Source organism: Salvelinus alpinus, chromosome 2, assembly GCF_045679555.1.
Source record: "Salvelinus alpinus chromosome 2, SLU_Salpinus.1, whole genome shotgun sequence".
In the NCBI taxonomy this organism is placed as follows: Eukaryota; Metazoa; Chordata; class Actinopteri; order Salmoniformes; family Salmonidae; genus Salvelinus; species Salvelinus alpinus.
The window spans coordinates 7,674,480-7,745,878 of NC_092087.1; positions in this window are offsets into that span (position 1 = coordinate 7,674,480).

A 71,399-nucleotide genomic window follows, 5' to 3' on the forward strand; every position below is an offset into this window, starting at 1 on the left:
TAACTGTGGAGCTGCTGGAGTAAACTAGTCTAACTGTGGAGCTGCTGGAGTAAACTAGTCTAACTGTGGAGCTGCTGGAGTAACTAGTCTAACTGTGGAGCTGCTGGAGTAAACTAGTCTAACTGTGGAGCTGCTGGAGTAAACTAGTCTAACTGTGGAGCTGCTGGAGTAAACTAGTCTAACTGTGGAGCTGCTGGAGGAAACTAGTCTAACTGTGGAGCTGCTGGAGTAACTAGTCTAACTGTGGAGCTGTTCGAGTAACTAGTCTAACTGTGGAGCTGCTGGAGTAAACTAGTCTAACTGTGGAGCTGCTGGGGTAACTAGTCTAACTGTGGAGCTGCTGGAGTAAACTAGTCTAACTGGAGAGCTGCTGGAGTAACTAGTCTAACTGGAGAGCTGCTGGAGTAACTAGTCTAACTGTGGAGCTGCTGGAGTAAACTAGTCTAACTGTGGAGCTGCTGGAGTAAACTAGTCTAACTGGAGATCTGCTGGAGTAAACTGGTCTAACTGGAGAGCTGCTGGAGTAAACTAGTCTAACTGTGGAGCTGCTGGAGTAACTAGTCTAACTGGAGAGCTGCTGGAGTAAACTAGTCTAACTGGAGAGCTGCTGGAGTAAACTGGTCTAACTGGAGAGCTGCTGGAGTAAACTAGTCTAACTGTGGAGCTGCTGGAGTAAACTAGTCTAACTGTGGAGCTGCTGGAGTAACTAGTCTAACTGGAGAGCTGCTGGAGTAAACTAGTCTAACTGGAGAGCTGCTGGAGTAAACTAGTCTAACTGGAGAGCTGCTGGAGTAAACTGGTCTAACTGGAGAGCTGCTGGAGTAAACTAGTCTAACTGTGGAGCTGCTGGAGTAAACTAGTCTAACTGTGGAGCTGCTGGAGTAACTAGTCTAACTGGAGAGCTGCTGGAGTAAACTAGTCTAACTGGAGAGCTGCTGGAGTAAACTAGTCTAACTGTGGAGCTACTGGAGTAACTAGTCTAACTGGAGAGCTGCTGGAGTAAACTAGTCTAACTGGAGAGCTGCTGGAGTAAACTAGTCTAACTGGAGAGCTGCTGGAGTAAACTAGTCTAACTGTGGAGCTGCTGGAGTAACTAGTCTAACTGTGGAGCTGCTGGAGTAAACTAGTCTAACTGTGGAGCTGCTGGAGTAACTAGTCTAACTGTGGAGCTGCTGGAGTAAACTAGTCTAACTGTGGAGCTGCTGGAGTAACTAGTCTAACTGGAGAGCTGCTGGAGTAAACTGGTCTAACTGGAGAGCTGCTGGAGTAAACTAGTCTAACTGTGGAGCTGCTGGAGTAACTAGTCTAACTGGAGAGCTGCTGGAGTAACTAGTCTAACTGGAGAGCTGCTGGAGTAAACTAGTCTAACTGTGGAGCTGCTGGAGTAACTAGTCTAACTGGAGAGCTGCTGGAGTAACTAGTCTAACTGGAGAGCTGCTGGAGTAAACTAGTCTAACTGGAGATCTGCTGGAGTAAACTAGTCTAACTGGAGAGCTGCTGGAGTAAACTGGTCTAACTGGAGAGCTGCTGGAGTAAACTAGTCTAACTGTGGAGCTGCTGGAGTAACTAGTCTAACTGGAGAGCTGCTGGAGTAACTAGTCTAACTGGAGAGCTGCTGGAGTAACTAGTCTAACTGGAGAGCTGCTGGAGTAAACTGGTCTAACTGGAGAGCTGCTGGAGTAAACTAGTCTAACTGTGGAGCTGCTGGAGTAACTAGTCTAACTGGAGAGCTGCTGGAGTAAACTAGTCTAACTGGAGAGCTGCTGGAGTAACTAGTCTAACTGGAGAGCTGCTGGTGTAACTAGTCTAACTGGAGAGCTGCTGGAGTAACTAGTCTAACTGGAGAGCTGCTGGAGTAACTAGTATAACTGGAGAGCTGCTGGAGTAACTAGTCTAACTGGAGAGCTGCTGAAGTAACTAGTCTAACTGGAGAGCTGCTGGAGTAACTAGTCTAACTGGAGAGCTGCTGGAGTAACTAGTCTAACTGGAGAGCTGCTGGATTAACTAGTCTAACTGGAGAGCTGCTGGAGTAAACTAGTCTAACTGTGGAGCTGCTGGAGTAACTAGTCTAACTGTGGAGCTGCTGGAGTAACTAGTCTAACTGTGGAGCTGTTGGAGTAAACTAGTCTAACTGTGGAGCTGCTGGAGTAACTAGTCTAACTGTGGAGCTGCTGGAGTAAACTAGTCTAACTGTGGAGCTGCTGGAGTAAACTAGTCTAACTGGAGAGCTGCTGGAGTAAACTAGTCTAACTGTGGAGCTGCTGGAGTAACTAGTCTAACTGTGGAGCTGCTGGAGTAAACTAGTCTAACTGTGGAGCTGCTGGAGTAAACTAGTCTAACTGTGGAGCTGCTGGAGTAAACTAGTCTAACTGTGGAGCTGCTGGAGTAAACTAGTCTAACTGTGGAGCTGCTGGAGTAACTAGTCTAACTGTGGAGCTGCTGGAGTAAACTAGTCTAACTGTGGAGCTGCTGGAGTAAACTAGTCTAACTGTGGAGCTGCTGGAGGAAACTAGTCTAACTGTGGAGCTGCTGGAGTAACTAGTCTAACTGTGGAGCTGTTCGAGTAACTAGTCTAACTGTGGAGCTGCTGGAGTAAACTAGTCTAACTGTGGAGCTGCTGGGGTAACTAGTCTAACTGTGGAGCTGCTGGAGTAAACTAGTCTAACTGGAGAGCTGCTGGAGTAACTAGTCTAACTGGAGAGCTGCTGGAGTAACTAGTCTAACTGTGGAGCTGCTGGAGTAAACTAGTCTAACTGTGGAGCTGCTGGAGTAAACTAGTCTAACTGGAGATCTGCTGGAGTAAACTGGTCTAACTGAAGAGCTGCTGGAGTAAACTAGTCTAACTGTGGAGCTGCTGGAGTAACTAGTCTAACTGGAGAGCTGCTGGAGTAAACTAGTCTAACTGGAGAGCTGCTGGAGTAAACTGGTCTAACTGGAGAGCTGCTGGAGTAAACTAGTCTAACTGTGGAGCTGCTGGAGTAAACTAGTCTAACTGTGGAGCTGCTGGAGTAACTAGTCTAACTGGAGAGCTGCTGGAGTAAACTAGTCTAACTGGAGAGCTGCTGGAGTAAACTAGTCTAACTGGAGAGCTGCTGGAGTAAACTGGTCTAACTGGAGAGCTGCTGGAGTAAACTAGTCTAACTGTGGAGCTGCTGGAGTAAACTAGTCTAACTGTGGAGCTGCTGGAGTAACTAGTCTAACTGGAGAGCTGCTGGAGTAAACTAGTCTAACTGGAGAGCTGCTGGAGTAAACTAGTCTAACTGTGGAGCTACTGGAGTAACTAGTCTAACTGGAGAGCTGCTGGAGTAAACTAGTCTAACTGGAGAGCTGCTGGAGTAAACTAGTCTAACTGGAAAGCTGCTGGAGTAAACTAGTCTAACTGTGGAGCTGCTGGAGTAACTAGTCTAACTGTGGAGCTGCTGGAGTAAACTAGTCTAACTGTGGAGCTGCTGGAGTAACTAGTCTAACTGTGGAGCTGCTGGAGTAAACTAGTCTAACTGTGGAGCTGCTGGAGTAAACTAGTCTAACTGGAGAGCTGCTGGAGTAAACTAGTCTAACTGTGGAGCTGCTGGAGTAACTAGTCTAACTGTGGAGCTGCTGGAGTAAACTAGTCTAACTGTGGAGCTGCTGGAGTAAACTAGTCTAACTGTGGAGCTGCTGGAGTAAACTAGTCTAACTGTGGAGCTGCTGGAGTAAACTAGTCTAACTGTGGAGCTGCTGGAGTAACTAGTCTAACTGTGGAGCTGCTGGAGTAAACTAGTCTAACTGTGGAGCTGCTGGAGTAAACTAGTCTAACTGTGGAGCTGCTGGAGGAAACTAGTCTAACTGTGGAGCTGCTGGAGTAACTAGTCTAACTGTGGAGCTGTTCGAGTAACTAGTCTAACTGTGGAGCTGCTGGAGTAAACTAGTCTAACTGTGGAGCTGCTGGGGTAACTAGTCTAACTGTGGAGCTGCTGGAGTAAACTAGTCTAACTGGAGAGCTGCTGGAGTAACTAGTCTAACTGGAGAGCTGCTGGAGTAACTAGTCTAACTGTGGAGCTGCTGGAGTAAACTAGTCTAACTGTGGAGCTGCTGGAGTAAACTAGTCTAACTGGAGATCTGCTGGAGTAAACTGGTCTAACTGGAGAGCTGCTGGAGTAAACTAGTCTAACTGTGGAGCTGCTGGAGTAACTAGTCTAACTGTGGAGCTGCTGGAGTAAACTAGTCTAACTGTGGAGCTGCTGGAGTAAACTAGTCTAACTGTGGAGCTGCTGGAGTAAACTAGTCTAACTGTGGAGCTGCTGGAGTAAACTAGTCTAACTGTGGAGCTGCTGGAGTAACTAGTCTAACTGTGGAGCTGCTGGAGTAAACTAGTCTAACTGTGGAGCTGCTGGAGTAAACTAGTCTAACTGTGGAGCTGCTGGAGGAAACTAGTCTAACTGTGGAGCTGCTGGAGTAACTAGTCTAACTGTGGAGCTGTTCGAGTAACTAGTCTAACTGTGGAGCTGCTGGAGTAAACTAGTCTAACTGTGGAGCTGCTGGGGTAACTAGTCTAACTGTGGAGCTGCTGGAGTAAACTAGTCTAACTGGAGAGCTGCTGGAGTAACTAGTCTAACTGGAGAGCTGCTGGAGTAACTAGTCTAACTGTGGAGCTGCTGGAGTAAACTAGTCTAACTGTGGAGCTGCTGGAGTAAACTAGTCTAACTGGAGATCTGCTGGAGTAAACTGGTCTAACTGGAGAGCTGCTGGAGTAAACTAGTCTAACTGTGGAGCTGCTGGAGTAACTAGTCTAACTGGAGAGCTGCTGGAGTAAACTAGTCTAACTGGAGAGCTGCTGGAGTAAACTGGTCTAACTGGAGAGCTGCTGGAGTAAACTAGTCTAACTGTGGAGCTGCTGGAGTAAACTAGTCTAACTGTGGAGCTGCTGGAGTAACTAGTCTAACTGGAGAGCTGCTGGAGTAAACTAGTCTAACTGGAGATCTGCTGGAGTAAACTAGTCTAACTGGAGAGCTGCTGGAGTAAACTGGTCTAACTGGAGAGCTGCTGGAGTAAACTAGTCTAACTGTGGAGCTGCTGGAGTAACTAGTCTAACTGGAGAGCTGCTGGAGTAACTAGTCTAACTGGAGAGCTGCTGGAGTAACTAGTCTAACTGGAGAGCTGCTGGAGTAAACTGGTCTAACTGGAGAGCTGCTGGAGTAAACTAGTCTAACTGTGGAGCTGCTGGAGTAACTAGTCTAACTGGAGAGCTGCTGGAGTAAACTAGTCTAACTGGAGAGCTGCTGGAGTAACTAGTCTAACTGGAGAGCTGCTGGTGTAACTAGTCTAACTGGAGAGCTGCTGGAGTAACTAGTCTAACTGGAGAGCTGCTGGAGTAACTAGTATAACTGGAGAGCTGCTGGAGTAACTAGTCTAACTGGAGAGCTGCTGAAGTAACTAGTCTAACTGGAGAGCTGCTGGAGTAACTAGTCTAACTGGAGAGCTGCTGGAGTAACTAGTCTAACTGGAGAGCTGCTGGATTAACTAGTCTAACTGGAGAGCTGCTGGAGTAAACTAGTCTAACTGTGGAGCTGCTGGAGTAACTAGTCTAACTGTGGAGCTGCTGGAGTAACTAGTCTAACTGTGGAGCTGTTGGAGTAAACTAGTCTAACTGTGGAGCTGCTGGAGTAACTAGTCTAACTGTGGAGCTGCTGGAGTAAACTAGTCTAACTGTGGAGCTGCTGGAGTAAACTAGTCTAACTGGAGAGCTGCTGGAGTAAACTAGTCTAACTGTGGAGCTGCTGGAGTAACTAGTCTAACTGTGGAGCTGCTGGAGTAAACTAGTCTAACTGTGGAGCTGCTGGAGTAAACTAGTCTAACTGTGGAGCTGCTGGAGTAAACTAGTCTAACTGTGGAGCTGCTGGAGTAACTAGTCTAACTGGAGAGCTGCTGGAGTAAACTAGTCTAACTGGAGAGCTGCTGGAGTAAACTAGTCTAACTGGAGAGCTGCTGGAGTAAACTGGTCTAACTGGAGAGCTGCTGGAGTAAACTAGTCTAACTGTGGAGCTGCTGGAGTAAACTAGTCTAACTGTGGAGCTGCTGGAGTAACTAGTCTAACTGGAGAGCTGCTGGAGTAAACTAGTCTAACTGGAGAGCTGCTGGAGTAAACTAGTCTAACTGTGGAGCTACTGGAGTAACTAGTCTAACTGGAGAGCTGCTGGAGTAAACTAGTCTAACTGGAGAGCTGCTGGAGTAAACTAGTCTAACTGGAGAGCTGCTGGAGTAAACTAGTCTAACTGTGGAGCTGCTGGAGTAACTAGTCTAACTGTGGAGCTGCTGGAGTAAACTAGTCTAACTGTGGAGCTGCTGGAGTAACTAGTCTAACTGTGGAGCTGCTGGAGTAAACTAGTCTAACTGTGGAGCTGCTGGAGTAAACTAGTCTAACTGGAGAGCTGCTGGAGTAAACTAGTCTAACTGTGGAGCTGCTGGAGTAACTAGTCTAACTGTGGAGCTGCTGGAGTAAACTAGTCTAACTGTGGAGCTGCTGGAGTAAACTAGTCTAACTGTGGAGCTGCTGGAGTAAACTAGTCTAACTGTGGAGCTGCTGGAGTAAACTAGTCTAACTGTGGAGCTGCTGGAGTAACTAGTCTAACTGTGGAGCTGCTGGAGTAAACTAGTCTAACTGTGGAGCTGCTGGAGTAAACTAGTCTAACTGTGGAGCTGCTGGAGGAAACTAGTCTAACTGTGGAGCTGCTGGAGTAACTAGTCTAACTGTGGAGCTGTTCGAGTAACTAGTCTAACTGTGGAGCTGCTGGAGTAAACTAGTCTAACTGTGGAGCTGCTGGGGTAACTAGTCTAACTGTGGAGCTGCTGGAGTAAACTAGTCTAACTGGAGAGCTGCTGGAGTAACTAGTCTAACTGGAGAGCTGCTGGAGTAACTAGTCTAACTGTGGAGCTGCTGGAGTAAACTAGTCTAACTGTGGAGCTGCTGGAGTAAACTAGTCTAACTGGAGATCTGCTGGAGTAAACTGGTCTAACTGGAGAGCTGCTGGAGTAAACTAGTCTAACTGTGGAGCTGCTGGAGTAACTAGTCTAACTGTGGAGCTGCTGGAGTAAACTAGTCTAACTGTGGAGCTGCTGGAGTAAACTAGTCTAACTGTGGAGCTGCTGGAGTAAACTAGTCTAACTGTGGAGCTGCTGGAGTAAACTAGTCTAACTGTGGAGCTGCTGGAGTAACTAGTCTAACTGTGGAGCTGCTGGAGTAAACTAGTCTAACTGTGGAGCTGCTGGAGTAAACTAGTCTAACTGTGGAGCTGCTGGAGGAAACTAGTCTAACTGTGGAGCTGCTGGAGTAACTAGTCTAACTGTGGAGCTGTTCGAGTAACTAGTCTAACTGTGGAGCTGCTGGAGTAAACTAGTCTAACTGTGGAGCTGCTGGGGTAACTAGTCTAACTGTGGAGCTGCTGGAGTAAACTAGTCTAACTGGAGAGCTGCTGGAGTAACTAGTCTAACTGGAGAGCTGCTGGAGTAACTAGTCTAACTGTGGAGCTGCTGGAGTAAACTAGTCTAACTGTGGAGCTGCTGGAGTAAACTAGTCTAACTGGAGATCTGCTGGAGTAAACTGGTCTAACTGGAGAGCTGCTGGAGTAAACTAGTCTAACTGTGGAGCTGCTGGAGTAACTAGTCTAACTGGAGAGCTGCTGGAGTAAACTAGTCTAACTGGAGAGCTGCTGGAGTAAACTGGTCTAACTGGAGAGCTGCTGGAGTAAACTAGTCTAACTGTGGAGCTGCTGGAGTAAACTAGTCTAACTGTGGAGCTGCTGGAGTAACTAGTCTAACTGGAGAGCTGCTGGAGTAAACTAGTCTAACTGGAGAGCTGCTGGAGTAAACTAGTCTAACTGGAGAGCTGCTGGAGTAAACTGGTCTAACTGGAGAGCTGCTGGAGTAAACTAGTCTAACTGTGGAGCTGCTGGAGTAAACTAGTCTAACTGTGGAGCTGCTGGAGTAACTAGTCTAACTGGAGAGCTGCTGGAGTAAACTAGTCTAACTGGAGAGCTGCTGGAGTAAACTAGTCTAACTGTGGAGCTACTGGAGTAACTAGTCTAACTGGAGAGCTGCTGGAGTAAACTAGTCTAACTGGAGAGCTGCTGGAGTAAACTAGTCTAACTGGAGAGCTGCTGGAGTAAACTAGTCTAACTGTGGAGCTGCTGGAGTAACTAGTCTAACTGTGGAGCTGCTGGAGTAAACTAGTCTAACTGTGGAGCTGCTGGAGTAACTAGTCTAACTGTGGAGCTGCTGGAGTAAACTAGTCTAACTGTGGAGCTGCTGGAGTAACTAGTCTAACTGGAGAGCTGCTGGAGTAAACTGGTCTAACTGGAGAGCTGCTGGAGTAAACTAGTCTAACTGTGGAGCTGCTGGAGTAACTAGTCTAACTGGAGAGCTGCTGGAGTAACTAGTCTAACTGGAGAGCTGCTGGAGTAAACTAGTCTAACTGTGGAGCTGCTGGAGTAACTAGTCTAACTGGAGAGCTGCTGGAGTAACTAGTCTAACTGGAGAGCTGCTGGAGTAAACTAGTCTAACTGGAGATCTGCTGGAGTAAACTAGTCTAACTGGAGAGCTGCTGGAGTAAACTGGTCTAACTGGAGAGCTGCTGGAGTAAACTAGTCTAACTGTGGAGCTGCTGGAGTAACTAGTCTAACTGGAGAGCTGCTGGAGTAACTAGTCTAACTGGAGAGCTGCTGGAGTAACTAGTCTAACTGGAGAGCTGCTGGAGTAAACTGGTCTAACTGGAGAGCTGCTGGAGTAAACTAGTCTAACTGTGGAGCTGCTGGAGTAACTAGTCTAACTGGAGAGCTGCTGGAGTAAACTAGTCTAACTGGAGAGCTGCTGGAGTAACTAGTCTAACTGGAGAGCTGCTGGTGTAACTAGTCTAACTGGAGAGCTGCTGGAGTAACTAGTCTAACTGGAGAGCTGCTGGAGTAACTAGTATAACTGGAGAGCTGCTGGAGTAACTAGTCTAACTGGAGAGCTGCTGAAGTAACTAGTCTAACTGGAGAGCTGCTGGAGTAACTAGTCTAACTGGAGAGCTGCTGGAGTAACTAGTCTAACTGGAGAGCTGCTGGATTAACTAGTCTAACTGGAGAGCTGCTGGAGTAAACTAGTCTAACTGTGGAGCTGCTGGAGTAACTAGTCTAACTGTGGAGCTGCTGGAGTAACTAGTCTAACTGTGGAGCTGTTGGAGTAAACTAGTCTAACTGTGGAGCTGCTGGAGTAAACTAGTCTAACTGTGGAGCTGCTGGAGTAAACTAGTCTAACTGTGGAGCTGCTGGAGTAAACTAGTCTAACTGGAGAGCTGCTGGAGTAAACTAGTCTAACTGTGGAGCTGCTGGAGTAACTAGTCTAACTGTGGAGCTGCTGGAGTAAACTAGTCTAACTGTGGAGCTGCTGGAGTAAACTAGTCTAACTGTGGAGCTGCTGGAGTAAACTAGTCTAACTGTGGAGCTGCTGGAGTAAACTAGTCTAACTGTGGAGCTGCTGGAGTAACTAGTCTAACTGTGGAGCTGCTGGAGTAAACTAGTCTAACTGTGGAGCTGCTGGAGTAAACTAGTCTAACTGTGGAGCTGCTGGAGGAAACTAGTCTAACTGTGGAGCTGCTGGAGTAACTAGTCTAACTGTGGAGCTGTTCGAGTAACTAGTCTAACTGTGGAGCTGCTGGAGTAAACTAGTCTAACTGTGGAGCTGCTGGGGTAACTAGTCTAACTGTGGAGCTGCTGGAGTAAACTAGTCTAACTGGAGAGCTGCTGGAGTAACTAGTCTAACTGGAGAGCTGCTGGAGTAACTAGTCTAACTGTGGAGCTGCTGGAGTAAACTAGTCTAACTGTGGAGCTGCTGGAGTAAACTAGTCTAACTGGAGATCTGCTGGAGTAAACTGGTCTAACTGAAGAGCTGCTGGAGTAAACTAGTCTAACTGTGGAGCTGCTGGAGTAACTAGTCTAACTGGAGAGCTGCTGGAGTAAACTAGTCTAACTGGAGAGCTGCTGGAGTAAACTGGTCTAACTGGAGAGCTGCTGGAGTAAACTAGTCTAACTGTGGAGCTGCTGGAGTAAACTAGTCTAACTGTGGAGCTGCTGGAGTAACTAGTCTAACTGGAGAGCTGCTGGAGTAAACTAGTCTAACTGGAGAGCTGCTGGAGTAAACTAGTCTAACTGGAGAGCTGCTGGAGTAAACTGGTCTAACTGGAGAGCTGCTGGAGTAAACTAGTCTAACTGTGGAGCTGCTGGAGTAAACTAGTCTAACTGTGGAGCTGCTGGAGTAACTAGTCTAACTGGAGAGCTGCTGGAGTAAACTAGTCTAACTGGAGAGCTGCTGGAGTAAACTAGTCTAACTGTGGAGCTACTGGAGTAACTAGTCTAACTGGAGAGCTGCTGGAGTAAACTAGTCTAACTGGAGAGCTGCTGGAGTAAACTAGTCTAACTGGAGAGCTGCTGGAGTAAACTAGTCTAACTGTGGAGCTGCTGGAGTAACTAGTCTAACTGTGGAGCTGCTGGAGTAAACTAGTCTAACTGTGGAGCTGCTGGAGTAACTAGTCTAACTGTGGAGCTGCTGGAGTAAACTAGTCTAACTGTGGAGCTGCTGGAGTAAACTAGTCTAACTGGAGAGCTGCTGGAGTAAACTAGTCTAACTGTGGAGCTGCTGGAGTAACTAGTCTAACTGTGGAGCTGCTGGAGTAAACTAGTCTAACTGTGGAGCTGCTGGAGTAAACTAGTCTAACTGTGGAGCTGCTGGAGTAAACTAGTCTAACTGTGGAGCTGCTGGAGTAAACTAGTCTAACTGTGGAGCTGCTGGAGTAACTAGTCTAACTGTGGAGCTGCTGGAGTAAACTAGTCTAACTGTGGAGCTGCTGGAGTAAACTAGTCTAACTGTGGAGCTGCTGGAGGAAACTAGTCTAACTGTGGAGCTGCTGGAGTAACTAGTCTAACTGTGGAGCTGTTCGAGTAACTAGTCTAACTGTGGAGCTGCTGGAGTAAACTAGTCTAACTGTGGAGCTGCTGGGGTAACTAGTCTAACTGTGGAGCTGCTGGAGTAAACTAGTCTAACTGGAGAGCTGCTGGAGTAACTAGTCTAACTGGAGAGCTGCTGGAGTAACTAGTCTAACTGTGGAGCTGCTGGAGTAAACTAGTCTAACTGTGGAGCTGCTGGAGTAAACTAGTCTAACTGGAGATCTGCTGGAGTAAACTGGTCTAACTGGAGAGCTGCTGGAGTAAACTAGTCTAACTGTGGAGCTGCTGGAGTAACTAGTCTAACTGTGGAGCTGCTGGAGTAAACTAGTCTAACTGTGGAGCTGCTGGAGTAAACTAGTCTAACTGTGGAGCTGCTGGAGTAAACTAGTCTAACTGTGGAGCTGCTGGAGTAAACTAGTCTAACTGTGGAGCTGCTGGAGTAACTAGTCTAACTGTGGAGCTGCTGGAGTAAACTAGTCTAACTGTGGAGCTGCTGGAGTAAACTAGTCTAACTGTGGAGCTGCTGGAGGAAACTAGTCTAACTGTGGAGCTGCTGGAGTAACTAGTCTAACTGTGGAGCTGTTCGAGTAACTAGTCTAACTGTGGAGCTGCTGGAGTAAACTAGTCTAACTGTGGAGCTGCTGGGGTAACTAGTCTAACTGTGGAGCTGCTGGAGTAAACTAGTCTAACTGGAGAGCTGCTGGAGTAACTAGTCTAACTGGAGAGCTGCTGGAGTAACTAGTCTAACTGTGGAGCTGCTGGAGTAAACTAGTCTAACTGTGGAGCTGCTGGAGTAAACTAGTCTAACTGGAGATCTGCTGGAGTAAACTGGTCTAACTGGAGAGCTGCTGGAGTAAACTAGTCTAACTGTGGAGCTGCTGGAGTAACTAGTCTAACTGGAGAGCTGCTGGAGTAAACTAGTCTAACTGGAGAGCTGCTGGAGTAAACTGGTCTAACTGGAGAGCTGCTGGAGTAAACTAGTCTAACTGTGGAGCTGCTGGAGTAAACTAGTCTAACTGTGGAGCTGCTGGAGTAACTAGTCTAACTGGAGAGCTGCTGGAGTAAACTAGTCTAACTGGAGATCTGCTGGAGTAAACTAGTCTAACTGGAGAGCTGCTGGAGTAAACTGGTCTAACTGGAGAGCTGCTGGAGTAAACTGGTCTAACTGTGGAGCTGCTGGAGTAACTAGTCTAACTGGAGAGCTGCTGGAGTAACTAGTCTAACTGGAGAGCTGCTGGAGTAACTAGTCTAACTGGAGAGCTGCTGGAGTAAACTGGTCTAACTGGAGAGCTGCTGGAGTAAACTAGTCTAACTGTGGAGCTGCTGGAGTAACTAGTCTAACTGGAGAGCTGCTGGAGTAAACTAGTCTAACTGGAGAGCTGCTGGAGTAACTAGTCTAACTGGAGAGCTGCTGGTGTAACTAGTCTAACTGGAGAGCTGCTGGAGTAACTAGTCTAACTGGAGAGCTGCTGGAGTAACTAGTATAACTGGAGAGCTGCTGGAGTAACTAGTCTAACTGGAGAGCTGCTGAAGTAACTAGTCTAACTGGAGAGCTGCTGGAGTAACTAGTCTAACTGGAGAGCTGCTGGAGTAACTAGTCTAACTGGAGAGCTGCTGGATTAACTAGTCTAACTGGAGAGCTGCTGGAGTAAACTAGTCTAACTGTGGAGCTGCTGGAGTAACTAGTCTAACTGTGGAGCTGCTGGAGTAACTAGTCTAACTGTGGAGCTGTTGGAGTAAACTAGTCTAACTGTGGAGCTGCTGGAGTAACTAGTCTAACTGTGGAGCTGCTGGAGTAAACTAGTCTAACTGTGGAGCTGCTGGAGTAAACTAGTCTAACTGGAGAGCTGCTGGAGTAAACTAGTCTAACTGTGGAGCTGCTGGAGTAACTAGTCTAACTGTGGAGCTGCTGGAGTAAACTAGTCTAACTGTGGAGCTGCTGGAGTAAACTAGTCTAACTGTGGAGCTGCTGGAGTAAACTAGTCTAACTGTGGAGCTGCTGGAGTAAACTAGTCTAACTGTGGAGCTGCTGGAGTAACTAGTCTAACTGTGGAGCTGCTGGAGTAAACTAGTCTAACTGTGGAGCTGCTGGAGTAAACTAGTCTAACTGTGGAGCTGCTGGAGGAAACTAGTCTAACTGTGGAGCTGCTGGAGTAACTAGTCTAACTGTGGAGCTGTTCGAGTAACTAGTCTAACTGTGGAGCTGCTGGAGTAAACTAGTCTAACTGTGGAGCTGCTGGGGTAACTAGTCTAACTGTGGAGCTGCTGGAGTAAACTAGTCTAACTGGAGAGCTGCTGGAGTAACTAGTCTAACTGGAGAGCTGCTGGAGTAACTAGTCTAACTGTGGAGCTGCTGGAGTAAACTAGTCTAACTGTGGAGCTGCTGGAGTAAACTAGTCTAACTGGAGATCTGCTGGAGTAAACTGGTCTAACTGGAGAGCTGCTGGAGTAAACTAGTCTAACTGTGGAGCTGCTGGAGTAACTAGTCTAACTGGAGAGCTGCTGGAGTAAACTAGTCTAACTGGAGAGCTGCTGGAGTAAACTGGTCTAACTGGAGAGCTGCTGGAGTAAACTAGTCTAACTGTGGAGCTGCTGGAGTAAACTAGTCTAACTGTGGAGCTGCTGGAGTAACTAGTCTAACTGGAGAGCTGCTGGAGTAAACTAGTCTAACTGGAGAGCTGCTGGAGTAAACTAGTCTAACTGGAGAGCTGCTGGAGTAAACTGGTCTAACTGGAGAGCTGCTGGAGTAAACTAGTCTAACTGTGGAGCTGCTGGAGTAAACTAGTCTAACTGTGGAGCTGCTGGAGTAACTAGTCTAACTGGAGAGCTGCTGGAGTAAACTAGTCTAACTGGAGAGCTGCTGGAGTAAACTAGTCTAACTGTGGAGCTACTGGAGTAACTAGTCTAACTGGAGAGCTGCTGGAGTAAACTAGTCTAACTGGAGAGCTGCTGGAGTAAACTAGTCTAACTGGAGAGCTGCTGGAGTAAACTAGTCTAACTGTGGAGCTGCTGGAGTAACTAGTCTAACTGTGGAGCTGCTGGAGTAAACTAGTCTAACTGTGGAGCTGCTGGAGTAACTAGTCTAACTGTGGAGCTGCTGGAGTAAACTAGTCTAACTGTGGAGCTGCTGGAGTAAACTAGTCTAACTGGAGAGCTGCTGGAGTAAACTAGTCTAACTGTGGAGCTGCTGGAGTAACTAGTCTAACTGTGGAGCTGCTGGAGTAAACTAGTCTAACTGTGGAGCTGCTGGAGTAAACTAGTCTAACTGTGGAGCTGCTGGAGTAAACTAGTCTAACTGTGGAGCTGCTGGAGTAAACTAGTCTAACTGTGGAGCTGCTGGAGTAACTAGTCTAACTGTGGAGCTGCTGGAGTAAACTAGTCTAACTGTGGAGCTGCTGGAGTAAACTAGTCTAACTGTGGAGCTGCTGGAGGAAACTAGTCTAACTGTGGAGCTGCTGGAGTAACTAGTCTAACTGTGGAGCTGTTCGAGTAACTAGTCTAACTGTGGAGCTGCTGGAGTAAACTAGTCTAACTGTGGAGCTGCTGGGGTAACTAGTCTAACTGTGGAGCTGCTGGAGTAAACTAGTCTAACTGGAGAGCTGCTGGAGTAACTAGTCTAACTGGAGAGCTGCTGGAGTAACTAGTCTAACTGTGGAGCTGCTGGAGTAAACTAGTCTAACTGTGGAGCTGCTGGAGTAAACTAGTCTAACTGGAGATCTGCTGGAGTAAACTGGTCTAACTGGAGAGCTGCTGGAGTAAACTAGTCTAACTGTGGAGCTGCTGGAGTAACTAGTCTAACTGTGGAGCTGCTGGAGTAAACTAGTCTAACTCTGGAGCTGCTGGAGTAAACTAGTCTAACTGTGGAGCTGCTGGAGTAAACTAGTCTAACTGTGGAGCTGCTGGAGTAAACTAGTCTAACTGTGGAGCTGCTGGAGTAACTAGTCTAACTGTGGAGCTGCTGGAGTAAACTAGTCTAACTGTGGAGCTGCTGGAGTAAACTAGTCTAACTGTGGAGCTGCTGGAGGAAACTAGTCTAACTGTGGAGCTGCTGGAGTAACTAGTCTAACTGTGGAGCTGTTCGAGTAACTAGTCTAACTGTGGAGCTGCTGGAGTAAACTAGTCTAACTGTGGAGCTGCTGGGGTAACTAGTCTAACTGTGGAGCTGCTGGAGTAAACTAGTCTAACTGGAGAGCTGCTGGAGTAACTAGTCTAACTGGAGAGCTGCTGGAGTAACTAGTCTAACTGTGGAGCTGCTGGAGTAAACTAGTCTAACTGTGGAGCTGCTGGAGTAAACTAGTCTAACTGGAGATCTGCTGGAGTAAACTGGTCTAACTGGAGAGCTGCTGGAGTAAACTAGTCTAACTGTGGAGCTGCTGGAGTAACTAGTCTAACTGGAGAGCTGCTGGAGTAAACTAGTCTAACTGGAGAGCTGCTGGAGTAAACTGGTCTAACTGGAGAGCTGCTGGAGTAAACTAGTCTAACTGTGGAGCTGCTGGAGTAAACTAGTCTAACTGTGGAGCTGCTGGAGTAACTAGTCTAACTGGAGAGCTGCTGGAGTAAACTAGTCTAACTGGAGAGCTGCTGGAGTAAACTAGTCTAACTGGAGAGCTGCTGGAGTAAACTGGTCTAACTGGAGAGCTGCTGGAGTAAACTAGTCTAACTGTGGAGCTGCTGGAGTAAACTAGTCTAACTGTGGAGCTGCTGGAGTAACTAGTCTAACTGGAGAGCTGCTGGAGTAAACTAGTCTAACTGGAGAGCTGCTGGAGTAAACTAGTCTAACTGTGGAGCTACTGGAGTAACTAGTCTAACTGGAGAGCTGCTGGAGTAAACTAGTCTAACTGGAGAGCTGCTGGAGTAAACTAGTCTAACTGGAGAGCTGCTGGAGTAAACTAGTCTAACTGTGGAGCTGCTGGAGTAACTAGTCTAACTGTGGAGCTGCTGGAGTAAACTAGTCTAACTGTGGAGCTGCTGGAGTAACTAGTCTAACTGTGGAGCTGCTGGAGTAAACTAGTCTAACTGTGGAGCTGCTGGAGTAACTAGTCTAACTGGAGAGCTGCTGGAGTAAACTGGTCTAACTGGAGAGCTGCTGGAGTAAACTAGTCTAACTGTGGAGCTGCTGGAGTAACTAGTCTAACTGGAGAGCTGCTGGAGTAACTAGTCTAACTGGAGAGCTGCTGGAGTAAACTAGTCTAACTGTGGAGCTGCTGGAGTAACTAGTCTAACTGGAGAGCTGCTGGAGTAACTAGTCTAACTGGAGAGCTGCTGGAGTAACTAGTCTAACTGGAGAGCTGCTGGAGTAAACTAGTCTAACTGGAGAGCTGCTGGAGTAAACTGGTCTAACTGGAGAGCTGCTGGAGTAAACTAGTCTAACTGTGGAGCTGCTGGAGTAACTAGTCTAACTGGAGAGCTGCTGGAGTAAACTAGTCTAACTGGAGAGCTGCTGGAGTAACTAGTCTAACTGGAGAGCTGCTGGTGTAACTAGTCTAACTGGAGAGCTGCTGGAGTAACTAGTATAACTGGAGAGCTGCTGGAGTAACTAGTCTAACTGGAGAGCTGCTGAAGTAACTAGTCTAACTGGAGAGCTGCTGGAGTAACTAGTCTAACTGGAGAGCTGCTGGAGTAACTAGTCTAACTGGAGAGCTGCTGGATTAACTAGTCTAACTGGAGAGCTGCTGGAGTAAACTAGTCTAACTGTGGAGCTGCTGGAGTAACTAGTCTAACTGTGGAGCTGCTGGAGTAACTAGTCTAACTGTGGAGCTGTTGGAGTAAACTAGTCTAACTGTGGAGCTGCTGGAGTAACTAGTCTAACTGTGGAGCTGCTGGAGTAAACTAGTCTAACTGTGGAGCTGCTGGAGTAAACTAGTCTAACTGGAGAGCTGCTGGAGTAAACTAGTCTAACTGTGGAGCTGCTGGAGTAACTAGTCTAACTGTGGAGCTGCTGGAGTAAACTAGTCTAACTGTGGAGCTGCTGGAGTAAACTAGTCTAACTGTGGAGCTGCTGGAGTAAACTAGTCTAACTGTGGAGCTGCTGGAGTAAACTAGTCTAACTGTGGAGCTGCTGGAGTAACTAGTCTAACTGTGGAGCTGCTGGAGTAAACTAGTCTAACTGTGGAGCTGCTGGAGTAAACTAGTCTAACTGTGGAGCTGCTGGAGGAAACTAGTCTAACTGTGGAGCTGCTGGAGTAACTAGTCTAACTGTGGAGCTGTTCGAGTAACTAGTCTAACTGTGGAGCTGCTGGAGTAAACTAGTCTAACTGTGGAGCTGCTGGGGTAACTAGTCTAACTGTGGAGCTGCTGGAGTAAACTAGTCTAACTGGAGAGCTGCTGGAGTAACTAGTCTAACTGGAGAGCTGCTGGAGTAACTAGTCTAACTGTGGAGCTGCTGGAGTAAACTAGTCTAACTGTGGAGCTGCTGGAGTAAACTAGTCTAACTGGAGATCTGCTGGAGTAAACTGGTCTAACTGGAGAGCTGCTGGAGTAAACTAGTCTAACTGTGGAGCTGCTGGAGTAACTAGTCTAACTGGAGAGCTGCTGGAGTAAACTAGTCTAACTGGAGAGCTGCTGGAGTAAACTGGTCTAACTGGAGAGCTGCTGGAGTAAACTAGTCTAACTGTGGAGCTGCTGGAGTAAACTAGTCTAACTGTGGAGCTGCTGGAGTAACTAGTCTAACTGGAGAGCTGCTGGAGTAAACTAGTCTAACTGGAGAGCTGCTGGAGTAAACTAGTCTAACTGGAGAGCTGCTGGAGTAAACTGGTCTAACTGGAGAGCTGCTGGAGTAAACTAGTCTAACTGTGGAGCTGCTGGAGTAAACTAGTCTAACTGTGGAGCTGCTGGAGTAACTAGTCTAACTGGAGAGCTGCTGGAGTAAACTAGTCTAACTGGAGAGCTGCTGGAGTAAACTAGTCTAACTGTGGAGCTACTGGAGTAACTAGTCTAACTGGAGAGCTGCTGGAGTAAACTAGTCTAACTGGAGAGCTGCTGGAGTAAACTAGTCTAACTGGAGAGCTGCTGGAGTAAACTAGTCTAACTGTGGAGCTGCTGGAGTAACTAGTCTAACTGTGGAGCTGCTGGAGTAAACTAGTCTAACTGTGGAGCTGCTGGAGTAACTAGTCTAACTGTGGAGCTGCTGGAGTAAACTAGTCTAACTGTGGAGCTGCTGGAGTAAACTAGTCTAACTGGAGAGCTGCTGGAGTAAACTAGTCTAACTGTGGAGCTGCTGGAGTAACTAGTCTAACTGTGGAGCTGCTGGAGTAAACTAGTCTAACTGTGGAGCTGCTGGAGTAAACTAGTCTAACTGTGGAGCTGCTGGAGTAAACTAGTCTAACTGTGGAGCTGCTGGAGTAAACTAGTCTAACTGTGGAGCTGCTGGAGTAACTAGTCTAACTGTGGAGCTGCTGGAGTAAACTAGTCTAACTGTGGAGCTGCTGGAGTAAACTAGTCTAACTGTGGAGCTGCTGGAGGAAACTAGTCTAACTGTGGAGCTGCTGGAGTAACTAGTCTAACTGTGGAGCTGTTCGAGTAACTAGTCTAACTGTGGAGCTGCTGGAGTAAACTAGTCTAACTGTGGAGCTGCTGGGGTAACTAGTCTAACTGTGGAGCTGCTGGAGTAAACTAGTCTAACTGGAGAGCTGCTGGAGTAACTAGTCTAACTGGAGAGCTGCTGGAGTAACTAGTCTAACTGTGGAGCTGCTGGAGTAAACTAGTCTAACTGTGGAGCTGCTGGAGTAAACTAGTCTAACTGGAGATCTGCTGGAGTAAACTGGTCTAACTGGAGAGCTGCTGGAGTAAACTAGTCTAACTGTGGAGCTGCTGGAGTAACTAGTCTAACTGTGGAGCTGCTGGAGTAAACTAGTCTAACTCTGGAGCTGCTGGAGTAAACTAGTCTAACTGTGGAGCTGCTGGAGTAAACTAGTCTAACTGTGGAGCTGCTGGAGTAAACTAGTCTAACTGTGGAGCTGCTGGAGTAACTAGTCTAACTGTGGAGCTGCTGGAGTAAACTAGTCTAACTGTGGAGCTGCTGGAGTAAACTAGTCTAACTGTGGAGCTGCTGGAGGAAACTAGTCTAACTGTGGAGCTGCTGGAGTAACTAGTCTAACTGTGGAGCTGTTCGAGTAACTAGTCTAACTGTGGAGCTGCTGGAGTAAACTAGTCTAACTGTGGAGCTGCTGGGGTAACTAGTCTAACTGTGGAGCTGCTGGAGTAAACTAGTCTAACTGGAGAGCTGCTGGAGTAACTAGTCTAACTGGAGAGCTGCTGGAGTAACTAGTCTAACTGTGGAGCTGCTGGAGTAAACTAGTCTAACTGTGGAGCTGCTGGAGTAAACTAGTCTAACTGGAGATCTGCTGGAGTAAACTGGTCTAACTGGAGAGCTGCTGGAGTAAACTAGTCTAACTGTGGAGCTGCTGGAGTAACTAGTCTAACTGGAGAGCTGCTGGAGTAAACTAGTCTAACTGGAGAGCTGCTGGAGTAAACTGGTCTAACTGGAGAGCTGCTGGAGTAAACTAGTCTAACTGTGGAGCTGCTGGAGTAAACTAGTCTAACTGTGGAGCTGCTGGAGTAACTAGTCTAACTGGAGAGCTGCTGGAGTAAACTAGTCTAACTGGAGAGCTGCTGGAGTAAACTAGTCTAACTGGAGAGCTGCTGGAGTAAACTGGTCTAACTGGAGAGCTGCTGGAGTAAACTAGTCTAACTGTGGAGCTGCTGGAGTAAACTAGTCTAACTGTGGAGCTGCTGGAGTAACTAGTCTAACTGGAGAGCTGCTGGAGTAAACTAGTCTAACTGGAGAGCTGCTGGAGTAAACTAGTCTAACTGTGGAGCTACTGGAGTAACTAGTCTAACTGGAGAGCTGCTGGAGTAAACTAGTCTAACTGGAGAGCTGCTGGAGTAAACTAGTCTAACTGGAGAGCTGCTGGAGTAAACTAGTCTAACTGTGGAGCTGCTGGAGTAACTAGTCTAACTGTGGAGCTGCTGGAGTAAACTAGTCTAACTGTGGAGCTGCTGGAGTAACTAGTCTAACTGTGGAGCTGCTGGAGTAAACTAGTCTAACTGTGGAGCTGCTGGAGTAACTAGTCTAACTGGAGAGCTGCTGGAGTAAACTGGTCTAACTGGAGAGCTGCTGGAGTAAACTAGTCTAACTGTGGAGCTGCTGGAGTAACTAGTCTAACTGGAGAGCTGCTGGAGTAACTAGTCTAACTGGAGAGCTGCTGGAGTAAACTAGTCTAACTGTGGAGCTGCTGGAGTAACTAGTCTAACTGGAGAGCTGCTGGAGTAACTAGTCTAACTGGAGAGCTGCTGGAGTAACTAGTCTAACTGGAGAGCTGCTGGAGTAAACTAGTCTAACTGGAGAGCTGCTGGAGTAAACTGGTCTAACTGGAGAGCTGCTGGAGTAAACTAGTCTAACTGTGGAGCTGCTGGAGTAACTAGTCTAACTGGAGAGCTGCTGGAGTAAACTAGTCTAACTGGAGAGCTGCTGGAGTAACTAGTCTAACTGGAGAGCTGCTGGTGTAACTAGTCTAACTGGAGAGCTGCTGGAGTAACTAGTCTAACTGGAGAGCTGCTGGAGTAACTAGTATAACTGGAGAGCTGCTGGAGTAACTAGTCTAACTGGAGAGCTGCTGAAGTAACTAGTCTAACTGGAGAGCTGCTGGAGTAACTAGTCTAACTGGAGAGCTGCTGGAGTAACTAGTCTAACTGGAGAGCTGCTGGATTAACTAGTCTAACTGGAGATCTGCTGGAGTAAACTGGTCTAACTGGAGAGCTGCTGGAGTAAACTAGTCTAACTGTGGAGCTGCTGGAGTAACTAGTCTAACTGTGGAGCTGCTGGAGTAAACTAGTCTAACTCTGGAGCTGCTGGAGTAAACTAGTCTAACTGTGGAGCTGCTGGAGTAAACTAGTCTAACTGTGGAGCTGCTGGAGTAAACTAGTCTAACTGTGGAGCTGCTGGAGTAACTAGTCTAACTGTGGAGCTGCTGGAGTAAACTAGTCTAACTGTGGAGCTGCTGGAGTAAACTAGTCTAACTGTGGAGCTGCTGGAGGAAACTAGTCTAACTGTGGAGCTGCTGGAGTAACTAGTCTAACTGTGGAGCTGTTCGAGTAACTAGTCTAACTGTGGAGCTGCTGGAGTAAACTAGTCTAACTGTGGAGCTGCTGGGGTAACTAGTCTAACTGTGGAGCTGCTGGAGTAAACTAGTCTAACTGGAGAGCTGCTGGAGTAACTAGTCTAACTGGAGAGCTGCTGGAGTAACTAGTCTAACTGTGGAGCTGCTGGAGTAAACTAGTCTAACTGTGGAGCTGCTGGAGTAAACTAGTCTAACTGGAGATCTGCTGGAGTAAACTGGTCTAACTGGAGAGCTGCTGGAGTAAACTAGTCTAACTGTGGAGCTGCTGGAGTAACTAGTCTAACTGGAGAGCTGCTGGAGTAAACTAGTCTAACTGGAGAGCTGCTGGAGTAAACTGGTCTAACTGGAGAGCTGCTGGAGTAAACTAGTCTAACTGTGGAGCTGCTGGAGTAAACTAGTCTAACTGTGGAGCTGCTGGAGTAACTAGTCTAACTGGAGAGCTGCTGGAGTAAACTAGTCTAACTGGAGAGCTGCTGGAGTAAACTAGTCTAACTGGAGAGCTGCTGGAGTAAACTGGTCTAACTGGAGAGCTGCTGGAGTAAACTAGTCTAACTGTGGAGCTGCTGGAGTAAACTAGTCTAACTGTGGAGCTGCTGGAGTAACTAGTCTAACTGGAGAGCTGCTGGAGTAAACTAGTCTAACTGGAGAGCTGCTGGAGTAAACTAGTCTAACTGTGGAGCTACTGGAGTAACTAGTCTAACTGGAGAGCTGCTGGAGTAAACTAGTCTAACTGGAGAGCTGCTGGAGTAAACTAGTCTAACTGGAGAGCTGCTGGAGTAAACTAGTCTAACTGTGGAGCTGCTGGAGTAACTAGTCTAACTGTGGAGCTGCTGGAGTAAACTAGTCTAACTGTGGAGCTGCTGGAGTAACTAGTCTAACTGTGGAGCTGCTGGAGTAAACTAGTCTAACTGTGGAGCTGCTGGAGTAACTAGTCTAACTGGAGAGCTGCTGGAGTAAACTGGTCTAACTGGAGAGCTGCTGGAGTAAACTAGTCTAACTGTGGAGCTGCTGGAGTAACTAGTCTAACTGGAGAGCTGCTGGAGTAACTAGTCTAACTGGAGAGCTGCTGGAGTAAACTAGTCTAACTGTGGAGCTGCTGGAGTAACTAGTCTAACTGGAGAGCTGCTGGAGTAACTAGTCTAACTGGAGAGCTGCTGGAGTAACTAGTCTAACTGGAGAGCTGCTGGAGTAAACTAGTCTAACTGGAGAGCTGCTGGAGTAAACTGGTCTAACTGGAGAGCTGCTGGAGTAAACTAGTCTAACTGTGGAGCTGCTGGAGTAACTAGTCTAACTGGAGAGCTGCTGGAGTAAACTAGTCTAACTGGAGAGCTGCTGGAGTAACTAGTCTAACTGGAGAGCTGCTGGTGTAACTAGTCTAACTGGAGAGCTGCTGGAGTAACTAGTCTAACTGGAGAGCTGCTGGAGTAACTAGTATAACTGGAGAGCTGCTGGAGTAACTAGTCTAACTGGAGAGCTGCTGAAGTAACTAGTCTAACTGGAGAGCTGCTGGAGTAACTAGTCTAACTGGAGAGCTGCTGGAGTAACTAGTCTAACTGGAGAGCTGCTGGATTAACTAGTCTAACTGGAGAGCTGCTGGAGTAAACTAGTCTAACTGTGGAGCTGCTGGAGTAACTAGTCTAACTGTGGAGCTGCTGGAGTAACTAGTCTAACTGTGGAGCTGTTGGAGTAAACTAGTCTAACTGTGGAGCTGCTGGAGTAACTAGTCTAACTGTGGAGCTGCTGGAGTAAACTAGTCTAACTGTGGAGCTGCTGGAGTAAACTAGTCTAACTGGAGAGCTGCTGGAGTAAACTAGTCTAACTGTGGAGCTGCTGGAGTAACTAGTCTAACTGTGGAGCTGCTGGAGTAAACTAGTCTAACTGTGGAGCTGCTGGAGTAAACTAGTCTAACTGTGGAGCTGCTGGAGTAAACTAGTCTAACTGTGGAGCTGCTGGAGTAAACTAGTCTAACTGTGGAGCTGCTGGAGTAACTAGTCTAACTGTGGAGCTGCTGGAGTAAACTAGTCTAACTGTGGAGCTGCTGGAGTAAACTAGTCTAACTGTGGAGCTGCTGGAGGAAACTAGTCTAACTGTGGAGCTGCTGGAGTAACTAGTCTAACTGTGGAGCTGTTCGAGTAACTAGTCTAACTGTGGAGCTGCTGGAGTAAACTAGTCTAACTGTGGAGCTGCTGGGGTAACTAGTCTAACTGTGGAGCTGCTGGAGTAAACTAGTCTAACTGGAGAGCTGCTGGAGTAACTAGTCTAACTGGAGAGCTGCTGGAGTAACTAGTCTAACTGTGGAGCTGCTGGAGTAAACTAGTCTAACTGTGGAGCTGCTGGAGTAAACTAGTCTAACTGGAGATCTGCTGGAGTAAACTGGTCTAACTGGAGAGCTGCTGGAGTAAACTAGTCTAACTGTGGAGCTGCTGGAGTAACTAGTCTAACTGGAGAGCTGCTGGAGTAAACTAGTCTAACTGGAGAGCTGCTGGAGTAAACTGGTCTAACTGGAGAGCTGCTGGAGTAAACTAGTCTAACTGTGGAGCTGCTGGAGTAAACTAGTCTAACTGTGGAGCTGCTGGAGTAACTAGTCTAACTGGAGAGCTGCTGGAGTAAACTAGTCTAACTGGAGAGCTGCTGGAGTAAACTAGTCTAACTGGAGAGCTGCTGGAGTAAACTGGTCTAACTGGAGAGCTGCTGGAGTAAACTAGTCTAACTGTGGAGCTGCTGGAGTAAACTAGTCTAACTGTGGAGCTGCTGGAGTAACTAGTCTAACTGGAGAGCTGCTGGAGTAAACTAGTCTAACTGGAGAGCTGCTGGAGTAAACTAGTCTAACTGTGGAGCTACTGGAGTAACTAGTCTAACTGGAGAGCTGCTGGAGTAAACTAGTCTAACTGGAGAGCTGCTGGAGTAAACTAGTCTAACTGGAGAGCTGCTGGAGTAAACTAGTCTAACTGTGGAGCTGCTGGAGTAACTAGTCTAACTGTGGAGCTGCTGGAGTAAACTAGTCTAACTGTGGAGCTGCTGGAGTAACTAGTCTAACTGTGGAGCTGCTGGAGTAAACTAGTCTAACTGTGGAGCTGCTGGAGTAAACTAGTCTAACTGGAGAGCTGCTGGAGTAAACTAGTCTAACTGTGGAGCTGCTGGAGTAACTAGTCTAACTGTGGAGCTGCTGGAGTAAACTAGTCTAACTGTGGAGCTGCTGGAGTAAACTAGTCTAACTGTGGAGCTGCTGGAGTAACTAGTCTAACTGTGGAGCTGCTGGAGTAAACTAGTCTAACTGTGGAGCTGCTGGAGTAAACTAGTCTAACTGTGGAGCTGCTGGAGGAAACTAGTCTAACTGTGGAGCTGCTGGAGTAACTAGTCTAACTGTGGAGCTGTTCGAGTAACTAGTCTAACTGTGGAGCTGCTGGAGTAAACTAGTCTAACTGTGGAGCTGCTGGGGTAACTAGTCTAACTGTGGAGCTGCTGGAGTAAACTAGTCTAACTGGAGAGCTGCTGGAGTAACTAGTCTAACTGGAGAGCTGCTGGAGTAACTAGTCTAACTGTGGAGCTGCTGGAGTAAACTAGTCTAACTGTGGAGCTGCTGGAGTAAACTAGTCTAACTGGAGATCTGCTGGAGTAAACTGGTCTAACTGGAGAGCTGCTGGAGTAAACTAGTCTAACTGTGGAGCTGCTGGAGTAACTAGTCTAACTGTGGAGCTGCTGGAGTAAACTAGTCTAACTGTGGAGCTGCTGGAGTAAACTAGTCTAACTGTGGAGCTGCTGGAGTAAACTAGTCTAACTGTGGAGCTGCTGGAGTAAACTAGTCTAACTGTGGAGCTGCTGGAGTAACTAGTCTAACTGTGGAGCTGCTGGAGTAAACTAGTCTAACTGTGGAGCTGCTGGAGTAAACTAGTCTAACTGTGGAGCTGCTGGAGGAAACTAGTCTAACTGTGGAGCTGCTGGAGTAACTAGTCTAACTGTGGAGCTGTTCGAGTAACTAGTCTAACTGTGGAGCTGCTGGAGTAAACTAGTCTAACTGTGGAGCTGCTGGGGTAACTAGTCTAACTGTGGAGCTGCTGGAGTAAACTAGTCTAACTGGAGAGCTGCTGGAGTAACTAGTCTAACTGGAGAGCTGCTGGAGTAACTAGTCTAACTGTGGAGCTGCTGGAGTAAACTAGTCTAACTGTGGAGCTGCTGGAGTAAACTAGTCTAACTGGAGATCTGCTGGAGTAAACTGGTCTAACTGGAGAGCTGCTGGAGTAAACTAGTCTAACTGTGGAGCTGCTGGAGTAACTAGTCTAACTGGAGAGCTGCTGGAGTAAACTAGTCTAACTGGAGAGCTGCTGGAGTAAACTGGTCTAACTGGAGAGCTGCTGGAGTAAACTAGTCTAACTGTGGAGCTGCTGGAGTAAACTAGTCTAACTGTGGAGCTGCTGGAGTAACTAGTCTAACTGGAGAGCTGCTGGAGTAAACTAGTCTAACTGGAGAGCTGCTGGAGTAAACTAGTCTAACTGGAGAGCTGCTGGAGTAAACTGGTCTAACTGGAGAGCTGCTGGAGTAAACTAGTCTAACTGTGGAGCTGCTGGAGTAAACTAGTCTAACTGTGGAGCTGCTGGAGTAACTAGTCTAACTGGAGAGCTGCTGGAGTAAACTAGTCTAACTGGAGAGCTGCTGGAGTAAACTAGTCTAACTGTGGAGCTACTGGAGTAACTAGTCTAACTGGAGAGCTGCTGGAGTAAACTAGTCTAACTGGAGAGCTGCTGGAGTAAACTAGTCTAACTGGAGAGCTGCTGGAGTAAACTAGTCTAACTGTGGAGCTGCTGGAGTAACTAGTCTAACTGTGGAGCTGCTGGAGTAAACTAGTCTAACTGTGGAGCTGCTGGAGTAACTAGTCTAACTGTGGAGCTGCTGGAGTAAACTAGTCTAACTGTGGAGCTGCTGGAGTAAACTAGTCTAACTGGAGAGCTGCTGGAGTAAACTAGTCTAACTGTGGAGCTGCTGGAATAACTAGTCTAACTGTGGAGCTGCTGGAGTAAACTAGTCTAACTGTGGAGCTGCTGGAGTAAACTAGTCTAACTGTGGAGCTGCTGGAGTAAACTAGTCTAACTGTGGAGCTGCTGGAGTAAACTAGTCTAACTGTGGAGCTGCTGGAGTAACTAGTCTAACTGTGGAGCTGCTGGAATAAACTAGTCTAACTGTGGAGCTGCTGGAGTAAACTAGTCTAACTGTGGAGCTGCTGGAGGAAACTAGTCTAACTGTGGAGCTGCTGGAGTAACTAGTCTAACTGTGGAGCTGTTCGAGTAACTAGTCTAACTGTGGAGCTGCTGGAGTAAACTAGTCTAACTGTGGAGCTGCTGGGGTAACTAGTCTAACTGTGGAGCTGCTGGAGTAAACTAGTCTAACTGGAGAGCTGCTGGAGTAACTAGTCTAACTGGAGAGCTGCTGGAGTAACTAGTCTAACTGTGGAGCTGCTGGAGTAAACTAGTCTAACTGTGGAGCTGCTGGAGTAAACTAGTCTAACTGGAGATCTGCTGGAGTAAACTGGTCTAACTGGAGAGCTGCTGGAGTAAACTAGTCTAACTGTGGAGCTGCTGGAGTAACTAGTCTAACTGTGGAGCTGCTGGAGTAAACTAGTCTAACTGTGGAGCTGCTGGAGTAAACTAGTCTAACTGTGGAGCTGCTGGAGTAAACTAGTCTAACTGTGGAGCTGCTGGAGTAAACTAGTCTAACTGTGGAGCTGCTGGAGTAACTAGTCTAACTGTGGAGCTGCTGGAGTAAACTAGTCTAACTGTGGAGCTGCTGGAGTAAACTAGTCTAACTGTGGAGCTGCTGGAGGAAACTAGTCTAACTGTGGAGCTGCTGGAGTAACTAGTCTAACTGTGGAGCTGTTCGAGTAACTAGTCTAACTGTGGAGCTGCTGGAGTAAACTAGTCTAACTGTGGAGCTGCTGGGGTAACTAGTCTAACTGTGGAGCTGCTGGAGTAAACTAGTCTAACTGGAGAGCTGCTGGAGTAACTAGTCTAACTGGAGAGCTGCTGGAGTAACTAGTCTAACTGTGGAGCTGCTGGAGTAAACTAGTCTAACTGTGGAGCTGCTGGAGTAAACTAGTCTAACTGGAGATCTGCTGGAGTAAACTGGTCTAACTGGAGAGCTGCTGGAGTAAACTAGTCTAACTGTGGAGCTGCTGGAGTAACTAGTCTAACTGGAGAGCTGCTGGAGTAAACTAGTCTAACTGGAGAGCTGCTGGAGTAAACTGGTCTAACTGGAGAGCTGCTGGAGTAAACTAGTCTAACTGTGGAGCTGCTGGAGTAAACTAGTCTAACTGTGGAGCTGCTGGAGTAACTAGTCTAACTGGAGAGCTGCTGGAGTAAACTAGTCTAACTGGAGAGCTGCTGGAGTAAACTAGTCTAACTGGAGAGCTGCTGGAGTAAACTGGTCTAACTGGAGAGCTGCTGGAGTAAACTAGTCTAACTGTGGAGCTGCTGGAGTAAACTAGTCTAACTGTGGAGCTGCTGGAGTAACTAGTCTAACTGGAGAGCTGCTGGAGTAAACTAGTCTAACTGGAGAGCTGCTGGAGTAAACTAGTCTAACTGTGGAGCTACTGGAGTAACTAGTCTAACTGGAGAGCTGCTGGAGTAAACTAGTCTAACTGGAGAGCTGCTGGAGTAAACTAGTCTAACTGGAGAGCTGCTGGAGTAAACTAGTCTAACTGTGGAGCTGCTGGAGTAACTAGTCTAACTGTGGAGCTGCTGGAGTAAACTAGTCTAACTGTGGAGCTGCTGGAGTAACTAGTCTAACTGTGGAGCTGCTGGAGTAAACTAGTCTAACTGTGGAGCTGCTGGAGTAAACTAGTCTAACTGGAGAGCTGCTGGAGTAAACTAGTCTAACTGTGGAGCTGCTGGAATAACTAGTCTAACTGTGGAGCTGCTGGAGTAAACTAGTCTAACTGTGGAGCTGCTGGAGTAAACTAGTCTAACTGTGGAGCTGCTGGAGTAAACTAGTCTAACTGTGGAGCTGCTGGAGTAAACTAGTCTAACTGTGGAGCTGCTGGAGTAACTAGTCTAACTGTGGAGCTGCTGGAGTAAACTAGTCTAACTGTGGAGCTGCTGGAGTAAACTAGTCTAACTGTGGAGCTGCTGGAGGAAACTAGTCTAACTGTGGAGCTGCTGGAGTAACTAGTCTAACTGTGGAGCTGTTCGAGTAACTAGTCTAACTGTGGAGCTGCTGGAGTAAACTAGTCTAACTGTGGAGCTGCTGGGGTAACTAGTCTAACTGTGGAGCTGCTGGAGTAAACTAGTCTAACTGGAGAGCTGCTGGAGTAACTAGTCTAACTGGAGAGCTGCTGGAGTAACTAGTCTAACTGTGGAGCTGCTGGAGTAAACTAGTCTAACTGTGGAGCTGCTGGAGTAAACTAGTCTAACTGGAGATCTGCTGGAGTAAACTGGTCTAACTGGAGAGCTGCTGGAGTAAACTAGTCTAACTGTGGAGCTGCTGGAGTAACTAATCTAACTGGAGAGCTGCTGGAGTAAACTAGTCTAACTGGAGAGCTGCTGGAGTAAACTGGTCTAACTGGAGAGCTGCTGGAGTAAACTAGTCTAACTGTGGAGCTGCTGGAGTAAACTAGTCTAACTGTGGAGCTGCTGGAGTAACTAGTCTAACTGGAGAGCTGCTGGAGTAAACTAGTCTAACTGGAGAGCTGCTGGAGTAAACTAGTCTAACTGGAGAGCTGCTGGAGTAAACTGGTCTAACTGGAGAGCTGCTGGAGTAAACTAGTCTAACTGTGGAGCTGCTGGAGTAAACTAGTCTAACTGTGGAGCTGCTGGAGTAACTAGTCTAACTGGAGAGCTGCTGGAGTAAACTAGTCTAACTGGAGAGCTGCTGGAGTAAACTAGTCTAACTGTGGAGCTACTGGAGTAACTAGTCTAACTGGAGAGCTGCTGGAGTAAACTAGTCTAACTGGAGAGCTGCTGGAGTAAACTAGTCTAACTGGAGAGCTGCTGGAGTAAACTGGTCTAACTGGAGAGCTGCTGGAGTAACTAGTCTAACTGTGGAGCTGCTGGAGTAACTAGTCTAACTGTGGAGCTGCTGGAGTAACTAGTCTAACTGTGGAGCTGCTGGAGTAACTAGTCTAACTCTGGAGATCCTGGAGTAACTAGTCTAACTGTGGAGCTGCTGGAGTAAACTAGTCTAACTGGGAGCTGCTGGAGTAACTAGTCTAACTGGAGAGCTGCTGGAGTAAACTGGTCTAACTGGAGAGCTGCTGGAGTAAACTAGTCTAACTGTGGAGCTGCTGGAGTAACTAGTCTAACTGGAGAGCTGCTGGAGTAAACTAGTCTAACTGGAGAGCTGCTGGAGTAAACTGGTCTAACTGGAGAGCTGCTGGAGTAAACTAGTCTAACTGTGGAGCTGCTGGAGTAAACTAGTCTAACTGTGGAGCTGCTGGAGTAACTAGTCTAACTGGAGAGCTGCTGGAGTAAACTAGTCTAACTGGAGAGCTGCTGGAGTAAACTAGTCTAACTGGAGAGCTGCTGGAGTAAACTGGTCTAACTGGAGAGCTGCTGGAGTAAACTAGTCTAACTGTGGAGCTGCTGGAGTAAACTAGTCTAACTGTGGAGCTGCTGGAGTAACTAGTCTAACTGGAGAGCTGCTGGAGTAAACTAGTCTAACTGGAGAGCTGCTGGAGTAAACTAGTCTAACTGGAGAGCTGCTGGAGTAAACTGGTCTAACTGGAGAGCTGCTGGAGTAAACTAGTCTAACTGTGGAGCTGCTGGAGTAAACTAGTCTAACTGTGGAGCTGCTGGAGTAACTAGTCTAACTGGAGAGCTGCTGGAGTAAACTAGTCTAACTGGAGAGCTGCTGGAGTAAACTAGTCTAACTGGAGAGCTGCTGGAGTAAACTGGTCTAACTGGAGAGCTGCTGGAGTAAACTAGTCTAACTGTGGAGCTGCTGGAGTAAACTAGTCTAACTGTGGAGCTGCTGGAGTAACTAGTCTAACTGGAGAGCTGCTGGAGTAAACTAGTCTAACTGGAGAGCTGCTGGAGTAAACTAGTCTAACTGGAGAGCTGCTGGAGTAAACTGGTCTAACTGGAGAGCTGCTGGAGTAAACTAGTCTAACTGTGGAGCTGCTGGAGTAAACTAGTCTAACTGTGGAGCTGCTGGAGTAACTAGTCTAACTGGAGAGCTGCTGGAGTAAACTAGTCTAACTGGAGAGCTGCTGGAGTAAACTAGTCTAACTGGAGAGCTGCTGGAGTAAACTAGTCTAACTGGAGAGCTGCTGGAGTAAACTGGTCTAACTGGAGAGCTGCTGGAGTAACTAGTCTAACTGTGGAGCTGCTGGAGTAACTAGTCTAACTGTGGAGCTGCTGGAGTAACTAGTCTAACTGTGGAGCTGCTGGAGTAACTAGTCTAACTCTGGAGATCCTGGAGTAACTAGTCTAACTGTGGAGCTGCTGGAGTAAACTAGTCTAACTGGGAGCTGCTGGAGTAACTAGTCTAACTGGAGAGCTGCTGGAGTAAACTGGTCTAACTGGAGAGCTGCTGGAGTAAACTAGTCTAACTGTGGAGCTGCTGGAGTAACTAGTCTAACTGGAGAGCTGCTGGAGTAAACTAGTCTAACTGGAGAGCTGCTGGAGTAAACTGGTCTAACTGGAGAGCTGCTGGAGTAAACTAGTCTAACTGTGGAGCTGCTGGAGTAAACTAGTCTAACTGTGGAGCTGCTGGAGTAACTAGTCTAACTGGAGAGCTGCTGGAGTAAACTAGTCTAACTGGAGAGCTGCTGGAGTAAACTAGTCTAACTGGAGAGCTGCTGGAGTAAACTGGTCTAACTGGAGAGCTGCTGGAGTAAACTAGTCTAACTGTGGAGCTGCTGGAGTAAACTAGTCTAACTGTGGAGCTGCTGGAGTAACTAGTCTAACTGGAGAGCTGCTGGAGTAAACTAGTCTAACTGGAGAGCTGCTGGAGTAAACTAGTCTAACTGTGGAGCTACTGGAGTAACTAGTCTAACTGGAGAGCTGCTGGAGTAAACTAGTCTAACTGGAGAGCTGCTGGAGTAAACTAGTCTAACTGGAGAGCTGCTGGAGTAAACTGGTCTAACTGGAGAGCTGCTGGAGTAACTAGTCTAACTGTGGAGCTGCTGGAGTAACTAGTCTAACTGTGGAGCTGCTGGAGTAAGTAGTCTAACTGTGGAGCTGCTGGAGTAACTAGTCTAACTCTGGAGATCCTGGAGTAACTAGTCTAACTGTGGAGCTGCTGGAGTAACTAGTCTAACTGTGGAGCTGCTGGAGTAACTAGTCTAACTGTGGAGCTGCTGGAGTAACTAGTCTAACTACAGTCCTCTTCTCTCTGAGTGAGGAGTTTCCCTATTTGACCTGCTAGAGAAGTAGAGAAGTGACCTGGATAACTTGTCTGTCCTGTCTTGTCCTGTCCTGGATAACTTGTCTGTCCTGTCTTGTCCTGTCCTGGATAACTTGTCTGTCCTGTCTTGTCCTGTCCTGGATAACTTGTCTGTCCTGTCTTGTCCTGGATAACTTGTCTGTCCTGTCCTGTCCTGCATAACTTGTCTGTCCTGACTTGTCCGGTCCTGGATAACTTGTCTGTCCTGTCTTGTCCTGTCCTGAATAACCTGACTGTTCTGTCTTGTCCTTTCTTGTCCTGTCCTGAATAACCTGACTGTCCTGTCTTGTCCTGGATAACCTGTCTGTCCTGTCCTGTCCTGGATAACTTGTCTGTCCTGTCTTGTCCTGTCCTGGATAACTTGTCTGTCCTGTCTTGTCCTGTCCTGGATAACTTGTTTGTCCTGTCTTGTCCTGTCCTGGATAACTTGTCTGTCCTGTCTTGTCCTGGATAACTTGTCTGTCCTGTCTTGTCCTGGATAACTTGTCTGTCCTGTACTGTCCTGCATAACTTGTCTGTCCTGACTTGTCCGGTCCTTGATAACTTGTCTGTCCTGTCTTGTCCTGTCCTGAATAACCTGACTGTTCTGTCTTGTCCTTTCTTGTCCTGTCCTGAATAACCTGACTGTCCTGTCTTGTCCTGGATAACCTGTCTGTCCTGTCCTGTCCTGGATAACTTGTCTGTCCTGTCTTGTCCTGTCCTGAATAACTTGTCTGTCCTGTCTTGTCCTGTCCTGAATAACTTGTCTGTCCTGTCTTGTCCTGGATAACTTGTCTGTCCTGTCTTGTCCTGGATAACTTGACTGTTCTGTCTTGTCCTGGATAACTTGTCTGTCCTGTCTTGTCCTGGATAACTTGACTGTTCTGTCTTGTCCTGGATAACTTGACTGTGTGTTCCTAAATAGCACCCTATTCTCTATATAGTGCTTGTAGGGCTATGGACAAAAGTAGTGCACTGCATGGGGAATGAGGTGCTGTTTGGGACACAACCGTAGTCTCAGATGGGCATTAGTTCCTTTTTTGTAATTATTCAATGGAATGTTTCTTCCTCTCAACAGCAAGGACCTCATGTAGTGAATGTTAAGGCATATGGAAGTTAAAGATAAATAATATTCTACATTTGGGGGGGGGGGGGGTTGGTCTGTCAATGTAAACAGTCTGGGTTGCCATTTGATTCACTGTTCAGCAGTCTTATGTCTTGGGGGGTAGAAGCTGTTAATGAGCCTTTTGGTCCTAGACTTGGCGCTCCGGTACCGCTTGCCGTGTGGTAGCAGAGAAAACAGTCTGTGACCTGAGTCTTTGACAATTTTTTGGGGGCCTTCCTCTTTTTTTATTTTATTTATTTAACCTTTATTTAACCAGGTAGGCAAATTGAGAACACGTTCTCATTTACAATTGCGACCTGGCCAAGATAAAGCAAAGCAGTTCGACACATACAACAACACATAGTTACACATGGAGTAAAACAAACATATAGTCAATAATACAGTGAAAAAAAATAAATAAGTCTATATACAATGTGAGCAAGTGAGGTGAGATAAGGGAGGTGAAGGCAAACAAATATATGTATAAATAAATAAAAATATAAAAGGCCATGGAGGCGAAGTGAGTACAACACAGCAAGTAAAATAAAAACTAAAAATAAAAAAAATAAAAATAAAAATAAAAAAAATAAATAAAAATAAAACAATGGAATGGTTGGTTTGCAGTGGAAGAAAGTGCAAAGTAGAGACAGAAATAATGGGGTGCAAAGGAGCAAAATAAATTAATAAATAAATACAGTAGGTAAAGAGGTAGTTGTTTGGGCTAAATTGTAGATGGGTTATGTACAGGTGCAGTAATCTATGAGCTGCTCTGACAGCTGGTGCTTAAAGCTAGTGAGGGAGATAGGTGTTTCCAGTTTCAGAGATTTTTGTAGTTCGTTCCAGTCATTGGCAGCAGAGAACTGGAAGGAGAGGCGTCCAAAGGAAGAATTGGTTTTGGGGGTGACTAGAGAGATATACCTGCTGGAGCGCGTGCTACAGGTAGGTGCTGCTATGGTGACCAGCGAGCTGAGATAAGGGGGGACTTTACCTAGCAGGGTCTTGTAGATGACCTGGAACCAGTGGGTTTGGCGACGAGTATGAAGCGAGGGCCAGCCAACGAGAGTGTACAGGTCGCAGTGGTGGGTAGTATATGGGGCTTTGGTGACAAAACGGATGGCACTGTGATAGACTGCATCCAATTTATTGAGTAGGGTTTTGGAGGCTATTTTGTAAATGACATCACCGAAGTCGAGGATTGGTAGGATGGTCAGTTTTACAAGGGTATGTTTGGCAGCATGAGTAAAGGATGCTTTGTTGCGGAATAGGAAGCCAATTCTAGATTTGACTTTGGATTGGAGATGTTTGATGTGAGTCTGGAAGGAGAGTTTACAGTCTAACCAGACACCTAGGTATTTGTAGGTGTTCACATATTCTAAGTCAGAGCCGTCCAAAGTAGTGATGTTGGACAGGCGGGCAGGAGCAGGCAGTGATCGGTTGAAGAGCATGCATTTGGTTTTACTTGTATTTAAGAGCAGTTGGAGGCCACGGAAGGAGAGTTGTATGGCATTGAAGCTCGCCTGGAGGGTTGTTAACACAGTGTCAAAAGAAGGGCCAGAAGTATACAGAATAGTGTCGTCTGCGTAGAGGTGGATCAGAGAATCACCAGCAGCAAGAGCGACATCATTGATGTAAACAGAGAAGAGAGTCGGTCCAAGAATTGAACCCTGTGGCACCCCCATAGAGACTGCCAGAGGCCCGGACAACAGACCCTCCGATTTGACACACTGAACTCGATCAGAGAAGTAGTTGGTGAACCAGGCGAGGCAATCATTAGAGAAACCAAGGCTGTCGAGTCTGCCAATGAGGATGTGGTGATTGACAGAGTCAAAGGCCTTGGCCAGGTCAATGAATACGGCTGCACAGTATTGTTTCCTATCGATGGCGGTTACGATATCGTTTATGACCTTGAGCGTGGCTGAGGTGCACCCATGACCAGCTCTGAAACCAGATTGCATTGCGGAGAAGGTGTGGTGGGATTCGAAATGGTCGGTAATCTGTTTGTTGACTTGGCTTTCGAAGACCTTAGAAAGGCAGGGTAGGATAGATATAGGTCTGTAGCAGTTAGGGTCAAGGGTGTCCCCCCCTTTGAAGAGGGGGATAACCGCAGCTGCTTTCCAATCTTTGGGGATCTCAGACGACACGAAAGAGAGGTTGAAGAGGCTAGTAATAGGGGTGGCAACAATTTCAGCAGATAGTTTTAGAAAGAAAGGGTCCAGATTATCTAGCCCGGCTGATTTGTAAGGGTCCAGATTTTGCAGCTCATTTAGAACATCAGCTGACTGTATTTGGGAGAAAGAGAAATGGGGAAGGCTTGGGCGAGTAGCAGAGGGGAGGGCAGTGCTGTTGTCCGGGGTAGGGGTAGCCAGGTGGAAGGCATGGCCAGCCGTAGAAAAATGCTTATTGAAATTCTCAATTATAGTGGATTTGTCGGTGGTGACAGTGTTTCCTATCTTCAGAGCGGTTGGAAGCTGGGAGGAGGTGTTCTTATTCTCCACGGACTTTACGGTGTCCCAGAACTTTTTTGAATTTGTGTTGCAGGAAGCAAATTTCTGCTTGAAAAAGCTAGCCTTGGCTGTTCTAACTGCCTGTGTATATTGGTTTCTGGCTTCCCTGAAAAGTTGCATATCACGGGGGCTGTTCGATGCTAATGCAGAACGCCATAGGATGTTTTTCTGTTGGTTAAGGGCAGTCAGGTCAGGAGAGAACCAAGGGCTATATCTGTTCCTGGTTCTAAATTTCTTGAATGGGGCATGCTTATTCAAGATGGTGAGGAAGGCATTTTTAAAAAATGACCAGGCATCCTCTACTGACGGGATGAGATCAATATCCTTCCAGGATACCCCGGCCAGGTCGATTAGAAAGGCCTGCTCGCTGAAGTGTTTCAGGGAGCGTTTGACAGTGATGAGTGGAGGTCGTTTGACCGCTGACCCATTACGGATGCAGGCAATGAGGCAGTGATCGCTGAGATCTTGGTTGAAAACAGCAGAGGTGTATTTGGAGGGCAAGTTTGTTAGGATGATATCTATGAGGGTACCCGTGTTTACGGAATTGGGGTGGTACCTGGTAGGTTCATTTATAATTTGTGTGAGATTGAGGGCATCAAGCTTAGATTGTAGGGTGGCTGGGGTGTTGAGCATGTTCAAATTTAGGTCGCCTAGCAGCACGAGCTCTGAAGATAGATGGGGGGCAATCAGTTCACATATAGTGTCCAGAGCACAGCTGGGGGCAGAGGGTGGTCTATAGCAGGCGGCAACGGTGAGAGACTTGTTTTTAGAGAGGTGGATTTTTAAAAGTAGAAGTTCAAATTGTTTGGGAACAGACCTGGATAGTATAACAGAACTCTGCAGGCAGTCTTTGCAGTAGATTGCAACACCGCCCCCTTTGGCCGTTCTATCTTGTCTGAAAATCTTGTAATTGGGGATGAAAATGTCTGAATTTTTGGTGGTCTTTCTAAGCCAGGATTCAGACACGGCTAAAACATCCGGGTTGGCAGAGTGTGCTAAAGCAGTGAACAAAACAAACTTAGGGAGGAGGCTTCTAATGTTAACATGCATGAAGCCAAGGCTATTACGGTTACAGAAGTCATCAAAAGAGAGCGCCTGGGGAATAGGAGTGGAGCCAGGTACTGCAGGGCCTGGATTCCCCTCTACATCACCAGAGGAACAGAGGAGGAGTAGGATAAGGGTACGGCTAAAAGCTATGAGAATTGGTCGCCTAGAGCTACTAGAGCAGAGAGTAAAAGGAGGTTTCTGGGGGCGATAAAATAGTTTAAAGGAATAATGTACAGACAAAGGTATGGTAGGATGTGAATACAGTGGAGGTAAACCTAGGTATTGAGTGATGATGAGAGAGATATTGTCTCTAGAAACATCATTGAAACCAGGTGATGTCATCGCATATGTGGGTGGTGGAACTGAGAGGTTGGATATGGTATAGAGAGCAGGGCTAGAATCTCTACAGTGAAATAAGCCAATAAACACTAACCAGAACAGCAATGGACAAGGCATATTTACATTAAGGAGAGGCATGCTAATCGAGTGATCAATAAGGGTCCAGTGAGTAGAGGTTGGTTGGGGTCGTGGCGATCCAGACAGCTGGCCGGGTATATGGCTATCGGTAGCAGCATAGGATGGAGGTCTGTTTGTAGATACCTCGTGCGTTTCCGTCGGTAGGTTAGTGGGGTTCCGTGTAGTGGGGTTCCGTGTGGTAGAGGGGATCAATCCAAATTGGCAAAATAGATATAGTGACCCAAGGAAAAAATAAAATAAATAAATAATAATAATAATAATAGTTGTCCAATATACTTGTTCAAATAGCAGCCGATAAGACAGCTAACGATTAGCGGGCCTCGGATGAGCGTTCAGGTAACGTCGGGACGGAGGTGCCAGTTGGATAAATCCCTCGGGCAGATAACGTCGGCAGTCAGTCGTGAAGGCCCGGTGGGGTTCCGTATCTGCAGCAGCAACAAAAGAAACGGGTCCGGATGGTGATGGAACTCCTCAGCTGGCTAGCTCCAGAATGATTAGAGTTTGCTCCGGGGTCGACGTAAGCCAATAGTCACACGGTTTGCAGCTAGCTAGCTGCGAAATCAAGGTACAAGTGTCCAGAGCCTGCGGCTGGAATCCGGGGAAACTGAGAGAAAAAAAGAGTCCCGGAATGCTCCGGTCCGAGTCGCGTTGCACAAAAGTGCCGGTAGATTATCGAGCTAAAGGAATAGCTGATGACCACTAAACGTGGGCAGCTGAAACACCAACGCTAGCCAGCAAACCGGCTAATTTCGGGGCAGCTACAGATTAGCTTCTGGCTAGCTATCGGAGTAGCTTCTGGTTAAGCTTTCAGGCTAGCTTCTGAATTAGCCCCTGGCTAGCTTCCACGATGGATTTTCAGATTGAGGTAAGTAATACTTTTTGTAATTGGTGAAGCGGGTTGCAGGAAAGCTTTTGCAGGAAAGCTTTTGTAGTTGAGTTCTTGGATAATAAAATAGATAAAAGATATGCGAAGAAAGGTGTAAATATATATATATACAGGACACGAACAATACGGAACAGAAAAAGACGTCTGAACTGCTAAGCCACCTTGGATTAGGACACCTCTATACCAGGAGGTGTCCTCTGACACCTCCTGGTATAGAGGTCCTGGATGGCAGGAAGCTTGGCCCCAGTGATGTACTGGGCCGTACACACTACCCTCTGTACCGCTTTACGGGCAGGTGCAGAGCAGTCGCTATACTAGGCAGTGATGCAACCGGTCAGGATGCTCTCGATGGTGCAGCTGTGGAACTTATTGAGGATCTGGGGACCCATGCCAAATCTTTTCAGTCTCCTGAGGTGGAAAAGGTTTTGTCGTGCCTTCTTCACGACTGTCTTAGTATGTTTGGACCATGATAGTTCGTTGGTGATGTGGACACCAAGGATCTTGAAACTCTCAACCTGCTCCACTATATCCCTGTCGGTGTTAATGGGGGCGTGTTCAGCCTGCCTTTTCCTGAAGTCCACGGTCAGCTCCTTTGTCTTGCTCACATTGAGGGAGAGGTTGTTGTCCTGGCACCACACTGCCAGGTCTCTGACCTCCTCCCTCATTGTTGTCGGTAATCAGGCCTACCACTGTTGTGTCGTCAGCAAACTTAATGATGGTGTTGTAGTCGCGTTTTGGCCACTCTGTCGTGGGTGAACTCTCTTCCATCTCCTCCGTCCCTCTCTCTCTCTTCCATCCATCTTTCTCTTCCGTCCCTTTCTCTCTTCCGTCCCTCTCTCTCTCTTCCGTCCCTCTCTCTCTTCCGTCCCTCTCTCTCTCTTCCGTCCCTTTCTCTCTTCCGTCCCTTTCTCTCTCTTCCGTCCCTCTCTCTCTCTTCCGTCCCTTTCTCTCTTCCGTCCCTCTCTCTCTCTTCCGTCCCTCTCTCTCTCTTCCGTCCCTCTCTCTCTCTTCCGTCCCTCTTTCTCTCTTCCGTCCCTCTCTCTCTCTTCCGTCTCTCTCTCTCTCTTCCGTCCCTCTCTCTCTCTTCCGTCCCTCTCTCTCTCTTCCGTCCCTCTCTCTCGCTTCCGTCCCTCTCTCTTCCGTCCCTCTCTCTCTCTTCCGTCCCTCTCTCTCTCTTCCGTCCCTCTCTCTCTCTTCCGTCCCTCTCTCTCTCTTCCGTCCCTCTCTCTCTCTTCCGTCCCACTTTCTCTCTTCCGTCCCTCTTTCTCTCTTCCGTCCCTCTCTCTCTCTTCCGTCCCTCTCTCTCTCTTCCGTCCCTCTCTCTCTCTTCCGTCCCTCTCTCTCTCTTCCGTCCCTCTCTCTCTCTTCCGTCCCTCTCTTTCTCTTCCGTCTCTCTCTCTCTTCCGTCCCTCTTTCTCTCTTCCGTCCCTCTCTCTCTCTTCCGTCCCTCTCTCTCTCTTCCGTCCCTCTCTCTCTCTTCCGTCCCTCTTTCTCTCTTCCGTCCCTCTCTCTCTCTTCCGTCCCTCTCTCTCTCTTCCGTCCCTCTCTCTCTCTTCCGTCCCTCTCTCCCGTCCCACTTTCTCTCTTCCGTCCCTCTTTCTCTCTTCCGTCCCTCTCTCTCTCTTCCGTACCTCTCTCTCTCTTCCGTACCTTTCTCTCTTCCTTCTCTCTTCCGTCCCTCTTTCTCTCTTCCGTCCCTCTTTCTCTCTTCCATCCCTCTTTCTCTCTTCTGTCCCTCTCTCTCTTCCGTAGCTCTCTCTCTTCCGTCCCTCCTATCTTTCATCACGCCATCTCTACTGTATACCCTACTGGCTTAAGGCTGACAGATTTGTCTTGTCAAACCATCCCTGCAATGTTCACAGATTAACTGTCAATCCCTGTTTTTCATCAAATCTGAACTGTTCCCTTGAGGGAAGAAAATACAGAAAACTATAAGGTTGATTATGTTAAGCATGATATGGTAGCTATCTGATTTGGATATGCAATACTCTTAAAGACTAAGGGGGAACAAGATGCTCTACAAAAAAAAAGTCTACAATGGTTTTCAAAGCCAAGATGAAGGGACCACCAGTATGATGCAAGACAGGGTCTAATACCTACAGAGATTCAATACTAATAACCATGGTACTACTAATAACCATGGTACTATCTGTCATGTACTATATCTTCTATGAATGTCACATTTGTATCTTGTCTGATATTAGTTAGTCCGTTAGCGGTTGCCATTATTTTAAGATAATCCATTTAAAAACACAGGAAATGCAGTTTTTTTAAAATATGCCCTAAGGGTCGTCCCACCTCAAAAAGCACCAGAAAAAGGATTGGACGGTCTGAGGTGAGCATTACATCCTTCGCCTCTGATTCGTTGAAATACGGTTGAAGTCGGACCATTACATACACCTTAGCCAAATACATTTAAACTCAGTTTTTCACAATTCCTGACATTTAATCCAAGTAAAAATTCCATGTTTTAGGTAAGTTAGGATCACCACTTTATTTTAAGAATGTGAAATGTCAGAATAATAGTAGAGAGAGTGATTTTATTTCCGTTTTTTATTTATTTCATCACATTCCCAGTGGGGCAGAAGTTTATATAAACTCAATTAGTATCTGGTAGCATTGCCTTTAAATTGTTGAATTTGGGTCAAATGTTTCGGGTAGCCTTCCACAAGCTTCCCACAATAAAGTGAGTCAGGTTTTATAGGCCTCTTTGCTCACAGACGCCTTTTCAGTTCTGCCCACGAATGTTCTATAGGATTGAGGTCAGGGCTTTGTGATGGCCACTCCAGTAACTTGACTTTGTTGTCCTTAAGCCATTTTGCCACAACTTTGGAAGTGTGCTTGGGGTCATTGTCCATTTGGAAGACCCATTTGTGACCAAGCTTTAACTTCCTGACTGATGTCTTGAGATGTTGCTTCAATATATCCACATAATTTTTCTTCCTCATGATGCTCCCTATTTTGTGAAGTGCACCAGGCCCTCCTGTAGAAAAGCACCCCCACAACATGATGCTGCCACCCCCGTGCTTCACGGTTGGGATGGTGTTCTTCGGCTTGCAAGCCTCCTCCTTATTTCTCCAAACATAACGATGGTCATTATGGCCAAACAGTTCAATTTTTGTTTCATCAGACCAGAGGACATTTCTCTAAAAAGTACGATCTTTGTCCCCATATGCAGTTGCAAACCATAGTCTGGATTTTCTATGGCGGTTTTGGAGCAGTGGCTTCTTCCTTGCTGAGCGGCCTTTCAGGTTATGTCGATATAGGGCTTGTTTTACTGTGGATATAGGTTATTTTGTACCTGTTTCCTCCAGCATCTTCACAAGGTCCTTTGCTGTTATTCTGGGACTGATTTGCACTTTTCGCACCAAAGTACGTTCATCTCTAGGAGACAGAACGCGTCTCCTTCCTGAGCGGTATGACAGCTGCGTGGTCCCATGGTGTTTATACTTGCGTACTATTGTTTGTACAGATGAGTGTTGTACCTTCAGGCGTTTGGAAATTGCTACCAAGGATGATCCAGACTTTTTCGGTGGTCTTGGCTGATTTCTTTTGATTTTCCCATGATGTCAAGCAAAGAGGCACTGAGTTTGAAGGTAGGCCTTGAAATACATCCACAGGTACACCTCCAATTGATTCAAATGATGTCATTTAGCCTATCAGAAGTTTCTAAAGCCATGACATCATTTTCGGGAATTTTCCAACCTGTTTAGAGGCACAGTCAACTTAGTGTATGTAAACTTCTGACCCACTGGAATTGTGATACAGTGAAATAATCTGTAAACAATTGTTGGAAAAATTACTTGTGTCATGCACAAAGTAGATGTCCTAACTGACTTGCCAAAACTATAGTTTGTTAACAAGAAATTTGTGGAGTGGTTGAAAAACGAGTTTTAATGACTCCAACCTAAGTGTATGTAAACTTCCGACTTCAACTGTAGATGTCCTCTTCCAAAACATGCGCCGAATACAACCGGTGTAGACCTTACAGTGAAACGCTTACTTATAAGCCCTTTACCAACAATGCAGTTTAAAAAAAAAATACCTTAAAAAAAAAGAGAAACGTTTTGATGTCCAGAAGCTCTTTTAAACATTATGTACCAAAAAACACACCCAAAATACACCCAAAATATCACAATATGTCAGGAACCCGTAAAACGGTGGCCATCCCCTCCGGCGCCATTCTCAAGGTGCCACAGACAGGCCGTGTGTTGTTTGGTTCAACCTGGCAGTTTTAGCTCTGTGTGTGTATTGGTCATTGTCATGTGCTCTTTAAGTGACTGATCCCATTTTTCACTCCGCCACAGTTCTGACATAGTATCGCCTTGCTTCCTGCCTCTCTCTAGTTCTCTCTCTCTCTCTCTCTCTCTCTCTCTCTCTCTCTCTCTCTCTCTCTCTCTCTCTCTCTCTCTCTCTCTCTCTCGGCCTTGTGTCATACCGGGATATTCGGTAATACCGGCACTGACTACAAGGGACGCTATTGTAATCCAAAGTTTAGCAAGGCTAACAAGTACATGTAAAATCCTCATAGAGAATCCTAACTAAATGCTAACGATTGCATTACGAATATACAGTCTCTGACCTAAAGTATTTCGCAGGACAGAAATCCAAGCTCGTAACGTTATTCAGGTAACAGGAAAAGGCTACTCGCAGGTTGCTACACGCTCTAATCAAGCAAGGCTCTCGATCCAGGACTTTCTGCTGTTACCAAGCAAAACCTAGATTCTGGAAGAAGCTAACCACGTAGCTAGACAGCTAACTATCTACTAAATGAGAAAACCAAATGGACAACTGCTCAGCATTTAGCACATTTTAAACAGTTAACTTAGTAGTTGTAAGATATCTAAGCTGGCAAACATTTAGTTGTGAATTCCCTACTGCAGCTAGAACACCTGGATCAGTTGTCTGTACAACAGTGGTTGATTTCTCCAAGGCCCCTGTCTTGAGTAGTTGTGTGCTTGTAAACAAACACCATGTGACTGAGGACTCTTGGTAAACTTCATAAGGAAGAATGATGTGACATGGAGAACTTGATCTTCTTGATCTCTTAACATATTGCACCAGTTGACTGCAGATATTTACTTAAAACGTAGCTTTTTTTTTTAAAGCATCAAATATGTAGTTTTTATTGATGGTATTGAAAAACTATCCCATAGCTACAGTATTTCCAAATATCCCGGTATATGCTGTACTGCCCAAGCCTACTCTCTACTCCCCCCTTTCTTCCTCCCCTCTCTCTCTCTGTCTTCCCGTCCCTCCGTCCCCCTCTCTCTCTCTCTCTCTCTGTCTCTCTCTCTGTCTCTCTCTCTTTCTCTCTCTTCTCTCTCTCTCTCTCTGTTCTCTCCGAGGGATGACCAAGCAGCTGAACATTATCTCTCTCCCCCCCTCTCTGTCTTCCCGGTCCCTCCGTCCCCCTCTCTCTCTCTGTGTCTGTCTCCCCCTCCACTCTCTGTCCCCCGTCCTCTCTCTCTCTCTCTCTCTCTCTCTCTCTCTCTCTCTCTCTCTCTCTCTCTCTCTCTCTCTCTCTCTCTCTCTCTCTCTCTCTCTCTCTCTCTCTCTCTCTCTCTCTCTCTCTCTCTCTCTCTCTCTCTCTCTCGGCCTTGTGTCATACCGGGATATTCGGTAATACCGGCACTGACTACAAGGGACGCTATTGTAATCCAAAGTTTAGCAAGGCTAACAAGTACATGTAAAATCCTCATAGAGAATCCTAACTAAATGCTAACGATTGCATTACGAATATACAGTCTCTGACCTAAAGTATTTCGCAGGACAGAAATCCAAGCTCGTAACGTTATTCAGGTAACAGGAAAAGGCTACTCGCAGGTTGCTACACGCTCTAATCAAGCAAGGCTCTCGATCCAGGACTTTCTGCTGTTACCAAGCAAAACCTAGATTCTGGAAGAAGCTAACCACGTAGCTAGACAGCTAACTATCTACTAAATGAGAAAACCAAATGGACAACTGCTCAGCATTTAGCACATTTTAAACAGTTAACTTAGTAGTTGTAAGATATCTAAGCTGGCAAACATTTAGTTGTGAATTCCCTACTGCAGCTAGAACACCTGGATCAGTTGTCTGTACAACAGTGGTTGATTTCTCCAAGGCCCCTGTCTTGAGTAGTTGTGTGCTTGTAAACAAACACCATGTGACTGAGGACTCTTGGTAAACTTCATAAGGAAGAATGATGTGACATGGAGAACTTGATCTTCTTGATCTCTTAACATATTGCACCAGTTGACTGCAGATATTTACTTAAAACGTAGCTTTTTTTTTTAAAGCATCAAATATGTAGTTTTTATTGATGGTATTGAAAAACTATCCCATAGCTACAGTATTTCCAAATATCCCGGTATATGCTGTACTGCCCAAGCCTACTCTCTACTCCCCCCTTTATTCCTCCCCTCTCTCTCTCTGTCTTCCCGTCCCTCCGTCCCCCTCTCTCTCTCTCTCTCTCTGTCTCTCTCTCTGTCTCTCTCTCTTTCTCTCTCTTCTCTCTCTCTCTCTCTGTTCTCTCCGAGGGATGACCAAGCAGCTGAACATTATCTCTCTCCCCCCCTCTCTGTCTTCCCGGTCCCTCCGTCCCCCTCTCTCTCTCTGTGTCTGTCTCCCCCTCCACTCTCTGTCCCCCGTCCTCTCTCTCTCTCTCTCTCTCTCTCTCTCGGCCTTGTGTCATACCGGGATATTCGGTAATACCGGCACTGACTACAAGGGACGCTATTGTAATCCAAAGTTTAGCAAGGCTAACAAGTACATGTAAAATCCTCATAGAGAATCCTAACTAAATGCTAACGATTGCATTACGAATATACAGTCTCTGACCTAAAGTATTTCGCAGGACAGAAATCCAAGCTCGTAACGTTATTCAGGTAACAGGAAAAGGCTACTCGCAGGTTGCTACACGCTCTAATCAAGCAAGGCTCTCGATCCAGGACTTTCTGCTGTTACCAAGCAAAACCTAGATTCTGGAAGAAGCTAACCACGTAGCTAGACAGCTAACTATCTACTAAATGAGAAAACCAAATGGACAACTGCTCAGCATTTAGCACATTTTAAACAGTTAACTTAGTAGTTATAAGATATCTAAGCTGGCAAACATTTAGTTGTGAATTCCCTACTGCAGCTAGAACACCTGGATCAGTTGTCTGTACAACAGTGGTTGATTTCTCCAAGGCCCCTGTCTTGAGTAGTTGTGTGCTTGTAAACAAACACCATGTGACTGAGGACTCTTGGTAAACTTCATAAGGAAGAATGATGTGACATGGAGAACTTGATCTTCTTGATCTCTTAACATATTGCACCAGTTGACTGCAGATATTTACTTAAAACGTAGCTTTTTTTTTTAAAGCATCAAATATGTAGTTTTTATTGATGGTATTGAAAAACTATCCCATAGCTACAGTATTTCCAAATATCCCGGTATATGCTGTACTGCCCAAGCCTACTCTCTACTCCCCCCTTTCTTCCTCCCCTCTCTCTCTCTGTCTTCCCGTCCCTCCGTCCCCCTCTCTCTCTCTCTCTCTCTCTCTGTCTCTCTCTCTGTCTCTCTCTCTTTCTCTCTCTTCTCTCTCTCTCTCTCTGTTCTCTCCGAGGGATGACCAAGCAGCTGAACATTATCTCTCTCCCCCCCTCTCTGTCTTCCCGGTCCCTCCGTCCCCCTCTCTCTCTCTGTGTCTGTCTCCCCCTCCACTCTCTGTCCCCCGTCCTCTCTCTCTCTCTCTCTCTCTCTCTCTCTCTCTCTCTCTCTCTCTCTCTCTCTCTCTCTCTCTCTCTCTCTCTCTCTCTCTCTCTCTCTCTCTCTCTCTCTCTCTCTCTCTCTCTCTCTCTCTCTCTCTCTCTCTCTCTCTCTCCCTCTCTCCCTTCTCTCAGAGGGATGACTGAACAGTTGAACATTATCTCCACCTCACACATGTTTGACCTAGTTTACACTTTAGGATGTATGTGACAATCAGAAGAAATGCCAGGCTCTATTTTGCGTCACCCTCGGCTGGTCGGTGGACAGCGACAACGCATGGAGACAGAGAATGCGTCCCAAATGGCACCCTATTCCCTATATAGTGCACTACTTTAGACCAGGGTCCATAGGGTAGTGCACTACTTTAGACCAGGGCCCATATAAGGAATAAGGTGCACTACTTTAGACCAGGATCCATATAGTGAATAGGGTGCACTACTTTTGACCAGGGCCCATATAGGGAATAGGGTGCCATTTGGAACGCAACCAGACTCACCAGAGGGACACGGTGATATCCCTCCTCTGACAAATGGGTGGGTGGAATCTCCTGGCAGACAGAAACACAGAGAGCAGCGAGGGCGAGGAGCGAGCGTCTGTGCCAAGGCCAGTGATAGGTGGCTGGTGTGGAGGAACTAGGATAACTAAGTAAAGTCGAAAAGGTACTCTCACTCAAACGGAAAAAAAACAATTAACAGAAATAGACAAACAACAGAGTGTACGGTTATTTATGGAGGGTGTTGTGAAACATAGTAAACCACTCTCTACTGCACCTTTACGGTATAGCTGGGTGAAATAAACCCTGATCACCCTTTACACTCTTGGAAACTGGCCTGTATGGATAGAGCTGAATTTAAATGTTTCTTACAGGAGAAACATGAAAAGCATGAGCATGGTAGTAATTGAAAGGGAACAGTTTGGATATTATGGGAAAATTATTAGACCAAAGTTGAGGACATAACGGTTCACCTGACACAAGACTGAATCCAAACATTACACTGTTGATTTTTATGTGTATTTTACATTTACTGTACTTTTCACAGAGTTTGTTGATAACTAAATCTGAAAAATACCCCCGGATACGTTAAGTAATGTGGAAATAATATTCCTGGAAAATGTCGGGGTAGGCGCAACATAAGATAAAGGGTTGAGAGGACTAAAAGTCATTTCAATGCACTTTTATGACTCAAAAGAAGTCTTCAACTATACGTATTTTGTTTTGAGCTCTCCCATCTGTGCCTTTGGACATACTAGACCAAGTACACGTATACTTCTGTTTGGAACACATCCCTGCATCGTCGCCATCACACAATTACTGTTGTTGTTCTGTTTGGAACACAGCCCTGTATCCTCGCCATCACACAATTACTGTTGTTGTTCTGTTTGGAACACAGCCCTGTATCCTCGCCTTCACACAATTACTGTTGTTGTTCTGTTTGGAACACAGCCCTGTATCCTCGCCATCACACAACTACTGTTGTTGTTCTGTTTGGAACACAGCCCTGTATCCTCGCCATCACACAATTACTGTTGTTGTTCTGTTTGGAACACAGCCCTGTATCCTCGCCATCACACAACTACTGTTGCGTACTCAATCCAAAAACGGACCATTTTATAAATCTGATTCAGGGTCAGGTGGGCATCATTTAAAAGCTTGTTCTATTGCCAACATGACTAGTTAAGTTATAAAATATGATCTTACAATGTTAGGGCTTTCACAGAGCGATTCAGAGAAATAGATTGGTCGTTTTGGTGTGCATAACATGTACTTATGGGTGCATTCAGTTGCGTGTTCTCTGACGGAATTTTTCTTCACAATGAACAAACAGGCTGGTTCTGTTCAGAACAAACCCAGAGTATGACGCCGTGTCATCTGGTAACTGTACATCAAACATAGTGATCATAAACGTCGACACTGTATATGACATGAGTTTTAATGCTATGGAGATGTGAGGTGCACCTTTTGGTGTTTTGGCTTGATTGTAACGACATCAAATCTGTATGTATTATAATCCTCAACGCCTTATCTTTCAAAATACATCGAGTCCTCTTCATGTATAGCATTTCCCCGCTCTCAGACAACAACATTTTGTTACAAAGTTTCCTAATTAGCAGGAGGAATGGGGACAACGTCAAAGCCCACACAGCACTGTGAAGCACAGAGCCTGAGTTCTGAGGTCATTTATAGCACGTTATATTCCAGCCACTGCGTTCCACTTTAGGAGTTTATCAGTGTCCAAATCTGCCATTTTGAACTCGTATACGGGTACAAGTGTAAAGGGCTACTACCAACGGATGTGTAATACTTGTAACTAATTCATTGTAACCGTCAAATAAAATGTAACTTCAAAGCATATTCCACAAATGACCACCATTTCTTTCTTTTTTGCTGGGCCCAGATAGTCATTTCATACAAGGTTTATCACTTCTCTATTTTATCTGAGATCAAATACCAGGAGATGAATTCATCAGATTCTTTCTTATCTCTTTCTTTGGCATTGGAAGATCTTATTGACTTGCACCAATAGTAGATGAGTGCAGTGCAAACTGTAGAACGTGCCCTAGTTCCAGTTCCACAGGTCACTTTAGAAGGAAAAGACAGGAACTCAGCCAAATACCTGAGTGTAATATCAAGTGATTGCCTTGCACATTTTCCACTGTTCTGTTTTTCTGTCAGACTGGCATAGTTTGCTGGTTTGCTATGAGTTTATTTTTGTAATGTTTCATATACAGTACCTCAAGTGTGCAGTCTGCGCCCCCCCTCGTCCCCCTCCACCTTCCCTCTCATGAAACTGTGCTGCAACGTCAAAAGTGAAATGTACCCTTTCTCTCTCTGCAGGCGTATAGTGAGCCTTGGAACAGACAGAGCGAGGGTTTACTTGAGGAACAGCGGTTGAGATGGTGGCACTGTACTCTGTTTAGAGAATCTGTCAAATGTTTCTGGATTGGAACAGATGGAGAGGGCTAGATGCGGAGAGGGCTAGACGCGGAGAGGGCTAGACGCGGAGAGGGCTAGACGCGGAGAGGGCTAGACGCGGAGAGGGCTAGATGCGGAGAGGGCTAGATGCGGAGAGGGCTAGATGCGGAGAGGGCTAGATGCGGAGAGGGCTAGACGCGGAGAGGGCAAGACGCGGAGAGGGCTAGATGTGGAGAGGGCTAGACGCGGAGAGGGCTAGACGCGGAGAGGGCTAGACGCGGAGAGGGCTAGACGCGGAGAGGGCAAGACGCGGAGAGGGCTAGACGCGGAGAGGGCTAGATGCGGAGATGGCTAGATGCGGAGAGGGCTAGACGCGGAGAGGGCTAAACGCGGAGAGGGCTAAACGCGGAGAGGGCTAGACGCGGAGAGGGCTAGACGCGGAGAGGGCAGGGTTGAGTCAGAGGCAGGTGAACAGAAGTAGGATTGGAGGCAAAGGCTGTGTACTGTGACTGTTTAGACTCTGAGAAAGGGACAGGCACAGAGGACAGACACAGAGGACAGGCCAGAGAACAGGCACAGAGGACAGGCACAGAGGACAGGAACAGAGGACAGGAACAGAGGACAGGGTCAGAGGACAGGCACAGAGGACAGGCCAGAGGACAGGCACAGAGGACAGGCTCAGAGGACAGACACAGAGGACAGACACAGAGGACAGGCACAGAGGACAGGCACAGAGGACAGGCCAGAGGACAGGCACAGAGGACAGGCCAGAGGACAGGCACAGAGGACAGACACAGAGGACAGGCACAGAGGACAGGCACAGAGGACAGGCACAGAGGACAAGCACAGAGGACAGGGACAGAGGACAGGCCAGAGGACAGGCACAGAGGACAGACACAGAGGACAGACACAGAGGACAGGCACAGAGGACAGGCACAGAGGACAGGCACAGAGGACAGGCCAGAGGACAGGCACAGAGGACAGGCACAGAGGACAGGCACAGAGGACAGGCACATACAGTGCTTCGCAAAAGTATTCATCTCCCTTGGTGTTTTTTTCCTATTTTGTTGCATTACAATCTGTAATTTGAATGGATTTTTATTTGGATTTCATGTAATGGACATACACAAAATAGTCCAAATTGGTGAAATGAAAAAAATTGCTTGTTTTAATAAATCCCCCCCCAAAAAACCTGAAAAGTGGTGCGTGCATATGTATTCACCCCCTTTGCTAAGAAGCCCCTAAATAAGATCTGGTGCAACCAATTACCTTCAGAAGTCACACAATTAGATAGATTGCACACAGGTGGACTTTTATTTAAGTGTCATATGATCTGAGTGTATATATACTGTACACCTATTCTGAAAGGCCCCAGAGTCTGCAACACCACCAAGCAAGCGGCACCATGAAGACCAAGGAGCTCTCCAAACAGGTCAGGGACAAAGTTGTGGAGAAGTACAGATCGGGGTTGGGTTATAAAAAATATTAAACACTTTGAACGTCCCACGGAGCACCATTATTAAAAAAACTGAAAGAATATGGCCCGACAACAAACCTGCCAAGAGAGGGCCGCCCACCAAAACCCAAGGACCAGGCAAGGAGGGCATTAATCAGAGAGGCAACAAAGAGACCAAAGATAACCCTGAAGGAGCTGCAACGCTCCACAGCGGAGATTGGAGTCTCTGTCCATAGGACCACTTTCAGCCGTACACTCCACAGAGCTGGGCTTTACAGAAGAGTGGCCATTGCTTAAAGAAAAAAATAAGCAAACATGTTTGGTGTTTGCCAAAAGGCATGTGGGAGACTCCCCAAACATATGGAAGAAAGAACTTTGGTCAGATTAAACTAAAATGTAGCTTTTTGGCCATCAAGGAAAATATCATCTCTGGCACAAACCCAACACCTCTCATCACCCCTAGAACACCATCCCCAAAGTGAAGCATGGTGGTGGCAGCATCATGCTGTGGGGATGTTTTTCATCGGCAGGTACTGGGAAACTGGTCAGAATTGAAGGAAGGATGGATAGCGCTAAATACAGGGAAATTCTTGAGGGAAATCTGTTCGTCTTCCAGAGATTTGAGACTGGGACGGAGGTTCACCTTCCAGCAGGACAAGGACCCTAAGCATACTGCTAAAGCAACACTCGAGTGGTTTAAGGGGAAACATTTAAATGTCTTAGAATGGCCTAGTCAAAGCCCAGACCTCCAATCCAATTGAGAATCTGTGGTATGACTTAAAGATTGCTGTACACCAGCAGAACCCATCCAACTTGAAGGAGCTGGAGCAGTTTTGCCTTGAAGAATGGGCAAAAATCCCAGTGGCTAAATGTGCCAAGTTTATAGAGACATACCCCAAGAGACTTGCAGCTGTAATTGCTGCAAAAGGTGGCTCTACAAAGTATTGATTTTGGGGGGGTGAATGGTTATACACGCTCAAGTTTTCAGTTTTTTTGTCTTATTTCTTGCTTGTGTCACAAGGAAAAATGTTTTGCATCTTCAAAGTGGTAGGCATGTTGTGTAAATCAAATGATACAAACCCCCCCAAAATAAATTGAAATTCCAGGTTGTAAGGCAACAAAATAGGAAAAATGCCAAGGGGGTGAATACTTTTGTAAGCCACTGTAGAATGCAGATTTGACTCTGAGGCAGGGAACCAAGGTGGTGGTAGAGATGGTAGCATTGTGACTCAAATGTGACAAGGAGCAGGAGACAGACAGATGAGGCAGACAGGATAGACTGACTACTGTGACTAGGAGCAGGAGACAGACATATGAGGCAGGCATATACAGTGGGGAGAACAAGTATTTGATACACTGCCGATTTTGCAGGTTTTCCTACTTACAAAGCATGTAGAGGTCTGTAATTTTTATCATAGGTACACTTCAACTGTGAGAGACGGAATCTAAAACAAAAATCCAGAAAATCACATTGTATGATTTTTAAATAATTAATTTGCATTTTATTGCATGACATAAGTATTTGATCACCTACCAACCAGTAAGAATTCCGGCTCTCACAGACCTGTTAGTTTTTCTTTAAGAAGCCCTCCTGTTCTCCACTCATTACCTGTATTAACTGCACCTGTTTGAACTCGTTACCTGTATAAAAGACACCTGTCGACACACAATCAAACAGATTCCAACCTCTCCACAATGGCCAAGACCAGAGAGCTGTGTAAGGACATCAGGGATAAAATTGTAGACCTGCACAAGGCTGGGATGGGCTACAGGACAATAGGCAAGCAGCTTGGTGAGAAGGAAACAACTGTTGGCGCAATTATTAGAAAATGGAAGAAGTTCAAGATGACGGTCAATCACCCTCGGTCTGGGGCTCCATGCAAGATTTCACCTCGTGGGGCATCAATGATCATGAGGAAGGTGAGGGATCAGCCCAGAACTACACGGCAGGACCTGGTCAATGACCTGAAGAGAGCTGGGACCACAGTCTCAAAGAAAACCATTAGTAACACACTACGCCGTCATGGATTAAAATCCTGCAGCGCACGCAAGGTCCCCCTGCTTAAGCCAGTGCATGTCCAGGCCTGTCTGAAGTTTGCCAATGACCATCTGGATGATCCAGAGGAGGAATGGGAGAAGGTCATGTGGTCTGATGAGACAAAAATAGAGCTTTTTGGTCTAACTCCACTCGCCGTGTTTGGAAGAAGAAGAAGTATGAGTACAACCCCAAGAACACCATCCCAACCGTGAAGCATGGAGGTGGAAACATCATTCTTTGGGGATGCTTTTCTGCAAAGGGGACAGGACGACTGCACCGTATTGAGGGGAGGATGGATGGGGCCATGTATCGCGAGATCTTGGCCAACAACCTCCTTCCCTCAGTAAGAGCATTGAAGATGGGTCGTGGCTGGGTCTTCCAGCATGACAACGACACGAAGCACACAGCCATGGCAACTAAGGAGTGGCTCCGTAAGAAGCATCTCAAGGTCCTGGAGTGGCCTAGCCAGTCTCCAGACCTGAACCCAATAGAAAATCTTTGGAGGGAGCTGAAAGTCCGTATTGCCCAGCGACAGCCCCGAAACCTGAAGGATCTGGAGAAGATCTGTAGGGAGGAGTGGGCCAAAATCCCTGCTGCAGTGTGTGCAAACCTAGTCAAGAACTACAGGAAACGTATGATCTCTGTAATTGCAAACAAAGGTTTCTGTACCAAATATTAAGTTCTGCTTTTCTGATGTATCAAATACTTATGTCATGCAATAAAATGCAAATTAATTACTTAAAAATCATACAATGTGATTTTCTGGATTTTTGTTTTAGATTCCGTCTCTCATAGTTGAAGTGTACCTATGATAAAAATTACAGACCTCTACATGCTTTGTAAGTAGGAAAACCTGCAAAATCGGCAGTGTATCAAATACTTGTTCTCCCCACTGTAGAAGGCAGACAGGACAGACTGTCTCAGACAGGACAGACTGTCTCAGACAGGACAAACTGGACAGACTGACTCAGACAGGACAGACTGTCTCAGACAGGACAGACTGTCTCAGACAGGACAGGGAACAGGTGTAGAGGTGGTGCAGCCAGTCTTTAAAAAGGCAGAGAAGGTAGACAATCTTTGTCCCAAATGGCACCCTATTCCCTACATAGTGCACTACTTTTGACCAGAGCCCTATAGGGGCCCATAGGGCTCTGCTTAAAAGTAGTGCACTATGTAGGGAATATGGTGATTTATTTGGGACGCTGACACATAGTGTGTTCAATTGAGGCAGGGAACTGAGGTTTGAAGGCAGGCAGGCACTGTACTGTGACACCGTTTGGACTCGGAGGCCCAGAACACAGAGGATGGTGATGGTACTGTACTCTGACACTGTTTGGACTCGGAGGCCCAGAACACAGAGGATGGTGATGGTACTGTACTCTGACACTGTTTGGACTCGGAGGCCCAGAACACAGAGATACAGAGGATGATGATGGCACTGTACTCTGACACTGTTTAGAGAATCAGTAATTTGTTTATGCCCTTCCTGTCACTCTCCCTGTGTCTGTTCTTCCAGACTATAAAACACAACAACACATCATCCTCCAAACTGTCTGTTCTTTTGGAATAACAAGTGTAAGGTGAGGGTAAAAGTTTGGGGATGTAATTATTCACCAATACGTCTCAGTCCCTGATTCAAATGTTTAAGATACAAGTGCATTTGTCCGCGGACCCCAAACCGATCCAAATGTAGCATGCATTGGTTAGAAAATTGATTCAAACGTTACGAATCACCGGTTCACTAAAATGTTTTGCTCAGATTTACGTTCTTCATACCTTTACAAAATACCTCCTCTTTTGTGACAACTGATGAGTCCTCTCCTTCAGTGTCGAACTGCATGTAACCGTGTTGACAGTCATTGATCTACAAGTCATGTTGCAATGCCGAACAACCCCAGTAACATCAGTAGCCTAGTCAAACTGCGCACTGTGCCCAGCTTCACGCGCTGACCAATGCCAGGTTGGCAGCATGTTCCTGGTCTTGCACAGCAGCGGGGCACCTTCAGTATTCAAATGCTTAAATGGCTTGCATGATATTAGGCTTTATTAGTGAGTGACAACCTCTGTAATTTGTTATCTATGCGCTGTTGAAAGTCAACTACTGTAGACGACTCTCATCTGGCTATACCTACTGATCGGGGATTACAATAGATTTTGATTTTTCAGGTTCACCATCAGTGATAGTTTTGGTAGTTTTACATTAAACAATCAGTGTGTGTATGTATGTGTGTGTATATATATATACACTACTCAAAAAAATAAAGGGAACACTAAAATAACACATCCTAGATCTGAATGAATGAAATATTCTTATTAAATACTTTTTTCTTTACATAGTTGAATGTGCTGACAACAAAATCACACAAAAATGATCAATGGAAATCAAATGTATCAACCCATGGAGGTCTGGATTTGGAGTCACACTCAAAATTAAAGTGGAAAACCACACTACAGGCTGATCCAACTTTGATGTAATGTCCTTAAAACAAGTCAAAATGAGGCTCAGTAGTGTGTGTGGCCTCCACGTGCCTGTATGACCTCCCTACAACGCCTGGGCATGCTCCTGATGAGGTGGCGGATGGTCTCCTGAGGGATCTCCTCCCAGACCTGGACTAAAGCATCCGCCAACTCCTGGACAGTCTGTGGTGCAACGTGGCTTTGGTGGATGGAGCGAGACATGATGTCCCAGATGTGCTCAATTGGATTCAGGTCTGGGGAATGGGCGGGCCAGTCCATAGCATCAATGCCTTCCTCTTGCAGGACCTGCTGACACACTCCAGCCACATGAGGTCGAGCATTGTCTTGCATTAGGAGGAACCCAGGGCCAACCGCACCAGCATATGGTCTCACAAGGGGTCTGAGGATCTCATCTCGGTACCTAATGGCAGTCAGGCTACCTCTGGCGAGCACATGGAGGAATGCCACCCCAAAGAAATGCCACCCCACACCATGACTGACCCACCACCAAACCGGTCATGCTGGAGGATGTTGCAGGCAGCAGAACGTTCTCCACGGCGTCTCCTGACTCTGTCACGTCTGTCACGTGCTCAGTGTGAAACTGCTTTCATCTGTGAAGAGCACAGGGCGCCAGTGGCGAATTTGCCAATCTTGGTGTTCTCTGGCAAATGCCAAACGTCCTGCATGGTGTTGGGCTGTAAGCACAACCCCCACCTGTGGACGTCGGGCCCTCATACCACCCTCATGGAGTCTGTTTCTGACCGTTTGAGCAGACACATGCACATTTGTGGCCTGCTGGAGGTCATTTTGCAGGGCTCTGGCAGTGCTCCTCCTGCTCAAAGGCGGAGGTAGCGGTCCTGCTGCTGGGTTGTTGCCCTCCTACGGCCTCCTCCACGTCTCCTGATGTACTGGCCTGTCTCCTGGTAGCGCCTCCATGCTCTGGACACTACGCTGACAGACACAGCAAACCTTCTTGCCACAGCTCGCATTGATGTGCCATCCTGGATGAGCTGCACTACCTGAGCCACTTGTTTGGGTTTTAGAATCCGTCTCATGCTACCACTAGAGTGAAAGCACCGCCAGCATTCAAAAGTGACCAAAACATCAGCCAGGAATCATAGGAACTGAGAAGTGGTCTGTGGTCACCACCTGCAGAACCACTCCTTTATTGGGGGTGTCTTGCTAATTGCCTATAATTTCCACCTGTTGTCTATTCCATTTGCACAACAGCATGTGAAATGTATTGTCAATCAGTGTTGCTTCCTAAGTGGACAGTTTGATTTCACAGAAGTGTGATTGACTTGGAGTTACATTCTGTTGTTTAAGTGTTCCCTTTATTTTTTTGAGCAGTGTATATATATATGTATATGTCTTTTTTTTTTTAAGTTGATAATTTCATAATGAGGACAGTAATCACTTTCGTGAGGTACACTGCACGGTCAAAGCAAGAGAAGAAGGGGAGGTCAATCCAGTGAAAGTGGTTGATTTTGAGATGAGGGGAAATCCAAATAGTCATATCTTCATTGGCTATGTCATCGCTAATTTTATAAATGATCAATATTGATACATTACTAGCTGAAACTCTTCATCTGCAGAAATGACAGTTAATTACTCAGTGATTTCAAAGTGAGGGGGACAAAAAAACAGGGTACATTGCCCCCCCCCCCCCGCCCTTATGGCTCAGATCAGGTGCCTATATAGTAGCTCTATTTATTATGGATCCCAATCAGTTCCTGCCAAGGCTGCAGCTACTCTTCCTGGGGTTTATTATAGATCCCCATTAGTTCCTGCCAAGGCAGCAGCTACTCTTCCTGGGGTTTGTTATGGATCCCCATTAGTTCCTGCCAAGGCTGCAGCTACTCTTCCTGGGGTTTATTATGGATCCCCATTAGTTCCTGCCAAGGCAGCAGCTACTCTTCCTGGGGTTTATTATGGATCCCCATTAGTTCCTGCCAAGGTAGCAGCTACTCTTCCTGGGGTTTATTATGGATCCCCATTAGTTCCTGCCAAGGCAGCAGCTACTCTTCCTGGGGTTTATTATGGATCCCCATTAGTTCCTGCCAAGGCAGCAGCTACTCTTCCTGGGGTTTATTATAGATCCCCATTAGTTCCTGCCAAGGCAGCAGCTACTCTTCCTGGGGTTTATTATGGATCCCCATTAGTTCCTGCCAAGGCTGCAGCTACTCTTCCTGGGGTTTATTATGGATCCCCATTAGTTCCTGCCAAGGCAGCAGCTACTCTTCCTGGGGTTTATTATGGATCCCCATTAGTTCCTGCCAAGGTAGCAGCTACTCTTCCTGGGGTTTATTATGGATCCCCATTAGTTCCTGCCAAGGCTGCAGCTACTCTTCCTGGGGTTTATTATGGATCCCTATTAGTTCCTGCCAAGGCAGCAGCTACTCTTCCTGAGGTTTATTAAGGATCCCCATCAGTTCCTGCCAAGGTAGCAGCTACTCTTCCTGGGGTTTATTATGGATCCCCATTAGTTCCTGCCAAGGCAGCAGCTACTCTTCCTGGGGTTTATTATGGATCCCCATTAGTTCCTGCCAAGGTAGCAGCTACTCTTCCTGGGGTTTATTATGGATCCCCATTAGTTCCTGCCAAGGCAGCAGCTACTCTTCCTGGGGTTTATTATGGATCCCTATTAGTTCCTGCCAAGGCAGCAGCTACTCTTCCTGGGGTTTATTATGGATCCCTATTAGTTCCTGCCAAGGCAGCAGCTACTCTTCCTGAGGTTTATTAAGGATCCCCATCAGTTCCTGCCAAGGCAGCAGCTACTCTTCCTGGGGTTTATTATGGATCCCCATCAGTTCCTGCCAAGGCAGCAGCTACTCTTCCTGGGGTTTATTAAGGATCCCCATCAGTTCCTGCCTTGGCAGCAGTTACTCTTCCTGGGGTCCAAACACATTAAGGCACTTACATCACATATAAAACAGTACATCATAAAACATTATTACACCACTACACATCTACAGTACAACATGTAAAATACCACCATACAACAATATTACAATGCATGCTTATGCGTGTGTCTGTACCTGTGTGTGTCTCTTCACAGTCCCCGCTGTTCCATAAGGTGTATTTTTATCTGTTTTTTAAATCTGATTCTACTGCTGCATCAGTTACCTGATGTGGAATAGAGTTCCATGTAGTCATGGCTCTATGTAGTACTGTGCGCCTCCTATAGTCTGTTCTAGACTTGGGGACTGTGAAGAGACCTCTGGTGGCATGTCTTGTGTGGTATGTATGGGTGTCTGAGCTGTGCGTGTTAGTAGTTTAAACAGAGGTACATTCATCTTGTCAACACTTCTTACAAAAACTAGTAGTGATGACGTCAATCTCTCTTCCACTTTGAGCCATGAGAGATTGACTTGCATGTCACTTTTTATTAGCTCTCCGTGTACATTTAAGGGCCAGCCGTGCTGCCCTGTTCTGAGCCAACTGCAATTTTCCCAAGTCCCTCTTTGTGGCACCTGACCACACGACTGAACAGTAGTCCAGGTGTGACAAACCTAGAGCCTGTAGGACCTGCCTTGTTGATAGTGCTGTTAAGAAGGTAGAGCAGCGCTTTATTATAGACAGACTTCTCCCCATCTTAGCTACTGTTGTATCAATATGTTTTGACCATAACAGTTTAGTCACCTCAACTTGCTCAATTAAACAAAAATATATATAATTTCATTTAATGTGCTCCATCTTTTTACTATCATTCTTTATATAATTTATCTTTTTCATAGTATAGTTTATTTTTATTTTGTTTAGTCACATGATTTCTCAATTTGCAGTTGTTTTTTCTAATCGGTTGTGCAGCCAGACTTTTTTGCCACACCTTTTGCCTCACCCCTCTCAACTATTCCATTTTTAAATTCCTCATCAATCCAAGGGGATTTAACAGTTTTTTTACAGTCATTTTTGTAATGTGTGCGTGCTTATTAGTAACTGGAATAAGCATTTTCATAAATGTTTAAAGTGCAGCGTCTGGTTGCTCCTCATTACACACCACGGCAAATATTCTTTACATCATCAACATATAAATCACTACAAAATGTATTGTATGACCTCTTATACACTATATTAATCTCAGCCTTTGGAACTTTGGTTTTCCTAGTTATGGCTACAATATTGTGATCACAACATGCTATGGATTTGGATACTGCTTTAAAGCAAAATTTCTGTAGCATTAGTAAATACAGTGGGGAGAACAAGTATTTGATACACTGCCGATTTTGCAGGTTTTCCTACTTACAAAGCATGTAGAGGTCTGTCATTTTTATCATAGGTACACTTCAACTGTGAGAGACGGAATCTAAAACAAAAATCCAGAAAATCACATTGTATGATTTTTAAGTAATTAATTTGCATTTTATTGCATGACATAAGTATTTGATCACCTACCAACCAGTAAGAATTCCGGCTCTCACAGACCTGTTCGTTTTTCTTTAAGAAGCCCTCCTGTTCTCCACTCATTACCTGTATTAACTGCACCTGTTTGAACTCGTTACCTGTATAAAAGACACCTGTCCACACACTCAATCAAACAGACTCCAACCTCTCCACAATGGCCAAGACAAGAGAGCTGTGTAAGGACATCAGGGATAAAATTGTAGACCTGCACAAGGCTGGGATGGGCTACAGGACAATAGGCAAGCAGCTTGGTGAGAAGGCAGCAACTGTTGGCGCAATTATTAGAAAATGGAAGAAGTTCAGGATGACGGTCAATCACCCTCGGTCTGGGGCTCCATGCAAGATCTCACCTCGTGGGGCATCAATGATCATGAGGAAGTTGAGGGATCAGCCCAGAACTACACGGCAAGACCTGGTCAATGACCTGAAGAGAGCTGGGACCACCGTTTCAAAGAAAACCATTAGTAACACACTACGCCGTCATGGATTAAAATCCTGCAGCGCACGCAAGGTCCCCCTGCTCAAGCCAGCGCATGTCCAGGCCCGTCTGAAGTTTGCCAATGACCATCTGGATGATCCAGAGGAGGAATGGGAGAAGGTCATGTGGTCTGATGAGACAAAAATAGAGCTTTTTGGTCTAAACTCCACTCGCCGTGTTTGGAGGAAGAAGAAGGATGAGTACAACCCCAAGAACACCATCCCAACCGTGAAGCATGGAGGTGGAAACATCATCCTTTGGGGACGTTTTTCTGCAAAGGGGACAGGACGACTGCACCGTATTGAGGGGAGGATGGATGGGGCCATGTATCGCGAGATCTTGGCCAACAACCTCCTTCCCTCAGTAAGAGCATTGAAGATGGGTCGTGGCTGGGTCTTCCAGCATGACAACGACCCGAAACACACAGCCAAGGCAACTAAGGAGTGGCTCCGTAAGAAGCATCTCAAGGTCCTGGAGTGGCCTAGCCAGTCTCCAGACCTGAACCCAATAGAAAATCTTTGGAGGGAGCCGAAAGTCCGTATTGCCCAGCGACAGCCCCGAAACCTGAAGGATCTGGAGAAGGTCTGTATGGAGGAGTGGGCCAAAATCCCTGCTGCAGTGTGTGCAAACCTGGTCAAGAACTACAGGAAACGTATGATCTCTGTAATTGCAAACTAAGGTTTCTGTACCAAATATTCAGTTCTGCTTTTCTGATGTATCAAATACTTATGTCATGCAATAAAATGCAAATTAATTAATTAAAAATCATACAATGTGATTTTCTGGATTTTTGTTTTAGATTCCTTCTCTCACAGTTGAAGTGTACCTATGATAAAAATTACAGACCTCTACATGCTTTGTAAGTAGGAAAACCTGCAAAATTGTCAGTGTATCAAATACTTGTTCTCCCCACTGTATGTGATCAATACATGTTGATGATTTCATTCCTGTGCTGTGTATCTACCCTGGTAGCATGACTGATTGCAGGCGCTGGTTACAGTATGAAGTTTTTCTTGAGTGGGTAGTTTGATAAATGCCAGTCAATATTAAATACACCCAGAAAATATACTTCTCTGTTGATATCACATACATTATCAAGCATTTCACACATACAGATACTGACTGTTAGCACTTGGTGGTCTATAGCAGCTTCCCACCAGAATGGGCTTTAGGTGAGGCAGATGAACCTGTAGCCATATTACTTCAACAGTATTTAACATGAGATCCTCTCTAAGCTTTACAGGAATGTGGTTCTGATTATAGGCCGCAACACCACCCCCGTTGGCATTTCTGTCTTTTCGGTCGATGTTATAACCGTGTATTGCTACCACTGTATCATCAAAGGTATTATCTAAGTGAGTTTCAGAGATAGTCAGAATATGAATGTCGTCTGTTACAAGCAAGTTATTGACTTCATGTACCTTGCTTCTTAGGCTACATATGTTAATATGGGCTATGTGTAGCACTTTTCTGGGTTGCTTGATTGTTTTTAAAGCTTTACTGGGAAGCTTATCAGAAGTAGACTTGCTCATGTTATTTATATTGGAGTTGATAGTGCAGGGTGAGCTGCACCACACAATTCCATGAGTTATGAACAAATGACGAAAGTGTTTTCGTTAAGCGAGGGATGTGGTTTTATAAAAATATAAGAGGAAATTGTTTCTATAACTTTATACAAGTCAGTAGTCACCTCCCCCTTGAGTGAGGTCAGAGAGAGTGTCAGCGAGACGGAACCGCCCCTTTTTTAAATTAACTGTATAAAACGATGGGCTATGAATTAACATATGAGACCAGAGAGACGTTGAGCTGCAGCTCACGTCCAAAGTGGTTTCGAACTCTGTTGTCTCAACATGAGGTAGAGATGATAAACTCCCCTCCCGGACAATCACTGGTACGGCTGATTAGCTGTCCTAAGTAAAGTATCTAGAAAAGGGAACTTAAGTGGGACCATCTTACTACTCTTCACACCATCTTACTACTCTTCAAACCATCTTACTACTCTTCAAACCATCTTACTACTCTTCAAACCATCTTACTACTCTTCAAACCATCTTACTACTCTTCAAACCATCTTACTACTCTTCAAACCATCTTACTACTCTTCAAACCATCTTACTACTCTTCAAACCATCTTACTACTCTTCACACCATCTTACTACTCTTCAAACCATCTTACTACTCTTCAAACCATCTTACTACTCTTCAAACCATCTTACTCCTCTTCAAACCATCTTACTCCTCTTCAAACCATCTTACTACTCTTCACACCATCTTACTACTCTTCAAACCATCTTACTACTCTTCACACCATCTTACTACTCTTCACACCATCTTACTACTCTTCACACCATCTTACTACTCTTCAAACCATCTTACTACTCTTCAAACCATCTTACTACTCTTCAAACCATCTTACTACTCTTGAAAGATTAGTGGAATCTGTGTGGGTAGCTGGACAGGTAGGATGACTGACAGTGAAGGTGAACAGGTGGTCACGTGTCAGGTGACAGAGGAATGGATGAGACTGAGGCAGGAATTCCTTTAACCATAAAGTGGTATATTTACTGAGTAGTCTGTGCTGCATAACAAAGGAAACAAAATAACATGTATCCAATCAAATTCATAATCACAAAGATCAAATCATAATAATCATTCATTATTAACATAATTAGGGAATTCAACAATCCAGTTCATTAAGAGGTCAATAGTAATCACCCGTAAGTCATTTAGGCTCTTAACTATTTATCATAAATCATGAAATAAATACAAACAGTGAATGGTCATTCAATCTATAATCTCCTTTAGTTTGATATCAAAGTCGATCAGTTAGCAAACAATGACGTTTCTCATTTCACCCTTTCAATTGTCTTCATGTGTACATGTAATTAATTTAATTACATATTAACCATATCGATTGCATAATTGGCCTATGAGGATCCGTATGGCCGCGATCATTTACAATTCACATTACACAATATGTTTGAAGCGTGCGCTCCAAGCCGCGCTCCGCGATAATAACTATAAACAATAACTGATGGCCCACTTTCCCGATCGCAACAGATAGTTCAGATGAAAGGTAACAGAGTCGGTGGATTTACGTGGATTCATGGACGCACAGAACTTCTCAAGCAGACGGAGTTAAGGAAGAGAAAGCAGCGAGATCAGGCGATGGCGTTTTCCTCCTTTTATGTGGATGAGATCTGTCGGTCATTGCCACCTGACCTAATTAAAGCGCCCCTGGCTCAGCTGAGTAAGTGGCCATGAATTAAAGGATTATTCCACCAACTCCATGGGCCTTTTCTACAACTCTTCTCAAATCACCGTAGTATACTACTCTCATCACCGCACTGGGAACCATCGACACAGCTGGCTAGCCTATCTTCAAAGAGGCAGCTTCAGGTGCAAATGGAAGGAAATAAACCCTGTAGTTCTGTTCAGGACTACACGACAGGTCACTGGATACCGGACGACAGCAGAGATTAACACCAGTAGAAGACGGGTGGGGACGCCTTTTGGACAATCAGAGCCTTGCAAACGTGCCGCAAAAAGGCCCAACAACCTTTCCAAGAAGGCCTGGTTCTGACAGAAATACACGAAGAACCAAGACATTTACATGAAAATACATGCAATCTTACTCCAAAGAGGCGGCGGTTAGTTTACAAAGTATATGATTACGTGATTATGTGAGCATAGTTTCTAAATGTACCGTACCAAAGTATTATGTCTCTGTTCCTCCCTCTCTCTCTCTCTCAGAGAGAGGCCCTATCGATGTCTTCTGTAACAAGCCGCCATATTGTGTCAGTCCGCTAGGGATCTGTTTCTAATCTATTAAGTGTCATGTTTTGTCTTTGATCATGTCTTGTCCCTGTGCTTCCCTCTGCTGGTCTTATTAGGTTCTTTCTCTTTCTCTCTCTCTATCGTTCCGTTCATGCTCCCAGCTGTTTCTCATTCTCCCTACGACCTCATTTACTCTTTCACACCTGTCCCCTATTTTGCCCTCTGATTAGAGTCCCTATTTCTCCCTCTGTTTTCCGCTCCTGTCCTTGTCGGATTCTTGTTTGATGTTTGCTGTTCCTGTGTCCTTGTTTCGCCCTGTCGTGTTCTTTGCCTTCTTCAGATGCTGCGTGTGAGCAGGTGTCAATGTCAGCTACGGCCAGTGCCTTCCCGAAGCGACCTGCAGTCTGTGGTCGCGTCTCCAGGCGTTCCTCTCTATTGACGAGAGGATTCGCCCATGTTCGCCTTAGATGGTAGTCTTCTCCCCAGTATCAGATGTGAGACACTACCTTTAACCCTCACAGTATCTGGTAACCACAGTGAGACCATTTCCTTTTTGATTTTTCGTTCACCTTTTACACCTGTTGTTTTGGGTCATCCCTGGCTAGTATGTCATAATCCTTCTATTAATTGGTCAAGTAATTCTATCCTATCTTGGAACGTTTCTTGTCATGTGAAGTGTTTAATGTCTGCTATCCCTCCTGTGTCTTCTGTCCCCTCTACTCAGGAGGAACCTGGTGATTTGACAGGAGTGCCGGAGGAGTATCATGATCTGCGCACGGTCTTCAGTCGGTCCAGAGCCAGCTCCCTTCCTCCTCACCGGTCGTATGATTGTTGTATTGATCTCCTTCCGGGGACCACTCCCCCTCGGGGTAGACTATACTCTCTGTCGGCTCCCGAACGTAAGGCTCTCGAGGATTATCTGTCTGTTTCTCTCGACGCCGGTACCGTGGTGCCTTCTTCCTCTCCCGCCGGAGCGGGATTTTTCTTTGTTAAGAAGAAGGACGGTACTCTGCGCCCCTGCGTGGATTATCGAGGGCTGAATGACATAACGGTTAAGAATCGTTATCCGCTTCCCCTTATGTCGTCAGCCTTCGAGATTTTGCAGGGAGCCAGGTGCTTTACTAAGTTGGACCTTCGTAACGCTTACCATCTCGTACGCATCAGAGAGGGGGACGAGTGGAAAACGGCGTTTAACACTCCGTTAGGGCATTTTGAATACCGGGTTCTGCCGTTCGGTCTCGCTAATGCTCCAGCTGTCTTTCAGGCATTAGTTAATGATGTACTGAGAGACATGCTGAACATTTTTGTTTTCGTTTACCTTGACGATATCCTGATTTTTTCACCGTCACTCGAGATTCATGTTCAGCACGTTCGACGTGTACTCCAGCGCCTTTTAGAGAATTGTCTCTACGTGAAGGCTGAGAAGTGCGCCTTTCATGTCTCCTCTGTCACTTTTCTCGGTTCTGTTATTTCCGCTGAAGGCATTCAGATGGATCCCGCTAAGGTCCAGGCTGTCAGCGATTGGCCCGTCCCTAAGTCACGTGTCGAGTTGCAGCGCTTTCTCGGTTTCGCTAATTTCTATCGGCGTTTCATTCGTAATTTCGGTCAAGTGGCTGCCCCTCTCACAGCTCTGACTTCTGTCAAGACTTGCTTTAAGTGGTCCGGTTCCGCCCAGGGAGCTTTTGATCTCCTCAAGAAGCGTTTTACATCCGCCCCTATCCTTGTTACTCCTGACGTCACTAAACAATTCATTGTCGAGGTTGACGCTTCAGAGGTGGGCGTGGGAGCCATTCTGTCTCAGCGCTTCCAGTCTGACGATAAGGTCCATCCTTGCGCTTACTTTTCTCATCGCCTGTCGCCATCGGAACGCAACTATGATGTGGGTAACCGCGAACTGCTCGCCATCCGCTTAGCCATAGGCGAATGGCGACAGTGGTTGGAGGGGGCGACCGTCCCTTTTGTCGTTTGGACTGACCATAAGAACCTTGAGTACATCCGTTCGGCCAAACGACTTAATGCACGTCAAGCTCGTTGGGCGTTGTTTTTCGCTCGTTTCGAGTTCGTGATTTCCTATCGTCCGGGAAATAAGAACACCAAGCCTGATGCCTTATCCCGTCTCTTTAGTTCTTCTGTGGCTTCTACCGACCCCGAGGGGATTCTCCCTGAAGGGCGTGTTGTCGGGTTGACTGTCTGGGGAATTGAGAGACAGGTAAAGCAAGCACTCACTCACACTGCGTCGCCGCGCGCTTGTCCTAGTAACCTTTTGTTCGTTCCTGTCTCTACTCGTCTGGCTGTTCTTCAGTGGGCTCACTCTGCCAAGTTAGCTGGCCACCCCGGCGTTCGGGGTACGCTTGCTTCTATTCGCCAGCGGTTTTGGTGGCCTACTCAGGAGCGGGACACGCGTCGTTTCGTGGCTGCTTGTTCGGACTGCGCGCAGACTAAGTCAGGTAACTCTCCTCCTGCCGGTCGTCTCAGACCGCTTCCCATTCCTTCTCGACCATGGTCTCACATCGCCTTAGACTTTATTACCGGTCTGCCTTCGTCTGCGGGGAAGACTGTGATTCTTACGGTTATCGATAGGTTCTCTAAGGCGGCACATTTCATTCCCCTCGCTAAGCTTCCTTCCGCTAAGGAGACGGCACAAATCATCATTGAGAATGTGTTCAGAATTCATGGCCTCCCGTTAGACGCCGTTTCAGACAGAGGTCCGCAATTCACGTCACAGTTTTGGAGGGAGTTCTGTCGTTTGATTGGTGCTTCCGTCAGTCTCTCTTCCGGGTTTCATCCCCAGTCTAACGGTCAAGCAGAAAGGGCCAATCAGTCGATTGGTCGCATTTTACGCAGCCTTTCGTTTCGAAACCCTGCGTCTTGGGCAGAACAGCTCCCCTGGGCTGAGTACGCTCACAACTCGCTTCCTTCGTCTGCTACCGGGCTGTCCCCGTTTCAGAGTAGTCTTGGCTACCAGCCTCCTCTGTTTTCGTCCCAGCTCGCCGAGTCCAGCGTTCCCTCCGCTCAGGCTTTTGTCCAACGTTGTGAGCGCACCTGGAGGAGGGTCAGGTCTGCACTTTGCCGTTACAGGGCGCAGACTGTGAGAGCCGCCAATAAACGTAGGATTAAGAGTCCTAGGTATTGTCGCGGTCAGAGAGTGTGGCTTTCCACTCGTAACCTTCCCCTTACGACAGCTTCTCGCAAGTTGACTCCGCGGTTCATTGGTCCGTTCCGTGTCTCTCAGGTCGTCAATCCTGTCGCTGTGCGACTGCTTCTTCCGCAACATCTTCGTCGCGTCCACCCTGTCTTCCATGTCTCCTGTGTCAAGCCTTTTCTTCGCGCCCCCGTTCGTCTTCCCTCCCCCCCCCCCGTCCTTGTCGAGGGCGCTCCTATTTACAAGGTACGGAAGATCATGGACATGCGTTCTCGGGGACGTGGTCACCAGTACTTAGTGGATTGGGAGGGTTACGGTCCTGAGGAGAGGAGTTGGGTTCCATCTCGGGACGTGCTGGACCGTTCGTTGATTGATGATTTCCTTCGTTGCCGCCAGGGTTCCTCCTCGAGTGCGCCAGGAGGCGCTCGGTGAGTGGGGGGGTACTGTCATGTTTTGTCTTTGATCATGTCTTGTCCCTGTGCTTCCCTCTGCTGGTCTTATTAGGTTCTTTCTCTTTCTCTCTCTCTATCGTTCCGTTCATGCTCCCAGCTGTTTCTCATTCTCCCTACGACCTCATTTACTCTTTCACACCTGTCCCCTATTTTGCCCTCTGATTAGAGTCCCTATTTCTCCCTCTGTTTTCCGCTCCTGTCCTTGTCGGATTCTTGTTTGATGTTTGCTGTTCCTGTGTCCTTGTTTCGCCCTGTCGTGTTCTTTGCCTTCTTCAGATGCTGCGTGTGAGCAGGTGTCAATGTCAGCTACGGCCAGTGCCTTCCCGAAGCGACCTGCAGTCTGTGGTCGCGTCTCCAGGCGTTCCTCTCTATTGACGAGAGGATTTCAGTTTCCTGTTTTGGATTACCATTGATTATATCCAGGAGAATCATTATTTGTTTAATACTGGAATAAAGACTCTGTTACTATTACGTCGCTTTTGGGTCCTCATTCATCAGCATAACATTAAGTGTGTGTGTTTATCCTGTGTTAACATTTAGTTAGCCAGTAAATAAATAAATAAACCAATTTCGGTAGTACTGAATCAAAAGTAAGGCTGGGGTTTTTGCAAATGCAGGAGGTTACGACTGTTCAGAATATGATACGAGGTTATGATTAATAAGTTGACTGTTTTATAGATGTGATAGGTAAAGGACTTATAGAGTTTAATTCTGGAGATGGTAACTCTTTAATCAACCGCTCTCGTGGTGCCCCGAATTCCTAATGAGTTAATTGTTAAATGTATTAATTTAATCGGGTAACCATTAAACATGGTTATCTATCTAATCAATTTACTGTCATCAGATTAATGAAAGTAAAGTCCCGACACAGTGGACTTCCTTTTAGGGCACACCGCCTCAGTGCTAACAGTGTAACTCTGGTTCATAGCCACATGATTACAGCATACAATAGCTGTAGGATCAACAGAGGTATTCAGGGCAGTTAGGGGCACATAAATTAAGTTACTTACATTGTGTCTGCCAACGCCCCTGGGATAATGTACATTTTGCTACAGCATAATGACAACTCATTGTCACAATGGTAGGGATTAACTGAGCTGGTCTTGGGTCATTGAGAAGTCATTGTCTTAACGGAGCCTTGAAATGCCATACAGGAGCCATACACCATGGACATACATTATATACACACACACGCTCAGAGAGGCCCAGCTCAGAGAGGCCCAGCTCAGAGAGGGCCAGCTCAGAGATTGCCAGCTCAGAGCAGTCCGCTCAGAGAGGTCCAGCTTAGAGAGGCCCAGCTCAAAGAGGCCCAGCTGATGCGGCAGCTTATTTTAATTTAGAATGGAAAATGTATGTTTATGCAACAAATGTTAGTGTATCGAATCGTATTCCATCAAACCGAATCACATCGATTTGTTCTCTAATTAAACCGAATCGTTTTCAAACTAAAACGTATCATTCCTGTATCGTATCTTTCTAGGACATCCAGTATTTTATTGCACTAGCTAGCTACATGTAGAGAGATATAGATATAGAGTATATAGATACAGAGTATTGAATTATCGCCCCCTCCCCTTTAATACTTCTATAATCAACAATTATAGGTGAAACTTTGGAGAGTTCTTAGAACTTTTTTAAAAACTGTATGTGTGTTCTAGAATCTACAGGATTAAAGAGACAATCCTCAGTGGGTGGTAGGCTTTCTACCCTTCAGACATACAAGACGATAACAGCTAATGGAAGCTTTAAAGCAAAGTACTTAAGATACAAAACTCCATCTCCACTTTTACCTCCACGCGTTTCCCTCTTGACTGACTCTCTCGGTCTTTCTCTTCCTCTTTCTCTCCTCTTCTCACTTTTACCTCCATTCTTTCTCTCTGCCTGTCTCACTGTGTGGGTGGGACTCAGAGGAAAGCAGCGTGAAACAGGGACAAGTCGTGTGGTAATTCTGGGAGACTAAAGGATAGAAATAAGACGGCATTCCCAGGGAGATGTGGTTAAAACAAGGGAATTACAAAAGATTAATGTTGTGTAATCTGCAATAATAGGATTGTGTAAAATTGTCTGGTAATCCTACAGAGTCATAATCAGAAAGTCACGACTCACTGAGTGTCGTAGTCATCGTTGTAGTTGTCGCCCCTGCAGCAGCAGAATCTTTGTCATCATCATCACCCCTGTAGCCGTCATAGTTTCATTTGAGTTCATTTATTTATGACGGTTGGAAGCAAATGGATGAGAAACTCAAGGGTTTACAAAGATGCCTTGCGGGTCGTACCATGTCATTTCAGCAAGACACCCATCATCTCGAATTGTTCTGAAATCAGTTTTGTAGTTTAGAAACAGACAATATTAGCATTCTTGAAATATTATTTTGTTTAAATATAATTTGATCTCTGAGCTATTTGATTGCGCCCAAATTGGCCATCGTTAATTAATAAGATTCATATCATAATCAATAAATATAGTACCTAACATTTGATCTGGACAAACATTTTTTTTTCTAACAATTGAGGAAGACGAGGAGTCCATGGAAATGGATTCCCACAGACTGCTTACAGGGTAAGAACCTCCGTATGTCATTTGGGTGGACTATCCCTTTAAGCAGGAACAGCACCATCTAGTGGTCAGAACCTGTAATAGCAGGATGTATAGGATGATGCAACAATACTCAGAGCTTACAGCTCCATACTACTGGTCAGACTTAGAGAACTGACATTATATACTGAGTGTTCAAAACTTTAAGAACACCTTCCTAATATTGATTTGCACCCCCCCCCCCCCCCCCCCCTGCACTCGGAACAGCCTCAATTTGTCGGGGCATGGACTCTACAAGGTGTCGTAAGCATTTCACAGGGATGCTGGCCCATGTTGACTACAATGCTTCCCACAGTTGTGTCAAGTTGACTGAATGTCCTTTGGGTGGTGGACCATTCCGGTGCGCCTGGCACCTACTACCACATCTCGTTCAAAGGCACTTAAATCTTTTGTCTTCCCTGTTCACCCTCTGAATGGCACATATACACAATCCATGTCTCAATTGTCTCAAGGCTCAACAAGTCCTTCTTTAACCTGTCTCCTCCCCTTCATCTACACGGATTTGAAGTGGATTTAACAAGTGACATCAATAAGGGATCATAGCTTTCACCTGGATTCACCTAGTCAGTCTATGTCATGGATAGAGCAGGTATCCTTAATGTTTTGTACACTAGTTGTGGGATTGGTGCAGCTTTTGACCAATTTATTTGGATTCCTCATGTCTAACCAATTGTTAGAAAACATTTGGTCCATATCAGATGTTAGGTACTATATGTATTGAATATTATATAGAATCCTATAAATTAAAATGTCCAATTTGTGTGAAATGCTAAACTGATCTGTTTCTAACAACAGAAACGACTTCAGAACAATCTGACATGGTGGGAAATGCTCTTTTTCTGTGGCTTTTTTGTTGAGGTGGAACGACCCTCAACAATAATCAACATTAAAGTGTCCAGGTGAACCTCTTTTTACCTCTTTTTACCTCTTCATCCTGGTCATTTTAGTCCTGCTTTTCATCGTCTGTTAAATGAGTCACAGCAACAACAGGTTGCAACGTTTTTTCTGTCTTTTTCCGAAGTTGAGTCGTTTTTTAGCCGAAGTACCCCATGGAGCTATTGAAATAGCCACTGACTAACCCCAGCAGCAGTCTGGTGTCTGGACTTATTATGCATGGTACTATTACCTCGGTATCATCATCATCATCATCATTATCTCACTCCTCTCTGGCTGTGTAGCAGTGGGGATGGACCAAGGTTAACTTCTGATTCTTAGTCAAGTTAAACAGTGAATGATTAACTCATTTAAAGAGATATTGTATATAAATGAGAGAGATTAAAGAGGAGATGGGAAGAGAGGGAGGAAAAGAGGGAGGCGGTAAAACGAGAGAGAGAGAGAGAGAGAGAGACTTTCCAGTTTCCAACCAGAGGGAAACAACCAGGCAGCATGCCACTCGCTGCCACCCGCCTCTCTTCAATCCCTGATGTATTTCGATACTGCCGTAGCCTACATGTTTCTCAGCTAATGTGACATTACACAAGTGTACCGCTATTGGACCAGGAGGAGTTGTACTGGGAACTGTGTTGGGGACGGTTTGTAGGAGATCAGAGTGAACGAACGGAGGATTAGTTCCAGGATAAGACGACAGGATGGACAGAGTAAACCGGGTGCTGAAGATAGTGAGGCAGATGTCCCCGAGGAAGAGAGGGGGAGAGAGGGGGAGGACGTCCCCCTCCCTGGGGGAGTTGGAGAGCCCTGAGACCTGCGAGGAGAGCCTCTGTTCCCTCAGTCTCTGCATCAGTGGTGAGGAGTCTGAGGACGCTTGCTGCCACAGGGCTCACTAACTCTCTCTGTGTTCTTTCTGTTAGCTCTATTTCTCTTTCCTTCTCTCTTTTTCTTTTCCTCCCTTCTTCTTCTTCTTGTCAATACTTGCTACAGTTTGCCTATGTTGTTGTAGTTGTAAATAGTGAATCACTATGGATTTGTCTTGTTTGTCTTGTTTGTTTGTTTGTCTGACTGAAAGCTAGAAAAAGGTGTGGGAATCACTTGAAGCACTGTTGATTTAATGGCTGTGCTTTTAATGTTATTATCTGAAAGGAAAGTAGAAGTGAACATATTACCACGGAAACCTGTTTTACCATATTACCACGGAAACATAGTAAATTCTCTGAAAAGGGGTCCGTTCTGATTTATTGAGTAAATGACTGGACCTCCTCAGATAACCAGACCTTTTAAGTTGCTCATCATTACCACGGCTGAGCTTCTGATAGTCTAGTCAGACAGATGGACAAGGGGGATGCAGAAGTGTCACGGCTGTTCGTGCACGGCACCAGTGTTTGTACAATGAGGCCTCATAAACGTTATTTATCTGCGGCTAGTTGCCATTCATTTGACTGTATTCACATTCCAAACAACTTATGTTATATACACTGCTCAAAAAAATAAAGGGAACACTAAAATAACACATCCTAGATCTGAATGTGTTATGCTGGTGAATGAGGACCCAAAAGCGACGTAATAGTAACAGAGTCTTTATTCCAGTATTAAACAAATAATGATTCTCCTGGAT